Source organism: Diadema antillarum, unplaced genomic scaffold, assembly GCF_040938485.1.
Source record: "Diadema antillarum isolate AM-2024a unplaced genomic scaffold, OU_Dant_1.0 seq00001930_RagTag, whole genome shotgun sequence".
NCBI lineage: Eukaryota > Metazoa > Echinodermata > Echinoidea > Diadematoida > Diadematidae > Diadema > Diadema antillarum.
This window is the reverse complement of record NW_027272593.1, coordinates 320,978-393,066: the sequence shown is the minus strand read 5'-3', so window position 1 is coordinate 393,066 and position 72,089 is coordinate 320,978. Positions and strand designations below refer to the sequence as shown.

General features: G+C 36.7%; 3 protein-coding genes across 3 annotated transcripts in view; 2 read left to right on the top strand and 1 right to left on the bottom strand.

The window, feature by feature from the left end:
- LOC139713249 (methyltransferase-like protein 27) overlaps window positions 1–7,555 on the top strand; it is a 9,507-nt gene extending 1,952 nt beyond the window's left edge. Inside the window, exons 3-4 of the mRNA XM_071624994.1 lie at window positions 1,083–1,221; window positions 7,053–7,555. Coding sequence (XP_071481095.1) covers window positions 1,083–1,221; window positions 7,053–7,240 — 327 coding nt within the window. The 3' untranslated portion in view covers window positions 7,241–7,555. The remainder of the gene's footprint in view (window positions 1–1,082; window positions 1,222–7,052) is intronic.
- Window positions 7,556–25,051: 17,496 nt separating this feature from the next.
- LOC139713248 (endoglucanase A-like) lies at window positions 25,052–34,696 on the top strand. Its single transcript, XM_071624993.1, has 7 exons — window positions 25,052–25,061; window positions 25,102–25,269; window positions 28,705–29,049; window positions 30,331–30,442; window positions 31,142–31,301; window positions 33,263–33,419; window positions 34,530–34,696. Exons 1-7 carry the CDS (start codon window positions 25,052–25,054, stop codon window positions 34,694–34,696), a joined length of 1,119 nt encoding a protein of 372 aa, XP_071481094.1.
- Window positions 34,697–49,662: 14,966 nt separating this feature from the next.
- On the bottom strand, window positions 49,663–63,705 carry LOC139713237 (carboxypeptidase B-like). The gene is made up of 10 exons (XM_071624982.1): window positions 63,620–63,705; window positions 63,006–63,087; window positions 61,450–61,656; window positions 59,186–59,287; window positions 57,969–58,070; window positions 57,060–57,152; window positions 55,135–55,231; window positions 52,621–52,820; window positions 52,143–52,227; window positions 49,663–50,082 (listed from the first exon to the last, which is right to left on the bottom strand). Exons 1-10 carry the CDS (start codon window positions 63,694–63,696, stop codon window positions 49,886–49,888), a joined length of 1,242 nt encoding a protein of 413 aa, XP_071481083.1. The 5' UTR covers window positions 63,697–63,705; the 3' UTR covers window positions 49,663–49,885.
- Between the last annotated feature and the right edge of the window lie 8,384 nt (window positions 63,706–72,089).

Here is a 72,089-nt window from a genome sequence, read left to right as displayed (position 1 = left end):
ATAGTCCATGTTTGATAAATTATTTATAATTTTGAAGCTTACAGGTTATTCCTTTAAATCAGAAATGTGGCCGTGGTAACGACGTAGGGAAAAAAAAAAAACACAATCATTGTTGAAATCAAAATTAAAGAGTAAATGAAAAGCCGCGATCAAGAATATAGCACATCGATTTGGTTATAATGTCTTATTCTGACAGGGCGATGAAACATGCATGCAGCCTCACACGCAATGAGCTTTAATTCATGTCGCATGCTTTTCGAGGAAATGACCAAACAGACCCTGCCAAAAGCTACCATGTATTTGAAAATCATTTCATCACCCTAAATAAATCTGATGCCGTGACTTTTTGTAAGTTTCGGTGCAGATCGCATAAACTACCTGTAAACAATGGCATTGTGATATGCAGTGCACACTCTGCTTGTCATCTCACTTATATAGGCGATAAGTTTCACTATATTTTTGTTTGCCCTTATTTTCAAAGGGAGAGACGTCTGTATCTGTCCCAAAAGTTAACCAAGTTCAGGTTTCCAAGTGCCTTGCACATGACAGAGCTTTTTGATACCAGAGATAACTGAAAAAACCTAGCAAGATTTAATCTTCTTAGCATGTCCCAATTTGCTGAAAGAAAAAAAAAAAAACTCTGAAAAAGAGAATCGCTCAAGCACCAGAGATGGTTCAACAACAGTTGGACCTACACGTACACGTGACAGTAGATTAGTGAGGCACCTTTCTTTGTTGAATTTGTACTATTCTGATTTACAAGTATATTGTCTGTGTATTATTGCGGGTTTTTTTTCATTTTACTTATTTTTGTGTTCTCATATACACTTTCTACAGTAATCTTCAACATATCTTGTGTCATTATGTGTAATCTACAAGCATTTCATTCAATGGTTTGTCATACCGTTATTTATATTCTGTTTGTACTCTCTTACCCCGAGAAAGAGTCAATAAAATTCACAAATTCACAAATTCAAATTCACAAATACCAATAGAGTTAGCTCAGGCGCAAAAAACATAAATTTCATGTAGTCTGCGATGAATGTGCACGCAACTGGTTCTTTTTTTATTATGGTTTACAGGTGAAAAAAATGGGCATCAATAAGACCATCACGGGCGTGGATATATCTGAGAAATCTTTGGAGCTTGCCGAACGCACTGGTCTGTTCGACAGTTTGCATAAATGCGACATCATGAAGGACAAGTTACCTTTCAATGACGGTAAGAAAGAAATTTAGTAGAGATTCATTTTCTTACATTTTGTATTAAACACTTTCTAAATACAAATGTATTCCAAAATAGATATGCACCACATCGTTGAATGTCAATTCTAAAAATGAAAAAAAAAAAATCCTCATGTGTAAGGAGATTACGTGTTCCTCTATGCATAATAATATTCGCATGTAACACTTACATAATGCCCGACTGTTTATCGCAGATTCCACGACCCTTTATTACAGTTTATTACTCTCATTCTCTCTGAATATTTGCGTTTCTCACGTTTTTGATAGCTAAAACAAAAACAAAAACAAACAAACTAGCAAACAAACTAAATTTGTTAGATCACAACTGCTGATCTGTAAATTAACAAACATGGAAAAAAGGAACCAGTGGGCTTCGAACATTTATATCAATGATTTTTCCTCTGTTACAGAGCTACTTTCTTTTATAGCCTACACTTTGCTGATGATACCAGTGTTTTTCTTGCCCATAACGATATCGATGTTCTAGTTCAACAAGTAAATACGGAATTGAAAAAAGTGACCAACTGGGTCAGAGCCAACAAGTTATCTTTGAATGTTCAAAAAAACAAAATATATGCTTTTCAGCAATACTGTTGATTCTTTGAACTCAGAAATAGTTCTGAATGATTGTAATTTAGAAAGTGTGTCATATTCTAAATTTCTTGGTATTTTTGTAGATAATAAACTTTCTTGGAAAATACATATAGATGATATCTGCAAAATTATTTCTCGCAATATAGGTGTTATGAATAGACTGAAATTTTATATTCCTGAAAAGACCCTACTAGTGTTATACTCCTCGTTGATACTCCCTTACCTTAATTATGGAATTTTAGCTTGGGGCAATACTCATCAGACATTGCTGAATAGAGTGTTATTATTGCAAAAGAAAGCCCTCCGTATCATTTCTAATTCTCCTACACGTTCACATACAAATGCATTGTTTGACTGTTATAGGCTACTGAAAATCAACGAATTATTCTTATTTAACTTAGGTCAATTTATGTATATGTATGATAACAATTTACTCCCACCCATCTTTGATTTTATGTTTCAAAAAAATCAATCATTCTATAATTACCCCACCAGACGTTCTAACGAGATTCATTTACCATTTCTTCAAACGATTTTAGCAAAGAATACACTTATTTACACTGGACCAAATTATTGGAATTCCCTGAATCATGATTTAAAATCTCCTCCGTCTATATACTCATTTAAAAGGAGATTAAAGTCTTTTCTTTTACAATCTTATAATGACCAGATGACGACTCGCAGAATCAGATTAGTTTATAGGCTTACTTTGTTACTCATCCGCAATATCGGCATTGCCGTTCTCTTTATTACTGTAACTATTGCTCAAGCCTTGATTATAAGATTTTCTTTAACCTATACTTCGCAGTTGCAGGGTTTGTTCTATATTCTTTTTTCTTCTTCTCTTTCTTCCTCAAACCTCCGAGGATCGTCATCTGTGTTGCATATTCCTGTCTATTTTGTTACCTCTTTATCACGCTATAGTCTTGTTTCCTCTTGTGTCGTCAAGTCAGTTTTTTTTCTTGTTTTTCCTCCTACAAGTAGTCTTGTTGCTGTCCCAGTCCTGTCACAAATTAATTACTCTGTTTGTTGTTGTTTTATGTATAACTGTTTGTTCGTCTGTCTCTCAGTGGGCTGCCAAACTTTTTTTGTGACGAACTTTTTGTGCGGATTTTTTTTTTTTTTTTTGCTGTTTTCAATTCAATATTTACATCGGACTTCTAATAAAAGAGGGGCCCACACTCTACAAGCTCTGTCTTTTTAGTTGGTCCCTCCGTTTTTTTTCACACAGTGCATATATTGAAAACTATTTCACTTTCGTTATCTTAGCAACTATTTTTTTTTGCTATTATTGTTGTTTTCTCTGTACAATTGTATGCGTTGATTTTGTCGCTTAAGAAAGTGAGATTTATGTTTGTGTTATATATTGTGGAAAAAACGAATAAATATGAACTTGAACTTGAACCTGTCATCTACTGCTTTCCGGGCAGCGACACTACCACCAGGCTGTCCCTGGTTGCCGACAGGGACACGATGAACATGGAACAAATACCCAAGCTCCGAAATTCCGACATTGTTATGTTAGGAAGTCCAAGGTGGACAAGGCACATGACATGAAAGAAAGATATTATTCAGAGGGGTAATAAGGTTCAGGTGCGAGTTTCTTCACTTTGTCTCCCTCTACAATTTAAATTTGTAAAGATCGCAACTGCTGATATGTAAATTAACAAACATGTCGGAAAAAAGGAACCAGTGGGACTCGAATTTATTAATTTACAGATCAGCAGTTCGATCTTAACAAATCTAATTTGTAGAGGGAGACAAAGTGAAGAAACTCGCACCTGAGCCTTCACCACGTGTTCACCCCTATGAATAATATATTTCTTTCATTTCATATGCCTTGTCAGCCTTGGACTACTTAACATAACAATGTCGGGATTTCGGAGCTTGGGTATTTGTTCCATGTTCATCGCGTCACTGCCGGCAACCAGGGACAGCCTGGTGGTAGTGTCGCTGCCCGGAAAGCAGTAGATGAGAGGTTCGAGTCCCACTGGTTTCTTTTTACCGACATGTTTGTTAATTTACAGATCAGCAGTTGCGATCTTAACAAGTTTAATTTGTAGAGGGAGACAAAGTGAAAAAACTCGCACCTGAACCTTTACCCCTCTGAATAATATTTTTCTTTCATGCAAAGAAACTACCTAACAAACAAACAAATTAGCCCAACAAAATGCACAACTGAACGTTAAATTTCAATTGTAAAATGCAAAAGTTCTTCAGTATGGGAGAGGGATACATACCCGCAACCTCTCTCGCTAGTTGATCTCCGCTGACTTATGGTACACAATCATAGTGAAGACGCAATCGCTGGCACAAGATGAGACAGATAACCATGGTTTCGGTATCTGTATCAAACTTGGACATTTTTTGTATTGTTTATTGTTTGTTTGTTTGTTTGTTTGTTTGTTTGTTTTTTACTTTTTTGATTGAAAAGTTTCCAAATTTTCCACCAGACCGTGCGCACCATACAGAAAAGTCAACTTCAATTCTATAAAGGCTAAAGCTCCCTCTTCTTGGAGTCCAATACCCACTCCCCCAGCCTGCTAAGTTTACTTCAAAAAGACTTTAATCCTACGTTTACACTATTGTTCCCGGCCGCCACAACAGCCACGTTTGCCCGAAACGAATAGTGCACCGTGGGTTGATAGGTTATTCTCCTGTTTGTTTGTTTTTTATTTTCCTTCGTATTCTGATCTTGTTCGTTCCTGTCCTCGCCACGGTTAACATGTAAGGCCTAGCAAAAAGTCAGACGCTTCTGGTTCGGCTGTACTTTTAATACACAATATTTCCTTTGAGTCCCACTACTGGCCGACTTCAAATTTTGTTACGGCCTGCATCATGCTGTCATGCTTTGTTCTGTTCACCCCGTTTTAATATGAACTAAAATATATTTCATAATCAGCGGGACTGTCTTGGCATTTTTTTTTGACAGTTAACAATTATCTGACACGGCATCGACGACAATCACGCTGCCTGTCACATGTCTTTGTTTCTTCATTTTCCGTCTGAGAAGATGGCTAGATAGCCCATATTATTCAGCTATGCTAAGCTGGTCTTCCTTGGGGTCCAGTTGGATGTGAGGCGGGACCGCTTTACCGGGTTAACCCTAGCTATAGCCGAAGCTATTTTGACTCCTTCCAGGTCCAAGGGGGGGGGGGGCACAATTTATTAATGATGTATGACCGTCATATTTGGCACATGCGTAAAGCAACTCAAACTCTACATAACCCGACATTAGAAATTTCTCAAGATCATCTACTGAGGGCGCTAATTGCCAACATATAAAGAAATACATAGGAAATACTCTAAAATCACGCTTTTTCCTTTTATTTCTTTATTCCCAGTATATATGGTTTTATTTCATATCTATCATGTTCCTATTTACCACAAAGGAAAAGCAAGTCAATCTTCACTATTTGTTATAGTCGAAATTTTTCAAGGTCACCATAAGGGGCGCTATTCATTACAATATAAAGAAATATATGAAACCTAAGATGTATCGCTTAGAATGGATACATATATTGACATCATATTTCATATTTCCAAAATATTGAAATTTTGAGTTTGCAGATTGATAATATGATAAATGATATTACAGGCAAAGCTTGTGTGAAGATAATACAGAATAAAAGTTTAGTCCTTGGAAAATTGTTATATTTCTTATTATTTCTATTATATCCATTATTTGATCCCTATGTCAGATAAACAATAAAGGAAATAAGAACAATATTACAGGGTAATTCACAACCATAATTACTCTACCATTTGGTCCTTCAGAAAATTACAGCCAAGAAAACTCCCATTTCACCCATTATTGTTAAGGAAATTGGAACAAAATCATGCAAAATCTGACGAGCATGGTTGTCAGTTTACGGTTGCACTGGCAACCAGTAATATCGGACATAGCTAGATTATACATCATAATGTTTGAAATAAGATTTTAGGAAAAGTCACCAAATTTGTTTGAAATCAGGTGATGGGTGTAGGAGTGGCAAACGAAAATATGGTGGGGGAGGGGCACGATGTGCCTCACCCCCCCCCCCCTTGGGCTTTATAGGGTTAAACATCCTGCTCTCACATAGTCCCGCAAAAGTAAACCAACAAGAAAGCAATACACAACAAACAAAACGTATAAAATGTTCATGTATCAGTTTCAATATAGTCGATATTGTGTTTATTTTCCTCGAAGGTGTCAACCAACCCTCCGTATTATGCTCGTCTGTAGGCCTATATAGTGCCTAATGTTTGTTTGTTTGTTTGTTTGTTTGTTTCATTTTCCATCGAAGAAGATGGCTGGATAACCTATATTCATTGCAATAGCTGGTCTTCCATATTTGGTCCAGGTGGATGTAAGCCTTTAACACCCTGCTCTTTGCGATGAATGAATGAAGCGGGATCATTTACGTGCATGAGATGTGACTCTCTCGCACACAGGACCCCCATTTTATGTAATATCCGAGGGACAGAGTGTTTTGCCTCTTGTTATGGAGGGGATGGTATGATTGCACACAACATTGCTCAGTCCAATCTCGAGTTCGCGCTGCCGACTGAGCCAACTCACCGTCCTATAACTTTTTGTCCACGGTGGCCTGAAACGTGACTGAAGTGGCCCCAGGGAATATGGTATAAATGCAGCATTATAATTATATAGATTGAAAACACTCATTTTTGCATTACCGGTATTTTTCATTTTATTGTGGAATATACTGGATATTCGAATTATCTGTGTATTTGTTTTAACTGTAAAATTCTAATGATATTGGACTCAATTAGTTCGTTCAATCGACTGCCTACTACATCTATTGTGAAAGAGAAATTCAGAAATATAATCAATCAATCAAAATGTAACTTCCATATACGTGTTCATTCTCCATGAAGTGATGTAGCACGAAAAAAAAATGACAGCTTTTTCCATAAACAAGATTGATATCATTTCTCTACCCAGATACCTTCGATGCCATCCTCTGTGTAGGTGGATTTATACCTTCTCATGTAAATCAAGACGTCTTCCCAGAATTTCATCGCGTCGTGAAACCCGGTAAGGAGATATCGGCTGCTACACTAATATATACTTTCTATTCATGCCAAGGCCTACAATTCGTTGGAAATATGATATAAAGTATATACCAACGTAACACAAAGAATAATTATAAATATATAAGATAATATAGAAAATGATGAAACATATTGACACCTTCACTCTTCTGCATCTAGGTGGCGTCATCGTCATAGTGATGCGGGAGCAGTATCTTTACACCGCGCCAGAGTACCGTGGAGGTCAACTTGATTGCGCCATAGTCCAGGGTGTAGAGGACGGCAACTTCGACTACCTCTACCGACTCCAATTTCCGCGATACATTCAGGACCATGAGGGCGTCGTTTTCGCTTTACGAGTTAAATGAGCTGGGGGAGAGGGATCCTTTAATAGGGAACCAAGCAGTTTGCCAATACAAGCTAGATTTCTTTTGATATACACCCCTCAAAATATCTTCTGATACTTTTGATACTTCATATTACTCTTGTCTTATATCGGCATTAACTTCATTAAATATGACATCGTAAGAAAGCCTATCTCTAAAGTGCCATCTCACTTGTTATGACTGGTTGTTCCTGGAATGTGCAAAACAGCTGTGTATGGGGACAGATAAAAATTGAAAAATCGCTATTGATAATGTACTGTTTTGATGAAAGAAAGGCCACTGGAATAAGAAATGCTGAAATATAGGCACTTTTCTGATCAAGCAATGGAGTGAAAAAGTTCTTCTTCAGCAAACAGCATAATAGTAATACCATGAAGAATTTCGTTGTGTCGTTCGTGTAAAGGAAGTGTTCAATTAGAATTTCTTTCGAGGTTAACGGTAGGGAAAAGACAGGAAAAATACGCACAGACTGGAGATCTTTAAACAAGAAACTTACACAAATCAAAAGCATAATTACAAACGAAATTATGGCAGACTTGACGTTAATTATTGAACGAAATATGGGGGAGTACATAAGGGAATGACATTATATTATGGGAAGATTTTAAAAAGAAATGAAGGTCAGAAGGAAGACAGTTTTAAAGCGCTGATAAGTCAAACAGGATGACAGAAGAATCTGAATCTAAATCAAAAAGGCAACATTGAAATGCAATTATTCAAAGTCATCCATTTATGTATCTCACACAGAACTAAAGGAGTCTGGAGATGTTTTTTGAATATGTTGAAGGAAGTCACGGTAGTTTGCATGTTGGAACGAATGAAGAGTTTGTTTGCAAAAACCGATAAGTCCATTTTTGAAGATTTTGAAGTACGGTCTCTGTCATAAAGTTAAAAGAAAATAATACCTTTTAAATGATATATTGGTCACTACATAAAGGTATATTTTTGAAGTTATGGTCAAAAGAAGCAAAAAATTTTCTTATTATTCTCGTTATTTTTCTTGACCTTTAAACGGAAATATTTCCATTTGACAAATATGGACTTATCGATTTTTGCAAACAAACTCTTCGAATGTATCAAAAAGTGTGGAGTTTATTGTTCACCACCAAGTGTAGACCTGACAAAGGTCTTTCTGGGTAGAGGAGAGGAGTGGGAAGGTTAAGAAGATGGGAGAGGAGAGAGAGATAACGTGAAAAAGAAGTAGAGCGCGGAGGGAACCAAACGATGAAGTAATAAATGATGCATTTTTTCGTAGATATGGAATCCTTAAAAGAACGGAGTCATTCCCCAACACCGGCACCCATGAGTCATTCTGCCCAGTTCGAGATCGACATTGAATAAAGGTCCATGACTCATACAGCCCATTAGTCATACACCCCAAGAGTTTGACACTAGACAGATAGGCCCCACGAGTTCCGACACGAAGTAAAAGCTTTTTTTTCCCTCAAGCAATTTTCCTAGCGTGCTAGTTCATTAATCAGTTACTTTTAATGAGGAAACTGGAATCTACTGTACAAGCCTTTCATTTTAGCAGTTCCCTCCATTTCAATCAACTTTGATTTCGAATTTGACATAAGCACAGGTCATAAAATTCAATGTAAAAAAAAATCAGCAAAAAGAAAGAAAGAAAGTAAACACTTTTTCGAGTTCATCTTTCTCATTTACTATATGGCTAATATTGGTGTTTTATATACCATGTTAAAGGTAATTCAGTTGGCTATAAACTCAATAGGTCAATAAAAAGGGAAACTTTACGCGTGAGTGAACACATTCGTTTTTCTCTTCGAAGGCACAAAAGTAAAAATTGCAAAAATGGACAAGTTGTTATTCAAGCGTGTTTGCTCTTCCATAATACAATGGGAGCAAAAGACAAATTCAACACAATAAAAATGCAAATTAATTTGCAAAACTCAACCTATGATCTCTATAATGTCTCTGTAACCCTCCAAAGATAAAGAAATACAAAAAACAATGGAAGACATTGAAGAATCTTCTGCCAAATCCATAGTAAAAGACATAAAAGAAAAAGTAATGGTAACAAAGAAGATTAAATATGAAGCGTTATTCCAAATTAAGATAATTTGAAATAATATCTGGTTTCTAAATTTGTTTCATGCATCATTAAATTCCTTAATTAAAAGGTGAAATGAATAAATTCTGTCGATTTTACCACCTTTGCGGCTTACTCCAAAAGTCATTTAAGGTTTGAATTGACAAAAAAATTCTTATGTTCCACCTTCAGTATCCCCACTTTGTTTTTGTTTTAGAATATTTCCCTTTGTATAAACCTACCAGGTTGATATCCAATTAAAAATCTTTAATATGGTATATGACACAATGGTTTTCATCAAAATCTTCTATGAAAAATATTAACTGGAAAAAGTGTTTACTTTCTTTTTTTTTTGCTGAGTATATTTCAGTTAACGGTATTTCTCTTGATTATGATGTTGTATTGTGTTTGTATCATTAAGTGTATTTAAATGTTTTATTGCAATATATTATGTTGGAAATGAAATAAACGAAAGGAAATGGTAATGAATCTTCAAACAATACAATTTGTTCAAGAGCACTCCACAAACCCGGCAAGCCAAACCTTAAAACTATCCTGAGGCTGGACAGAGAGTACTCCGAGCAATGAACGTCCTTCTGTCATTCATTTTTTTTTTTTTTCGTTGAGCATCGTATCGGTATTAGATGCAGAATATAGGCCGGGTAATCATTGTTAATTACGTGTCTGTTCGGGCAAAGAGGGTAGATGATATTGTAGCGCCTGGGGCTCGTGAGAATATTACAAGATGCTGCTACCATTATCATGCAAACACGCAAACAATTCCCAACCAGCACAAGATACCAAATTTTGGTGTGTCCAGACAAGGCACGTATTCGTTCCCTGCAGAAAGCCTACGCTATCTTGTTTTTCCAGATTTCGATTATTTTACTGACGATGCAAAAAACTCAGCGATGATTGTTCATAGTGTTATCTTGGCCCCGTTATCTTGTCTTAGTATTATATTAACGAGGAGAGAGAGAGAGAGAGAGAGAGAGATGGAGAGAGAGCAGATGGCAGAGAATCGAGTGGGCTAATCTAAGTTAAGAGTATGCTTCAAAGAGATCTGTCGTCAATTTGGTCTCTGTCTGCCCACATCTGCGCACCTAAATTTCGCTCGCCATGAGATTTCTCATCTTACTTGCTGTCGTCGCTGCGACAGTGGCTGGTAAGTGGATGAAAGGAAATAGGTTCACTTCATATTCGAGGGATCAACCGCCATTAATATATATATATATATATATATATATATATATATATATAATTATATATATATGTATAATTATATATATATATATATATATATGTATAATTATATATATATATATATATATATATAATTATATATATATATATATATATATATATATATATATATATATGTTCATCTTGGAATTTTCCACGTGTTGGATGGACCTCAAATGTTATTATTATAAGGAGTGTCGAATACGCCATCTGTAGTTCCAACAATAAGGTTTTTATTCATAAAATTTTCTTCCCGCCTTGGGCCTTCGTCAGTGTAGTGTATACTAATTGAAAATTTTGAGAATTAAAACCTTCCTGTTCGAACTACAGATGGCGTATGCGACACTCCTTTTTCTTATATACATTCATTTATTTATATGTTTGATATTGCATTTGCTGAGGATATCAAAAGCAAAATGACTTCATTTTGGTTTCAGTGTGACCGAGATATATTCATGGCTGAGAATGGAAGTGGAGTTTTGACCAAAAAAGAAAAAATGTGGGATGCAAAATTCTTGCGGCTTTGATATCATGGAAATTTCTTGTTATAAGAGGTGTTGAAAGCATGCTTGCTCGTGACTGACAGAATACAATGCAGTGCTGATGGTGCTAATGATGGTAATGCAACAAATGCACATAAAGCTGTAACCTGTAACCGATAAGTATTGTTGTATGATGTATGTTTTCATTTAATTTATTTTTTTTGTGGTTATTACACTTAAACAAAGATGATAAGATTACCGAGAAAAAAATATTACAAACTACCAAAAACTTTCTGACTTAGATAGAAGATATCTGCTATAGATTGGATTGAATTCGTAAACGAATGTTTCTTAATCTACAGGATGTGTGTAAAATCTGTTATTTACATATTTTGAAAAAAAAAAATGTGTTAAATTTGTCAGTCGTGAATTTTGAAAGACCACGAGCTGATATGAATACCATTTTGTGTACTCAAGAACACGTCTATCCTTTCACACTATTATCATAATCATATTTATGCCAGAGAGTATAATTGAAAATAATTATAATACTCGAAATATTAGGGGAGATGCAAACAAAAATAATAATAAAAATTTATTTTGATTCGTGACATATTAAATTAATATCATATTTTTTGACACCTAAAATTGATAGAAGATATACGGTTTATCTGTTTGAGGGAATTTGGTAATGAATTCCATTATTTAAGGTTCATCCATACGTGCTAAAGATATCTTGGGGTTAATGAAGTTGATGTTGCACGTACTTGTTGAGCACGAGTGCAAATTGCAATTGTATGAAACGAAATTAGAAAAAAAAAATCATATGGAAGCATTTGTGATGATATTTGTACATAAAACTAGCTACCTGTAAAAATGTGTCTATCATGTATCTTGGAATGCTTAGTTTATAGAGCGGATATTAAAGGCCTAAAGATTGAATGAATCATCTCCTTCCCCCTCCAAAAATAAAGATATCAATTAATTGTTTTACCTGTTCACTGGCTAAATGACATACGTTACTTTTGAATTTCAAATTTTAAATCAATAGATCTAACAATGAAGGTACGATTTAATACATTATCTAATTGAGTTTTCCATATGCATTCCTTTCAGAGAAAAGTGAATCATAACATTGTACAGACCCTTTTCCCGTCTCATTTGATGACTGATAATTTTTATCACTGCGCCATTCATATTCTACCTTTTAAAGTGTGTTATTCATGCAATTATAAACACGTTATGATATGCGTGTCACTCGGGTATTCGATGAAATACATAATTAGAAAATGTATGAACCCATACTGAAAAGAAGCTTCGATATCAATGAATCAGTTTTTTTTTTTTTTTTTTTTGCTGAGTTATTGTTTGTGCTCGCTTCAGACCATTTTAAAAAGAAATTATTTCAAGAAAACCTGTCTAGTGTCCTGTCACCATGGTAACTATGGAAAAAGATGTGACGAATTAAATAACTTATAACTTTATCACTGACACTTTATGTTGTAAATTAGAGTCAGCTCGTATATAACTATCAATTCGATGGTTATTCGACGCTCTGGCTGTTAATTAAAACACCTTTCGGGTGACCTGAAAATAGTAGGTCCTATACATCTAGATTTTTTTCATTTTTTTTTTTCATGTACTTCCTTCTCTGTCATCATTTCATCATTATCTAATGTGCCCAGTAGGTTCAAAACACAGTAGTAACAATTTGTGTTGTCTTTTTCATGTGAAATTTTGTACGTTAGTGATATGCTTTGTTTCCTTCTCTTGACATCTTAATTTCATTTCCCCCCGTGTGTAATTTTTGTACAACTACAGATGTAAAACTGTAAAATGATATTGCAATTTTGTTTTGTGCAATCGTGGAATCATTGTTTGAATTATTTTCGAAAAATATTTCCTAAGATTATGCTCTCAGGATTTCATTTATTTACTACTTACAGTGTAAAGTTTAAGTTTTTTGTCGTAATGATCCAAAATTATGCGATGTAATAAAAATTGAAATAGCTTTACACTGTTTTCTCTTCTAAGTAGAATGATGTTGCTGCATTACGATACTTGGTAAGCTTTTAATTTTTTAGCAACTAATAAATTACAAGGTAGTCATTGAACAATTAATCATTTTGTGGAATTATTGTGGGTATACAGTGGGCCTTTACATAATATCAGTCTTGTTCTGACTAATTCACATACATGTATGTACACGTAGATGTATGTATTAAATATACCTGCATAGATTATATGCATATATCCCTTATCATATAAATAATGCATAGTTCAAGTTCAAGTTCATATTTATTCGTTTTCCACAATATATAACACAAACATAAATCTCACTTTCTTAAGTGACAAAATCAATGCATACAATTGTACAGAGAAAACAACAATAATAGCACAAAAAAAACTAACAGTATCGATACATTGCAATATAGTTGCTAAGACAACGAAAGTGAAATAGTTTTCAATATAATTATGCACTGTGTGAAAAAAACGGAGGGACCCACTAAAAAGACAGAGCTTGTAGAGTGTGGGCCCCTCGTTATTAGAAGTCCGATGTAAAAATTGAATTGAAAACAGCAAAAAATCCGCACAAAAAGTTCGTCACAAAAAAGTTTGGAAAAAAAAAGTTTGGAAGCCCACTAAGAGACAGACGAACAAACAGTTATGCATAGAACAACTACAAACAGAGTAATTAACATGCAACAGGACTGGGACAGCAACAAGACTACTTGTAGGAGGAAAAACAAGAAAAAAAAAACTGACATGACGACACAAGAGGAAACAAGACTATAGAGTGATAAAGAGGTAACAAAATAGACAGGAATATGCAACACAGATGACGATCCTCGGGGGTTTGAGGAAGAAAGAGAAGAAGAAAAAAGAATATAGAACAAACCCTGCAACTGCGAAGTATAGGTTATCGAAAATCTTATAATCAAGGCTTGAGCAATAGTTACAATAATAAAGAGAACGGCAATGCCGATATTGCGGATGAGTAACAAAGTAAGCCTATAAACTAATCTGACTCTGCGAGTCGTCATTATAAGATTGTAAAAGAAAAGACTTTAATCTCCTTTTAAATGAGTATATAGATGGGGCAGATTTTAAATCATGGTTCAGGGAATTCCAATAATTTGGTCCAGTGTAAATAAGTGTATTCTTTGCTAAAATCGTTCGAAGAAGTGGTAAATGAAACTCGTTAGAACGTCGGGTGGGGTAATTATGGAAGGATTGATTTTTTTGAAACATAAAATCAAAGATAAGTGGGAGTAAATTGTTATCATACATATACATAAATTGACCTAAGTTAAATAAGAATAATTCGTTGATTTTCAATAGCTTATAACAGTCAAACAATGCATTTGTATGTGAACGTGTAGGAGAATTAGAAATGATACGGAGGGCTTTCTTTTGCAACAATAACACTCGATTCAGCAGTGTCTGATGAGTATTGCCCCAAGCTAAAATTCCATAATTAAGGTAAGGGAGTATCAAAGAGGAGTATAACACCAGTAGGGTCTTTTCAGGAATATAAAATTTCAGTCTATTCATAACACCTATATTGCGAGAAATAATTTTGCAGATATGATCTATATGTATTTTCCAAGAAAGTTTATTATCTACAAAAATACCAAGAAATTTAAAATATGACACACTTTCTAAATTACAATCATTCAGAACTATTTCTGAGTTCAAAGAATCCACAGTATTGCTGAAAAGCATATATTTTGTTTTTTGAACATTCAGAGATAACTTGTTAGCTCTGACCCAGTTGGTCACTTTTTTCAATTCCGTATTTACTTGTTGAACTAGAACATCGATATCGTTATGGGCAAGAAAAACACTGGTATCATCAGCAAAGTGTATAAAAGAAAGTAGCTCTGAAACAGAGGAAAAATCATTGATATAAATAATGAATAACAGCGGCCCTAAGAGACTTCCCTGTGGAACGCCACACTTAACATCTCTTATAACTGAATGATTATCTTTAATTGAAACAAACTGTTTTCTGTTAGCTAAATAACTCTTGAACCACTCCAAGGCCTTCCCACGTATTCCATAGTGCGATAACTTATGGAGCAAAATGTTATGATTAATCGTATCGAAGGCCTTGGAGAAGTCCAAGAATATACTAATTAAATGAGAATGGTTGTCGGTTGCATTAACAACTTTATCAATAAAATGAAGAACTGCATGGATAGTACTGTGTCTCTCTCGAAAACCAAACTGGCAATTTGTGAATATTTTATGCACATTACAAAAATTAATAGTTCTGATGTATATTATTTTTTCTAAAACTTTCGACAATGAAGATAATAAAGAGATTGGACGATAATTGCTGACATCCAGATTATTACCTTTCTTAAATATTGGAATTACTTTAGCCAATTTCATTTTATCAGGAAAAATACCATTAGAAATTGACAGATTAAAAATGTGGGCCAAGGGATCTGCAACTGAGGATATAACACCTTTAAGGATACAATTATCTATATCATCATAACCGGAACTTCGTTTGTTTGTTAAAGAGGATACAATGTCGATAATCTCATGTCTATTTGTTGGAGTTAAAAAAATAGAATTTGGGTTATTCTGGCCTAAAAATTCAGTAAAATTCTGTTCTGTAGCCGGAATACCATGAGCAAGCGTTTCACCTATTTTTGAAAAATAAGAATTAAAAGTATTTGCAATATCAACAGGGTCATCAATTGTTTCATCATCCCACTTTATTTCACAAATTTCTGCTTTTTTATTCGGAATATTCATAGCCTGTTTTAAAACTTTCCAGGTATTCTTAATATCAGACTTGTATCTCAACAGCTGCTGAGAATAATACCTTTTCTTTTCCAAACGTAAAATCCTGGTTAATGTGTTTTTATATGATGTATATTTGTTCTTTGTTCGTTCAGTTTTTTCCATTTTGTATTTATAATACAATCGATTTTTTCTGTTTATTGAACGGAGAATTGATTTAGAAATCCATGGTAACCTAGGTGTCTTTTTATAATCCATTTTACTTTTTTGCTTTGGAATAATAACATCCAAAAGAAAATCAAACATTTCCATAAAATTATCAAAAGACTCATTAACATCATCGCTTTCATACACTCGTGACCAATCAGCATTTTCAAGAGCAGCATCAAGACTGGCTAATTTTTCACATGAAATTTTGCGTTTGAATAAAGGAGATGAAGGTTTTGCGACATTGACTAAGGTTTTCAAAGTAAAGTGGGTCATAATTGGATAATGGTCGGTCACATCTGAAAGAACTATAAAAGATTCGGGAAGGGGTAGGATATTGCAAAACAAATTGTCAATTAAAGTAGCAGAGTGATCCGTGATGCGAGTCGGTTTGGAAATGAGTGGCAGAAAGGATGAAGACAAAAGTGTTTCAAGAAACTCGTTGGGAATATGATCATTTCCAGATTTTAGCAAATCAATATTATAATCACCAAGAAGAAAGCAATCCTTATTTCGAAAAACTGGGTTTTTTAACACGTCTGAAAGATAAGTCACAAAATCTAAAATATTTGAATTTGGAGGTCTGTATATTATGCCCAATAACACATTCCTACATCCTGGGATATAAATTTCTACAAAAAGAGATTCAACGGTGTTATCCATTCTAGAAATGTCGTTATGAACAATACATTTGTAAATACTTGATACGTAAAGTGCCACACCGCCTCCACTTCTGTCCGATCTATTACTGACATACATATTGTATCCGTCAATTGCAAAGGAATCTTCCGTAGTGGAAGTCAACCAGGTTTCGCTAAGTCCAATGACAGAAAGTGACTGGCTAGCATCGGATTCTAATAAAAACTTTAACTCATCGAAATGCTTATTCAAACTTCTTATGTTTAAATGCAACAAAGAAAATGTGTCTTTACAGAAACTAAAGTACATATCTTTACATTGATTTACTGTGACGTAATTACATGACATATTCAAATTTAAATCATTAGTAAAATCATAAGGCAGTTCATTTACCGCTGAATTAAGATTATCGGCAACTAAGTTGTCATAAGGAGTTGTTTGAGTAATTGGTGCCTCATCAATTGAGTCGGATTCAGATGTTGTGAGCCTACACAGTTCAAAAAAATCATCATTTGGCACGGAATGAAAGGGTGCATTCGAGAGATCAGCCATAACAAAAGACGAGATTGCCTAAAATATAAACCTGCATTAACAGTATAGCTGTAATGGAGAAGTGCCAATGTATTATGCAAAGGGAGAATAACCAGCAGATGGAATGTGACAAAGCACGGGAAATAATCGATGCACATAGCAATGTGCATGGGTTGCGTAAATACCTGAATAAATAGAGGATCGTTGCGAAGGAAGAGAACTGGGAATAAAAGAATGCAGGATAAGTTGAGCTAGAAGGGTCAGTAACAATGAGAGAGAAGAACAAGGAACACACAGAACAGGTGAGCGAAGATTCGAGTTTCTCGGTGGGCTTCCGATAAATAATAAAAAGATATACGTACACAAAAAGTTCGGCTGAGCATAATAGAAGAGAGAGAAATGAGTGTATGAAAACTGAAAAAGCCAGATTTATGGCATAGTGACGTAACAAAAGCAATAAAAACATAGCTATATACAGACAAATGACTGGTATACACATCGGTAGCAAATTTACTGCGAGTAAAACGGGCAATGGCGCCTTGAAAATCCACATAGGCAATAAAAAAAGAAGACAGAAATACTGGTGGTACAGAAATCTTATCATTACTATATTTCCATAGGATGTGTATCTATGTGCTGCCTGTGTACCCTTTCTATACATAAACCTGGACATCCTACATGCTAAATACGAAAGGGTTACATAATTCATGCTCTATACACTAGTACATTTCTCACAAGGGAAGACTGCGGATACTCGGGTAAAGGCCCAGAATTCGTACACTCAGATCAGAGGAGTATTAAAAGGTATGGACTATCCTTTAAAAACAAATATTTTCTTTAGAAGGAAAATATAACATAGATGAACATTGATAATCGTCTTTATCAGGGATAAAGAGGTAAAAAATATGATATATGTTTGTCTGGTTTTTTTTTTTCCGTGCATAATGTTATTTACATTCAAAAACTTTTTTTTTTTCAACATATTCGGGCATCGGGAGATACTCCAGCCACATGGTGGCGCTGTTTATACATGTGTTTAGGGCTCAGTTGCGTATTCGTTCTTCCAAACAGCAAACTACTCAGTTGCGTATTCGTTCTTCCAAATAGCAAACTACATTTTTTAACCTCTTATTTATCACTAGCATTCAAACAAACCAAAATATGCAATCAAACAAGAGGACAGTAGCATTACTAGGAAGAAAAAAAAAAACCAGCAAGATCACAGTGAGTTCCAATAAACAATATTTCGAAACTTGCTTTTCTAGCAGACTACAACAAAATTTTCACCTCAAGAGGCAAAATATTGTGATGTATGAGACTGTAATTGATATAGGGATTGCCTCTAAAGACAGAGGTGGTTACTTGGATGAAAAACTGGTGATATAATACACTTATAGATTCACATATCATTCTTGAGCTGATGTCAAGTATAAACCTGGACATTGTATAATCCAATGAAATATTGTTTCATATATGCATGGTTCACACGTAAATGCATGACCATTAGCCCCAGATCAAACTAAGCGCTCAGCTGATAATCATTCATTCATGTCAAACATTGAGTATGGAACTGAATGGCACCTGAGTAGACCTTAATGGTCGTCTTTATCAAACGGGGGTGGGGGGGGGGGGAGTGGAGTAGGAAGCAATTGAGACGAATTCATTGGCATGCGAACGTGCAATAGCACAAATTGATTTTATGTACCCGAGTTCTAGAAATAGGAAATGAAAAAAAAAAAAAAAACAACAACAACAGATTACAATACCAACACCAATCACAAGATGGTGTTGTTGATACTATATAGACAAACGGTTTGCTTCCGAACTACAGATGAAGAGCTTACTCCCGGAAGAACTAAATCCATACATAGAACGGACCCAGCGCCCCCGGAAGCAAGCCGCTCTATGTCATATAGAACTCATCACGGATTACAAGCTCAAGAAAAAAAAAAAGAAAAAAAACTAAGTCCGATACAAACAAACAACAAACAAGAGCAGCGCACGGGTAACCACCAAAGCACTGAGCTTTTTACAAAATTAGATATTCATTCACACATACACATGAAATGGAGCAAATATAAGTTGTGTAGCGTAACAAGTTGTGGGAGCGAAAGAAAAAAAAACAACAGGAGGAGAGAAAATTTCTCCCTCAGGGAAAGTCTGGTTACTCAGGTGAACATATGGTTATCATTCATTAGCTACTCGTCTGTTTGTTTATCTGGACATCGTATATCACAATACATATGAATATTTCATATTTATAAACAGTATTATCCTTCATGATTCATACCAAAATACGTAAACTTAAAATTGGAATTAGATCGCAGATATGCTTTGATCAACATACCTGCATACTCGCCGTACAAAGAGAGTTAGGCACTCCCGATCAAAATCTTTAATTACTTTCGTGTCTGGTACTGAATTTGGGCTAAAAATAAGCAGGTATTGTTCAAACCATTCTCATTTTGCAGTGACAAATCTGCACACTGTGTTACCATAAAATCTCCTATCCATTCAATAATGCAGTCGTTTATCCAAAATACTATTGAGAAAAAATGCCTTTATCTCGGATATACCTTGTGTTATAAACAAACCCAAACGATATGGGGATATGGTAGGATCTTAAAGTCGGCACAAGGACATAGAAAAGAAAATATGCATAGGCCTATATCGCGTACCGTACCACCAGGGAGGTGGATTCTTCCTACCTCCCTGGTACCACAAAATACCTGCAAAACATATCCAAAACCCAAACGACAAGGGTCAATGACGGGAAGAAATACATTTTCCCATCAAAGAGATGGAAAAAAAGTTTTGCAAGTGATCCTATCATCATTACAATGGACCGTTAGATTATGTCTGTATCACCAAAGAATACCCTCGTTTAGGAGGTTCTTTTTTTCAAATAATAGAATTTGCTTGTTTAAGAGGTTCTGCTTGATACCAGGCCAAAAGGGAGAAAAACAATATCAGGGATAAAGAGGTAAAAAATATGATATATGTTTGTCTGGTTTTTTTTTTTCCGTGCATAATGTTATTTACATTCAAAAACTTTTTTTTTTCAGCATATTCGGGCATCGGGAGATACTCCAGCCACATGGTGGCGCTGTTTATACATGTGTTTAGGGCTCAGTTGCGTATTCGTTCTTCCAAACAGCAAACTACTCAGTTGCGTATTCGTTCTTCCAAATAGCAAACTACATTTTTTAACCTCTTATTTATCACTAGCATTCAAACAAACCAAAATATGCAATCAAACAAGAGGACAGTAGCATTACTAGGAAGAAAAAAAAAACCAGCAAGATCACAGTGAGTTCCAATAAACAATATTTCGAAACTTGCTTTTCTAGCAGAGTACAACAAAATTTTCACCTCAAGAGGCAAAATATTGTGATGTATGAGACTGTAATTGATATAGGGATTGCCTCTAAAGACAGAGGTGGTTACTTGGATGAAAAACTGGTGATATAATACACTTATAGATTCACATATCATTCTTGAGCTGATGTCAAGTATAAACCTGGACATTGTATAATCCAATGAAATATTGTTTCATATATGCATGGTTCACACGTAAATGCATGACCATTAGCCCCAGATCAAACTAAGCGCTCAGCTGATAATCATTCATTCATGTCAAACATTGAGTATGGAACTGAATGGCACCTGAGTAGACCTTAATGGTCGTCTTTATCAAACGGGGGTGGGGGGGGGGGGGGGGGGGAGTGGAGTAGGAAGCAATTGAGACGAATTCATTGGCATGCGAACGTGCAATAGCACAAATTGATTTTATGTACCCGAGTTCTAGAAATAGGAAATGAAAAAAAAAACAACAACAACAGATTACAATACCAACACCAATCACAAGATGGTGTTGTTGATACTATATAGACAAACGGTTTGCTTCCGAACTACAGATGAAGAGCTTACTCCCGGAAGAACTAAATCCATACATAGAACGGACCCCGCGCCCCCGGAAGCAAGCCGCTCTATGTCATATAGAACTCATCACGGATTACAAGCTCAAGAAAAAAAAAAGAACAAGAAAACTAAGTCCGATACAAACAAACAACAAACAAGAGCAGCGCACGGGTAACCACCAAAGCACTGAGCTTTTTACAAAATTAGATATTCATTCACACATACACATGAAATGGAGCAAATATAAGTTGTGTAGCGTAACAAGTTGTGGGAGCGAAAGAAAAAAAAAACAACAGGAGGAGAGAAAATTTCTCCCTCAGGGAAAGTCTGGTTACTCAGGTGAACATATGGTTATCATTCATTAGCTACTCGTCTGTTTGTTTATCTGGACATCGTATATCACAATACATATGAATATTTCATATTTATAAACAGTATTATCCTTCATGATTCATACCAAAATACGTAAACTTAAAATTGGAATTAGATCGCAGATATGCTTTGATCAACATACCTGCATACTCGCCGTACAAAGAGAGTTAGGCACTCCCGATCAAAATCTTTAATTACTTTCGTGTCTGGTACTGAATTTGGGCTAAAAATAAGCAGGTATTGTTCAAACCATTCTCATTTTGCAGTGACAAATCTGCACACTGTGTTACCATAAAATCTCCTATCCATTCAATAATGCAGTCGTTTATCCAAAATACTATTGAGAAAAAATGCCTTTATCTCGGATATACCTTGTGTTATAAACAAACCCAAACGATATGGGGATATGGTAGGATCTTAAAGTCGGCACAAGGACATAGAAAAGAAAATATGCATAGGCCTATATCGCGTACCGTACCACCAGGGAGGTGGATTCTTCCTACCTCCCTGGTACCACAAAATACCTGCAAAACATATCCAAAACCCAAACGACAAGGGTCAATGACGGGAAGAAATACATTTTCCCATCAAAGAGATGGAAAAAAAGTTTTGCAAGTGATCCTTTCATCATTACAATGGACCGTTAGATTATGTCTGTATCGCCAAAGAATACCCTCGTTTAGGAGGTTCTTTTTTTCAAATAATAGAATTTGCTTGTTTAAGAGGTTCTGCTTGATACCAGGCCAAAAGGGAGAAAAACAAATCTAGCATATTACCCCAAATGATCATGCTGTTGATGCCAATGAAAATGAAGCCATAGGTACTTTTCTGTCTTAGACGAAATATCATACCAATCATCTACCTGCAAGAATGTATCTGCATTATGCGCATTGCATAACAATAGACACAGCGAGACAGCAAGCAAGATAAGACGTGCTAATATCGGGCCATCTCGCCATTCAACCATATTATTGACATAAAAAAAAAAAAACCCGGATTACATGATCACGTCGAATAGATTCCTCTTAAAGGATTTTTGTAAGATTCAATTTGTAAATAAAGGGTAATAACTTTATTCTTTTTTAAACTTATAAAAATCCCACACAGACAAGTCACAACATTCAGCGTATAAATAAAATTGTAAATTATCTTTAACATTTGAGATGGGATTTCACTTATTGCATTTCACTTTACGATAGTTACGAGAAGTAGGCCAAAATGAGCGATGGTCAAGATGCAAAGACATGTAAGCAGCTCTTTGAGGGGTTGTCAGTCCTATCAGTCCCTTCCGTGATTGATACAGCGTGACAGGCTAATTACGCTTCTGGTTATTATAGCAATAGATGCAACGGGAAGATGTTGCCAGCAGCGGAACCATTGATATCGATTGCACTATATCAAAGGCTATCCGAAATGTTCCATTGGGTTGTTTGTGGTGATCAGGAAACAAATTTATCGGAGTTACGTAAAGGGAAACAACTGCGTGCGGTCCTGCATAACATTATGCGGAGTGGTTATATTGACGTAAGAAAAAAAAAGAACAAGGAAAATCAGCGATTAGACGTATAAAAGGTCGCGTTTCGTCTGCTATTTATAACATAACATGGCCTGCAACATTGGTCTGGGCGTCTGGATAGACGTGGAGCATTCCGGGCATTGGAGCTAGGAGTTACGACTTACGTGTACACGATGATCACCGCTTGGTTGTATGTGACATCCAGAAGATGTGCAAAGGCTGCGATCCGATTGTCAAAACATCCCGTTGAAAGGATCTCCGATACATTAGATAAGGTTAAAGTTCGCGGTTCATTGCCGGATCTGCCGCTCACATGCATAGCTTCTGGAGAAAGGCAAACTTTCGAACAACGTGAACAGCTTGTACGTAGCGAGAGTAACGATCCGAGAGTATTGAGAGAAGTATCAAATAATTATAGAATTCTAGTGAATTCTTACATTTCACACACTCAGCATCAGAGCATTACGTAAGGTATTTCGTGGACAAGAGTGCGTTGAAACGTATACTAGTAAGCTCACAAATTTATCACCACACTAAGATTTGAAGTGTTGTAAAGCGTTTCGTTGTGATGGTGCTGTTTCAGGCAGAAATCTGGTGGATGAGGTAAGGATTACGCAACTCCTCAAGTCCGCTGCGCACGTAGGACAGTGACCAGGATGTAACAGATTGCGAGGCTTTGAATAAAATGCCGATAATGAGTACAAATTTGAATACGAAGTAAGGCTTGGAATTCTTGGTATTTTAGTTTGTAATAGACAGTCAAATGGAAAATTCGGCATTGCGTTCATGTTTTGGCGTTCCAGTGGTATATCCTAGCGTGGTGAGGTGTTAAAAGGGTAATGACAGAAGCAGAACATGATGGTCATAGTCAGTCTATTATGTGAGTTTAGGAAATACATAATTTCCAAAAATTATAATCCGTAAGTCTTTTTGCTTCACTTACATTGCTTTAAACGCCGAAATAAGCTTAGTTGAGTAGATACAGGTGCACTGGTAATAAACTGGCTAGATGCAAGACTCATACCGAATATGAGCCGGTCTATGGTGAAGCGGGTTGACCACCGACAGCTCCCTCCGTCATGGGGGCCAGGGATGGGGGTTGTGACTCTTCGTTGGATGCAATGGTAGCGTTGGGTTGGGGCGTGGCTTTCTCGGCGTTGCGGGTGGCTGAATAAAATGGCGCGGGGTTACCTTTTTGATCTCTCCATCTTCCGCCAGCGAAGTGGAAGCGGGTTCCAGCCTGAAATGCGCTCTGCACCTCTGTTTTCCATTTACTCTTTTCCAGTCGATCCATTTTGGTGAGATCATCGATGACATACATGTCATTGCCGGCGAGAAGTCGTCGTTGCTGCGAAACCACATATCTCTTATCCTGATACGAAAGTAGTTTGACCAGGAAATGTCGGGGTTTGCCAGGGAGTTTTGGTCCGTCTCTATGTGCGCGTTCAATCTTAGGATTTTCCATATGAAAATGACTGCACAGAAACTGTTTAGCAACTTCCATAGGATTCTCATTGAGTTGTTCTTTCAGTCCCACAATGCGAAAGTTGTTTTTACGGGAAAATCTTTCCAGCTTGTTTTCAGCCGCGGCGGCTTTTTCCAGCAGAGCTTCATGATTTTGAACTCTGAGTTCCAAATTCCGCATTTTTTTCTCCAGTGGGTCAACTCGCTTCTCCAAATCGTTGGTTCGCGCAGCTTGAAACTCTAACGCTTTTTCGAGATCCTTGAACATGGAGCGAATATCTGCGATTCCCTGTCGGACGAAGGTCTCGAAGTCAGCATGGGAGTCCTCCATTCGCTCTATGTTCTCCGCCGGAGTTCTGGCATGTTCCTTTCGTTGAGCACCGCTTCTTAATCCGTAGCTCATGATTGAACCGCGCGCGTGAAAGATTCTGTATAAAACTCGTGGATTATCAAGAGCGCACAACGCACACGTCCTCACAGATCGATTTCCATTCACTTTTTTTTTTTCTTCTTTTTTTTTCTTTTCTTTTTTTTTTTTTTTTTTTCTTTTTTTTTTTTTCTTTTTTTTTTTTTGCAGATTAAAGTTTGAAACCCGTATATAACTTTTACATATGTCTCCGTGTTTGTACATTGTTTCGTGCTTTATCTGTTTGCTTCAAAGTATCATCGGCCTATAACTACGACGAGGTTTTGCATAAGTCGATTCTCTTCTATGAAGCCCAGCGATCTGGATATCTCCCCGATGATAACCGCATCCCCTATCGAGGTGATTCGGCCGTGGATGACAGGGGGAATTACGGCGAGGATCTGACTGGAGGCTGGTATGACGGTACGAACCAACTCAGCTATACACCTTGATTTAAATTCGATTTGATTTCAAACGAATTCGTTTCAATTTCAGTGCGATCGTATTTGACTGCCATTGCCGTTCACTTCGACTGTGGTTTGTTTTGAGTTCATCTCACTTCAATTTCATGTCCTGTCAATTGTATTTTTTACATTTTTTTTTTTTTTTTTTGGGGGGGGGGGCAAATTTGACTGAAGGGGGAAAAAGTAGTTTGGAAATATTTAACGTCGTTTTATTCCACGTGTTAACTCAGGTCTTACACGTTATCCGTTTCAAGTCCACTCCCAATAGTCTATTACTTGTATACTGATAACAATGTGTCAACTATCATGCCCATGTTCACAGTAAAAAAAAAAATGAATATGAAAAAGTGAATATAATATATATATATATATATATATATATATATATATATGTGTATATATGTATATATATATATATATATATACAAACGTATACTAGTATATTAACATATATATATATATATATATAGAGAGAGAGAGAGAGAGAGAGAGAGAGATCCTGACTGAAATGTTAGGAAGAAATCAAATTGCTCTCGACTTTTCCCTTTAATCAGTCATTCACTCTGCCCGTCATAGCCTTTATAAGGATCTACCAAGAGAAGACATTACAGTATTATCTAGATGACGTGACATGTTATGATCAGTGGCGTGTCTGGGGAAAACGGCGCCTGGGGCAAGCGCGAAAATTGCGCCTCTAATTTCTGAAAAAAGTGTTCAACCCCAACCCCATCACGGTAGGGACATAAAAAAAAGTCCACTTGATATGCTTTTCAAGCACTTACAAGGGGTCTCTTTGAGGGTGATTTATATATAATAAATTTTGATAAATTTCAGCCTACAAGACATGGAATTCTGGCCATTTTTTTTTTGTGGGGGGGGGGGGTATCAAATATCACAATTCAAATCAAGATATAGTGACGGCCTTATAGATAACAATTTATACCAACAAACTGACGACTTGGAAAAATATTCTCAATTAGTACGAGCAAGTGAGCCGAAATCTGTTTGTTTTTTGGTTATCAAATATCACAATTCTAATCAAAATATAGTGACTGCCTTATAGATAGTATATACCAACAAACTGAGGACTTCGAAAAATACACTCTCAATTAGTACGAAATTTGTATATATCTGTGTAGGAAACATTGCATTTAGCTCATAGTTCGTTGCACTTGTAAATCATAAAGAATTTGTACCAACAAACTGAGGACTTGGAAAATACTCTCAATTAGTACGAGCAAGTGAGCCGAAATTTGTATATATCTGTGTAGGGAACATTGCATTTATCTCATAGTTCGTTGCACTTGTAAATCATACAATAATGGCACACTATTATCCCCCCCCCAAAAAAAAAAAAAAAAAAAAAAAAGAATGTTTGTTTGCCCTTAATTGTCAAAACCCATGCAGAGGGTCGGTAGGCCTTTTTTTTAATACCCTTTTTCCTCATACAATTTTGTAACTTTGGCAGAGCATTTCGTACACTCATCCTTCTGGCAATGCTTCGGGTTCTAGTTCGACGTTCAACTTTGTACAGGATGTGGCGCAAGTTAATGCACTCAAAACTCCAAGGGATTCATTCAAATTTACGTCTTGTCAGGGCCCGGTAGGCGAGGCAGAAACACTCACTGACAAACACTTATAACGTTCATCTATTTTGTTTAAGGTTGCAAACAGCTCCAAAAAAAAAGTACCTTCCAGTGAGATGCTGGCGGATGCTGTAAAAGTAGCCATCTTGGCAGTCGCGCTGTGCTGCGCTGCGGCCGGTATGGTAGCTAGCTAGATAGCGCACTACCTATGCACGTGAGCCAAAAAGGTAGCTAGCATGCAATGCATGCTATAAAACGAAGCCTGCGGCCCCGCCCGAACACGATTACAACGGGTCGATGGGATGGAAAAACATTTTTAGACTTTGTTTTTCATTCTTTCTTTGCTTAATATGGATAATTTTGGGTTTAAAACCGTTCACAAATTTGCAGAAGATGAAATTTGTTAAAAGAAAAAAAAAAGAATCGAATTTTCGGTCGGTCGCCAAGGGCAAGCAAACCATTTTTTTTTTTTGCCTTATTATGGTGGCTTGCTCTGTATCTGAAATATAAACAGATCATGCGACAATAGAATCCAAAAAGCTTGCTAAAACTTTTCTGAACATGTTCGTATAGGCCTATAGGAAATACGGGATTCTCTTAGATATATGGTTTATAATTCAAGTACTTATTAACATTACGATATCATTGCTGGTCCGACTGGATTTATGAATGGTGATATCTGACAAGCTGAAAAAAAAAATCGCAAGGCATAAGTGTTAGTGCAAGCGAGCGCAGCGAGTGAGCTCCTTTTATCTTTCACTTAGATTGGCAAATAGTTTTTTGTATAATTCTCAATAATGGTATGGTGGCTATATTGATAAAAGGCATTGAAGTTGGAGAGAGGCATATATTAGTTGTACAGAGTCAAAATTCATGTGTTATTGCAAAGAAACGCTGGAGTTTTCTTCAATATTTGGTTGTGAATCACTTCGAAGCCGTTGGTGCCCTCTCTTGATCCAATCTGCGATCGCTTCAGAACGAAAGTAATTGCAGCCGCTGATCCGTGTAACATTTTGCCTGCTAAATGTTTGTTTGTTTTTTCTTTCCTTTTTTTAAATAGTTTTTCGTTTTTGGCGCCCCAAGGAGTGGCGCCCGAGGCACGTGCCCCCCTTGTCGCCCCGTAGATACGCCATTGGTTATGATATAAGTAGTGTGTACTATACACAGTACATTTAGAAGAAATGTGATAAGAATCTCACTTAAATGAGATAATATGATAATACGTAATTCTTCTAGAAAATTACATTTGAGCAAATCGGTCAAGCCATGCATTATGACAGGCCGAAAGGGGTAAGCAGAAAGCAACATCCGCCTCAGACTCAATTTCTTTTACGCACACACACATACACACACACGCACACACGTACACATGCACACCGATATGAGTATATTTTATTTATCATACACACACACACACACACACACACACACACACATATATATATATATATATATATATATATATATATATATATATATATTGAGCAAACTATCATGTCCCCGTTTGGCGTACGTGCTTTTTGCGAGAATATATAAAAAACTGATTTCGTTTCTTTGGTTAAAAAAAAGACACAATGAAAGACTGACATTATTTGCACAATGTTTTGTGTACACCTCGTTTTGTCTTTATACTACCTATATGATGTAAGATTGACATTATTTTTGTACAATGTTTGTGTATAATGCAGTTTGTCTTCATTATAATGTTTTGTTTTTGTTTCTGTGAACGTTTTTGTTTCTGTGATATGAAATTGGACGAAATTCGAATAAAGAATTGTCAAAAAAAAATGTATGTATGCGTATTACAGCTGGAGATACTGTCAAGTTCGGGTTACCTATGGCAGCATCTGTCACCATACTGGCCTGGGGCATCATTGACTTTGAGACGGCGTACAGAGATGCCGGGGAGTACTACAATGCGCTGTACAGTATCAAGTGGGCCACTGACTATTTCATCAAATGCCATGTGGGACACAACCAGTTCTACGGGCAAGTGGGAGATGGCCACGCGGACCACTCGTGGTGGGGCAGGCCCGAGGAACTCACGATGGACAGACCCGCGTGGAAGATCGACGAGTGGAACCCTGGCTCTGACCTTGCCGGAGAAACAGCGGCCGCACTAGCGGCGGCATCGATCGCCTTCAGAGACACCGGTGTGTATCTAGGCGCAGTCTTGCTGTGGCTTCAAGTTCTATTTCGTTGTCGATATTTGACAAATCATACCATTAACTATCTCTTTTTAAAACAAGTTAACAAACCGTCTTTTTCTCCCGTACCAGTCATGTTCCATTTGAATTAGAGAGAGTTAATCTGCATCACACGCACATACATATACACACACATATCACTTTCAAAGTGATTTTTAGTTTGTGCAGAGAAACAGACCTAGAGGTAATCTAAGATACGCCAGAAGCATATGTTAGTATCAGGTGACGATGCGCAACACCTTTGCTGATTTTATTTCTCTTGATATTTGTTTTGTTAATCTGCAGATTATCTTTCGTTCCGCGGCCTTGATCATGTTGATAGATCATTATCACAGTAACGTTGTAATCCTTTCGTGGTATACAGACATATGTATTCTAATAAGGAATACGTTCTTGGAAACATCAAAATAATGTAACCAGAGATCATCATGAAAAGTTAGAAAATCTCTAACCCCCCACCCCCCCCCCCCCCACCAGACATTCCTACACATGAGTTCTGTGACAACCAGTTTAGAAGTCTATGCGTGAAGGGCAATGCAATTTGTGATAAGTTATCTGCAATAATACACGAGAGATGTTATAACAATGCGTAGTACTCACATTTCTTTACTTACACTGTAAAAACATCGGTGTTAGATTTAACACCACGGGTGTTAAATCTAACACCGATCAAACTTCAATAAAGGACCACACCCACAGGTGTTAAAAATGCACTGTGATGGTTTTTAAAAGTGTTCACCTGACACTTCGTGGTGTTAATTTGACACTGTACCTGGTGTTATTTTGACACTGTACTGGTGTTAATCAAAAAATGACACCACATGGTGTTGATTTGATATTTGTTGGTGTTAATATCAATGGTTTAACACCCGTCCAGCTTCAATAAGACACCACACCAGCTGGTGTTATTTTGGTGTAAATTTATTTTCACATTTTTTCAAAAATCTAGTATTTTAATGTAAAATTCTTGATTGTCTTGTTTAAACTAAAAATCATCAAGAAGTGCAGTTACTAAGAAACTCTTCAAAAACAGTTTAAAATTTGGAAATGACATCCGGAGGTGTTAATTTAACACCATAAATGAGCACCGAAAATTTAACACCAGCTCGGTGTTCACTATTTAACACCGGACTTTTTGCAGTGTATACTTACTTGATGCAACAGTTTCCAATCCCATTCGAGATCATGTCTGTCGACCTGTTCCGTATCCGCAATTACTATTCTCAGATTCAAGCTATTCATCTACGCTGTTACAGCACGCCAGGGAACTGTACGACTTTGCCTACTACTACCAAGGGAAATATACCCAAGCTATCCCAAACGCTGAATCCTTTTACAGGTATCTTATGATGATGTAGGCTATGTTTATTGCTTTGCGAAAAGCATCGTTAACATGTCATTGTGATGTTTCGCAAAAATTAAGATCCGAAACACTGATGAGATCATTTTTTAGGTTTACATTGCAAGTGTGATATGTCGATATGACTTTCATACTATAAAATTATACACAAATTTTTTTTCCTGTTTTTTTTACTACCAACAGTGGTCTTTGTAGGCCCGAAATGCAAACCATGTATTCGCTTGATATGTAGCTGAAATAAAGAAATACGATACCAACAAAACACTTTTGAAAATCTAACTATAGTGTAGTTTCCCTCTGTAAGTTTTACAACATTCTGCATGTATCAAATATCACTGAAACACAGAGCCTCTCCGGCTGTTCAAAAAAAGACTTTGCAAGTCGTGTTGAAATTCGTTTAATGTCACCATTGGAACCAATGATGTCATAATGACGTCATTGACGCCTAGGTCGTGCATTTAACGAAGTCTTGTAATGAAAGAGATGCACAAACAAATAAACTAAAACAAAAAAGTTACTTCATCAAACATCGAATTAGCCCACTGTTTTGTTTTGTGTTGTTTGTTGTTGTTTTTTAGATTTCGCTACATTAACTTTTTCTCTCACGACTTCCTCACATATCCCCCTCTTCTGTCCATTATTCAAACGCCTCTTATGCCTGCCTACTCCAAAACTCAGCTCCTCGGGATACATGGATGAGCTTTCCTTCGCCGGTGCCTGGATGTACCGCGCTACCGGAGAAATGGGCTACTTCTACGATGCTGAATACTTCTATGACGTATACCTGACTAGCACGTCTTGGGCTTTCAGCTGGGACGATAAGGCGGCCGGGGCGAAGGTTCGTACAAAATACCCCGTTTGTTTTGTTTGTTTGTTTTTATCTTTATGTGCCACGACTCAGTCCACGGCGTGCCAACTTCGCATATTCTGCTCAAACGCACAAACCCGCCCAAGCCGATCGATAAATCGCCAAATGTCACAATACAATGAAAGCGTTTCTCGCGTTTCCGGTCCTCTCACATACAGCTTTCATTTTACGTGGTGATTTTCCAGGAAGCAGCGTTTAATACTGGATTAACGTGTAAATTCCAAGTTTCTGTAACTGTTTTGTGTGCAAAAGTCATGCCTTTACAACAATGTAGCTACTGGTAATGTGAAAGAAAAACAATCATAGAGATGACATACAATAAACACCAAACAAAGCTTCGCATTTTCTCTATAACTTTTCTCACTACATTTTCAGCTATACAGAAATCTGCAAAAGTAAGAGAGACTTGAAAACAGAATGTTTTCCCAAAGCATAACTACATTGTGTTACTTAGAATGATTTGGCACACTGGGGAGTTTCCACCATGGCACATAAAGAGTTAAGGAACCTCCGGGTAAAAAGTCATATTCACCCCCTCTTTTACAATTCTCCACCATGATTTTCATTCCGTGAAAAGTACCTCTTGTACCGAGGATTTAAGGAACACGCATGCATGCGGTGCCTCGGAGAGTTACCCAGGGTAGCCTTTTCAGTGTATAACCATGTTTCCTCTTCCAAAAGCCTTGTCATTCATGTACTTGATAATGGAAGTTACCCGGTTTCACAACTGGTTGGAGAGGGACAAATGGGTAAAAATATTCTGTCAAAAGGTTAAATCACTTGGCAGGATTCAAGACCCCTGATTGAGAGTAAAGAATCGTATGCGTAACACTTGGCACCCAATAACGCAGCGTCAACGATATTTGTTATCGCTTGTCCATAAAGATATACCTATAGTTTCTATCTCGACGGCGCGCCGCGGTGTTGTCTCAGTAATATACAGTATGATGTATGATAAACAAGAAAATATGGAAAGTCAAGTTCAAGTCACGTTTTCACGACTGGAAATTCTCCCTAGCTTCACCAGAATGCATGGATATGTTGCTTGCCATAATATATCTAAGTGACAGGAATGTGCATCAAATCAATGACAAGAGTGTACATCATCTTGCATCAAAAACATTCATTAAAAACAGACACATGATTTGTGAACGTCTTTTTGAAGGTCCGTTCTATCGTTAGAATGTCGTAACATCAGACATTGTTGTACAGTTCCGAAATCAGACACATGTGCATTAAATTGCCCATACAAATGTCCTTCAACTGTTTCGAGTACAGATCAAGTCCCTTTTAGGAGAGATAACCCGGTTCACAAGCATATACTGTAGCCTGGTCTGTTTGGTATCTTTTCTCCAGCTGTAAGAATGGTATAATGATTGACAGCATTGGAATGTTTTGTACAAATTCTTTGGGAAGAAATGGCACACTTGACAACATGATTTGAAGTTAGGGAACATGTCCGTTGTTTCCTGCTATCTCTTTCTGTATATCATAATTATGTGGGAATCATATTCCGTGTTCTTCTGCAGAAAATGCTGCGTCGAATAGATAAATAAAAGTTGGTTAATTGTTACGGAAACATGGTCCAATAACGGACATGCACACATTACTTTACGGAGTATTAATGTATTTATGTTTTCTAGGGGTTTTCTAGGTGTCAGCGATTTACAAGGCTTATTGCTCTTCTCTGTTGACCCCCCATTCACATGAATTTACGCATCGGCTCTTGTTCTTGTTGTTGTTTTGTGTATGTGTGTGTATTTCTTTTGATATTCATATATTTGTATCTATGTGTTTTCATTGTATGAGTTGTTTGATGATTTTATGTCGAATGGAAATAAATTTGAACTTGAACTTGAACTTGATTTAAAGTCAGAATTTTCACTATTCGCGCTTGCTTCACAAATTTGGGTCATCATTGCCTTTGCCAGATGCTGTTGTACCAGACGAGAAATGGTGTGAACTACGGCGAGCCTTACAAATCAGGGATTAAGGCCTACCTCAACAACTGGTTGCCGGGTGGGAGCGTCACGTACACACCCAAGGGTTTGGCTTGGCGCCAGGAGTGGGGACCGCTGCGATACGCCGGTGCGTCCATAGAACCGCCTCTTTCTCATACCGCTATGTCCTCCTTATTGTTGTCTCCGAAGGTCTAATTAACAACAAATATTATTGATAAAGATGTTGACGGTGATAATTATTATCATGACAATAATGATAATGCATGCTGCTGATAATGATGATGATTCATGATGATACTAGTGATACACTGTAATGATAGTAATAATGATGATAATGTTGATGAAAATAATAATAATAATAATAATAATAACAATAATAGTAATAATAATAACAATGATATCAACAACAGTGATTATACATCTATGTATTCATTATTTTATTACTATTGTTGTGATGATGATGATGATTATGATTATTATAATCATAATTTTTGTTGTTATTGTGATCATTATTGCTGTTATGGTTTTAGCGACACTTATGATGATAGATAAACAAAACACTCTCGGATAAAGCCAGAAACTAATAGGACAGAGCTTGCTTCGCATGAGGCTGCCTAGTCTTGTGAAAGGTTGTAAACTGTTTTTGTCTTCTCCCTCCTTTTTTTTTTCTTCGTTTGCCATGAAAATTGGTACGCATATCCTCAGAAATGGGACAAAAGTAGCACCATTAATAGATATCGGATTTTCATTGTTGTTATTTTTTTGTCTTCTTGATTTACATGTCACCTATAGTCTCTGTCTTTTGTTTCATTAATGTTTGTTTGTGTTTGGGTTTATTAATTCTATTGCCTTCTAAAGGTTTGTGTGTGTTTTTTTATCTGCTAATTTAGATTCTGAATTTGATTTTTTTTTTCTGTTTTCAAACATGTTACATATTATTTTTCATGTTTTTTATGGATCCCATGCAATAAGGGCAGGTTTATTGAATTGGCTGCCCATCATGACGTTGAGTGCAACCCTTACTGATAATGAATAACGTCTGGTGCTTAATGTGCACATTCGGTAGCACTTTCTGGCCATGAGCTTGTCAAAATTCAAAGTTTTTACTAACATGACTATTAAAGTGAGCATTACACATTATTTTGAGTCTGTAATACTCTGCTCAGTGTCATTTTTATCATTACTCTTTGTCATCGCAATCGTAATCAATATTGTGAATGTTTTATTGTGACTTCAGCCAACACTGCATTCCTCGCGGGGCTGGCATGCAAATACAATTTAGGTTGGGATTACTGCGAATTCGCCCGCGACCAGATCAAGTACATGCTCGGAAATGGTGGGAGGAGCTATGTGGTGGGATTCGGCAACAACCCGCCAACTCAACCGCATCATCGTTCAAGGTAACACATTGGTGATAAATGATTCTGATTTGGAGACGTTAGTGGTAGATGTTGTTCTAGTAATGACAATGATACTTAAATTGATATTAAGAGAGAACTTCTGCTTATGATGGCGATGAGAATAATAGGAATGAAATCATTATGATCTTATACTCTGCCGAGGTAAATGTATGCCACATCATGTTTTAGATATAGTTTTCCAAATTAAATATTCATGCATGCACGATCAGATTGTGTTATTGCTCTGCATCATAAGTGTAATATATATTGTGAAGGCCTCCTATGTGCTTGTTTTCTCACGTAACAACCCAAGTACATGAAATTATGTACACATGCATGTAGGCCTACTTATTGTTTTGTGGATAACATATGCTGATAACAGACGTTGTAGAATATCAAATAGCACACTGGTACTATCAGTCTTTTTTATGTTAAGATTCAACAATTTTCCATGTCAAAAATATAGCGTCATGTTTACCTAGTTGATAAGGGAGTAACAAAGCATTTAGGTACATTTTTTTTACTACCTCAATCAAAAGAAGATAAGACGTAATGATACGAAATAGAACATGATTAGGTAAGCAAAATATTCAGCAAAAAAAAAAATGTTGAGAACTAGATATCCACTTGAAAGAAAGGCTTGTATTCTAAGAAGTTGATTACTAAAAAAGAAATGGATTATTATCAAACACTATATAGGAGAGGAAAAAAAGCTCTTAAAGGAAAATACAATCATACAACTATACATACGACTGCACACAATCATAATGTACGCATGCACACACACTTAATCGGAAAGGGGAAAGATCACAAAAGAAAAGGAGAGCAAAGGGACGGAAAGGGGCAAGAACGGTGGAAGGCGAAGGTTAAGAGAAGGGGGATATAGGCACGTCTGAGTCTACCCTACTGCCTACTGATTTGTTAGCATTTATGATTCATGTAATATACAGAAGTAAAATGGCGATACCTTCAATATTCCCCGTAAAAAGAAAAAAAAAGTATTTGGATGAAATGAGTCTAAATTCTGATTCAGTGTATCCGGGTACTCCTGTAGATTCAAGGCAAAGATAATTACTTGACCACGATTCTAATCCTAGTACTAGTAGGGCTCTGGGTGTAAGAAAATCGACATCAATCGATATCAGTATTTTGTTCCCAATATTTGGCCTGAAAGGGGAAATCCAGTCCAAATATACGTTAGTCTGATAAAAAAGTGTAAAATCTTACGAGTTCAATGGTAAAAATTTGACTGAAATCGGATTGAAAATAAAGGAAGTTAAGACATTTTGAAGTTTTGCTAATTTCTGCAAAACAGTTCTTGTACAGTGGATATGAATATGCAAATGAGTGAGCTAACCTGTGTCCATGTCATACCCTCACAATTTTCCATTGATCGTGAACTATAAAAATGATGAAAATTCAATGCTTCTGTCATTGAAGTGTGAAACATGATGTTAACTTCGGAACAGTGATCAGTTAGAAATACCAGGATTTGAGTCTTGGGCATAATTGCATTTGATTGAAAAACTGGAAATGTCTAAAATTTTATGTACAAACTATATGGCTGGTTGTGAGGGAATGACATGCTCTCTTTGCCATTTACATGTTCATAATTGACTGTTCAAAAACTGTTTCCCAACAAAATAGCGAAACTTAGAAATGTCACAGCTACCTTATTTTTCATCCGATTTCGATCAAAATCATACAGTTGAATTCTAAATATTTTACTCTTTCTTACCAGACTAACTTATCATGATTATATGGACTTGATTTCAAATCACTCAAGAAAGACACACACATACACATTTTAGTGTACATAATGCCTACATACAAAATATCCTTTTTTGACATATTGGTTGCCTTCCGATACAAAACGCACAAAAGAAAATGAACTTTCCATATCTCTTTTTTCGACTCTGATGTGCATTTATCATGAAAGTAACAAACCGTACACATTTTTTTCCGACCATACCTATACAGTAATACCGTATAGTTTAAAAGAAAAACGATGTATGATGCTGTCTCGACAAAATTAATTAACACATTGCATTCATGTAAATTGACTAACAATCTCTTCTCCATTCTGACCTAGTCATACCCCCTCCACCTCTTATGTCTACCTACCCTGTCGTCAAATACAGCCGTAATACACAAATACAAGCGCGCGCGCACACACACAGACAAGACAAGCGGCTCTAGTCATGCCAGTTGTATTGGTATGTTCTGCTCAGTCTAACTCATCTCAACGTAAAGTCCTTGCTGGCTTCATAGCATGCTAACGAAGAAACCTGCTCTTCAATCAGCAGAGGTGAATAAGAAAGTTCCGCGCATGATTAGCTCATTTGTGCATCTGACAAATGACCTTTCCTTTTCTCTCAGTTGGTTATGAAATTCACTCATTGTCAAAGCGGTAATGGATAACCTTATCCGGTGTAAAAATTTATGGAATTCATGTTAACTATACAGTAGAATGGCCCGTCAGTCTGAACTTGAAGAGCTTTAACACAAAGGAGCTAAATCCATTCTTCTTTAAGTTGAGATATATGTGATTTCAGCTGCCAAAAAAACAAAGAAAATAATACGAAAACACAGGGTTATAAAATCATAACTTCTAGAATATTCCTTGTTTTGTTAAAAGTAAGGTATTTCTGGAAAGGTTTGATTTGCTCTATCTGATGATTAGGCTTACTTTGAAATGTTCAAAATGGCGCTTAGACCATTTTGCAATGAAACTCTTCACTTGGGGAAGTATTCATTTCACTGCTTTGGCACTGAATGCATAACGACACAAGGATTGTTGTTACACTGTAAAAACATCGGTGTTAGATTTAACACCACTGGTGTTAAATCTAACACCGATCAAACTTCAATAAAGGACCACACCCACAGATGTTAAAAATGCACTGTGATGGTGTTGAAAAGTGTTCACTTGACACTTCGTGGTGTTAATTTGACACTGTACCTGGTGTTATTTTGACACTGTACTGGTGTTAATTCAAAAATGACACCACATGGTGTTGATTTGATATTTATTGGTGTTAATATCAATGGTTTAACACCCGTCCAGCTTCAATAAGAGACCACACCAGCTGGTGTTACTTTGGTGTAAATTTATTTTCACATTTTTTTCAAAAATCTAGTATTTTAATGTAAAATTCTTGATCGTCTTGTTTAAATTTAAAAGCAACAAGAGGTGCAGTTACTAAGAAACTCTTCAAAAAACAGTTTAAAACTTGGAAATGACACCCGGAGGTGTTAATTTAACACCATAAATGAGCACCGAAAATTTAACACCAGCTCGGTGTTCACTATTCAACACCGGACTTTTTGCAGTGTAGGCGGATGTGCTGGCAAGCACGATTTAGCAACACAGATTACATGAATAATCATCACATTATAACAGATACTTAAATCAGTAGATTTAAACCCAAAATTCCTGTTATCCCAAATGCCCTTTTCTGCTCATGCAAAAAGTGGATCTACGAACGTGACGAACTGGCTTGTTACAGAGCTACTTCCACAGTCATGTCGGTCTGGAAAAGGTGCAACTGCTAACATGCACATGTTTTTCAAGATGCTATGAATCAGATGTTAGCGATACATGGTCAGATCATAATTTTGAGTGCTTCCAGTGAATTCATTCAACAGCATTGTCATTAAAGACGTTACGGAGAACTACGCCTAAAAAAAGAAAAAAATCGCAGATATGGCATTCTAGTACTTCTGTAAAAGTGGATATTTTCGCGTGACTAATTTTTCGCGCTTTGCCGGGTGAGAAGAATTTCGCGTGTTTTTAATTCCGCGGAATCAAGACACCAAGTACACGAACATACGGCAAGCAAAAATATTCGCGTGCTTTTATTTTCGCGCTGGTTTCTGGTTGCGCGAAATGCGCGAAAATTTCAACACCGCGAAAATTTCCACTTTTACAGATATTCTATTAGTACTCTTTAGCCTTGTCTCTGACTCCTGGTATGGCAAAGTAGTTACAGTATCACTCGTACTTATTCATTTCTTGCGATATAAATGTTTGCGGACTTATCGGAATTCCACCTATTTTCAGGCGAAATCTTCCGTGTAATCAGAGTTTAATGTGCATGATTTCAAAGGATTAAAACATATCGAGCATAAACGCAACCCACATTTATCTCGTTTTTCATACAGGATGTGTGCGCGTTTGTGTTTGTGTGGTTTGTGTGGATGTGTGCGCGTTTGTGTTTGTGTGTGCGCATTTGTGGGCAAAAAGCAATGATGAAAAAAATGACTCCTGCTCATCAATCCTTCGCTTATAAGAATACATATGTAAGTATGTATATATATATATATATATATATATATATATATATATATATTATATATATATATATATGTATGTATGTATATATATATATATATATATATGTATATATATATATATATATATATATATATGTTGATAAGGTAGTCCACGTGTTGGCAAGATAAAAAGATAAGTAACAAAGCTGCAACAAAGTTCATGCTGTATTCACCAACGGTTTATTTCTTCACACAGAAGAAATAAACCGTTGGTGAATACAGCATGAACTTTGTTGCAGCTTTGTTACTTATATATATATATATATATATATATATATATATATATATATATATATATATATATAATATAATATATATAATATTGTGTGTCTGTTTGTGTGGAGAGAGAGAAAGAGAGGGGTGGAATCTGCCAACTCGGGGCACAAAACAGTGAAATTTATTTGTTTTTTGACGATAAACTTAGGCCGCCCGAAAAACATAGAAAAATATTTATTATACACCCTGTATTCTGATTTCATAAGGAATAATTAATTCCTTGCGGTATAAACTTTTCAGGCATACTCTTCCGTGTGATCATAGTATGCGTGTGAGCGTGTGTGTGAATGTATGCGTATGTGTGACTAATAACAACTGATTTAAAAAAAGATGGCAAGCTCATTAATCTTTTTCTTTGGGTTCCATACATTGTTGTGATTATACATTGGCGCATAGATATTGAATATCGTTGTCCCCATTTTAAAGAGATGGTACAGTTTCGGTTGACATGGTACTTCGGGATTCAAACGCTTTTTTGTGATGACTTTTTTTTTAGCTAATGAGAAGTTTCTTATGAAATATGGAAGAGCGTATACTTCTAAGAGAAATTCAAAGTTTATTTGATAAAAAAATGGTTATGAAATGGCTGAGATAACCAAAACAAAGCAATCCTATAGGGTAACCGGGACCCATCTTTTATTAGGATCGCTTTGTTTTACTTTTTTGTTGTTGATATCTCAACCATTTCAAAAACCGATTTTCATCAATTGGCCTTTAAATTTCTCTAAGAGTTGTATGCTCTTTAACAAAAGTTGGTTCTTAGTGTCTTGCAGAAAGTTAAAAGCTGAATCCCCATCTCAGCCAATTATATATTTTATCCCTTTAAAAATCCACTTTTGATGGTAAGAAGAACCTGGAATTTCATTTCACATACTTCTAAGTGTTTTTATTAATGCAATGAATCTATGTCCCATAGTAGTACACCATAATGAGATTTAAAAAAAAAATTGCTTAATTCTGATTTGTAAAGAATTGATATTTTGTGCATCTAGAACCTTATGAACAAAACAAAAAATATGGGACGCTGATGATGTAGAACAGGTATAAATTCTTATAGTAGGTTTTTGCCTAGGTTTCTGTGATTTCGTGTATTTTTCGTGGAAGATTTGTTATTTCTATTTTCTTCCAGTTTCTTACAACTCTCTCTCTAAAGAATTGATATTCAAAAGGGAAAAATATAAAAAATGAACGGAAATATGTTTACAGCAAATAATCAAGTAATATGCAGGTCATCTGAACACCTGTACAGGAAGATTAGTTAGGCAGCCTGGGCTTGTTCCAGGGTCAAAGTGCGGCCAAATTATGTGAACATGTTTCTGATTGAATCCTGTTGGACCACTAACCCTTTGTGTGCCAAGTTTATTTCCTGTCCATTCATTTATGTGTGAACTTTGTGTACATTTGATTTATTGGCACAGAAAGGGTTAAAGCACCTTTTGGAACACAACGGCAATGGATTAACCACCTTTTTTTTTGGAACAACTCTCATTTTTTTTTCATTGCCTGTCTTCTTTAATTTCCTCGTAAGAATGTCAATACTTTGAGGGAGTTTGCGGTCTGGGAGTAGAAGAAATGAATATTTTTTTTCAAAAAGTCGAATTTGATATAATAGTGGGGTGGCTTAGTGAAATTATCGTGACACGGCGGACAAAAGCATGATTTTTTCACCAAAGGTACTTCATGATGTACCTTCTCAAAAAATAGGGTGCTCCAAGAAAATTGATGCTGGGAAGGAGGTCAGAGGTCAAAGGTCAATGACCTTTATTTGTGAAATTGGTTTTTTGACTATTTCTCAGGTCAGGAATATCCAATCTGGATAAAACTTGGCAGAAAGAATATTGAGAACAAGTAAAATATTTTGATTGAATTTGGAGTGAATTTTCCAAAGGTAAAAGGTCAAAGGTCAATGAACTTTTTCTAAAAATCATGTTTTTGTTTATTTCTCGAGGGAGGAAGATTCAATTTTCACAAAATTTGATATGAACGTTGTATAGAAGGTACCAAGAGTATAAACCAGGGGTCAAATATAATTGTTGATTTGTGCGTTGCCATGGCAACCCAAAACTAGGGTTTTTATTGAAGTTAGTTACAGGAGGCTATTTTCCAGTTTGGAAGAGATTCCATTTGAATAGGTACAACTGATCGACGGGATGTATAGAGGTTTGAAATACTTTTCATTAGTGTTAAGTGGTATGTTGCCATGGCAACTATATATATAGATTTTGGTTAAACTTAAAGGAGACTTCAGAACTTATGAATTTGAAGAGATTTCCATCAGGGTTGGTATAATTGATCAACAAAAAAGTCGCCAGACAAAGATTTGTCACCTTTATAGCATGTGGGTTGAGTGAATGCAGCAACAATAGTAGAACACATCAGTGAGAGTTTGAGGAAAATTGGACAATCCGTTCTAAAGTAATGAATTTTTGAAGTTTCTGCTCATGCAGTCGAGGCTGGATGAGAAGACTACTATACCTTGTAATGTCACATGTGTACAACGATATAAAGAATGAATAAAGAAAATTCAACATAAATTATTTTCGCTTACAAAAGGATACTCGACTTCTCTTTCAGAAGGCAGGGGGGATAATATTACCCTTGACATACGTCAGTAGCAAGTCAAAGAAACTATGTGAACTTTATTCAAAAAGTATGGTTTTGTGAAATTCTCATTTTATTTTCCTTAGAATGTGCGCATGTGACATCATACACTGTGGTAGTCTTTTCATCCAGCCGCGACTGTGCAGATACCTGAAAAAATCATAACTTTTGAACGGATTATACGATTTTTTCCAAGCTTTCTGTGATGTGTCCTACTAATATTGTTGTATTCACTGAATCCATGTGTGCATGAAGGTGGACTTGTCCTTTAAGGACAGATTCTGAAAGAGCAGACTGTAAGCTTTAAAATGATGTATCACACAATTCAAAGGGATTCCCCTAACCTATCTAAATAATAATACCGGTACTGGAAAGAAAGCACACACTCTGGATAAGTATGAACTGAGAAAAGAGGCTGCATTGTCTATTATAGCGTTTAATCTTTACCAAGCTGTCTCATGTCAATATGTTCGTCTTTTCTCCCCCCCCCCCTCCAATTTTCATTTGAGTTTGTCATTATTAATTTATGATGATAAGAACGATGCCACAAGGCATTGTTTCTGAAAAATGCTTCAACTGCTCCTTCAGGTCCAAAATCTACATCAATATATATAATTTTCCTGATCTCCTCAACATTTTCCAAAAATAAAGCATACACCTTTTATGCATTGAGTCCTCCTTTTTGTGGATAATTAAAGGCAAAAACCCAAAATTAGTGCTTGAAAATTGTTCTTAAGTGTGAGTTACGGATAGAAAGAACCTCTGTAAAAATGAATCTGTATAATCAATGTTAAGTATTGTTGATAACACAAAATGTGAACAATATTTCTATGATAACATGTTTCCAGACTAAACCGTCCGCATTTATGCTTTAATGAGAAAAATACTGATATCTCTTTATATGTTTGCTTTGATTGCAAAAACTGTATAAAAATTATGGTAGGATGTCTTGTGATACAACAGGGGGGGGGGGGCATTTCATGAAGCAGTTTGGTCAGATATTTTTCTGACAAACTGTTACAAACTACAGAAATCCTTGCATCTGATTGGCAGAGAGCAAATTTGTCCGACAACTTGTCGGACAAAATGCTTCATGAAATGCCCCCAGACCTACACATATTATGCATAAAATGTGATATCCTGAACATTTTTTTCAAGTCACTCTCCCAAAAGTGTATAGGACCTTTAAGTTTTTCTTGTTTTTGTTCCTGGCAGATTACTAGTACACAAATGCTCCAATCCATGATGACCTAACGGAAATTAAGGAAATTAAAATGAATATACTGAAAACCAAAACTACAGATACTAATAACTTACTTCATTCTTCTCTCCCCACCCCACCCCTTCTTTTTGGTTTCTTGATATACTAGATCTAGCTGACTTTGATAATTGTCATTATGTAACATCATCTTCAATTGACAAGGCGAAAAACTTAACAATCATTTCATTATGCTGCTGGACTAATGGGGTTAGTTGAACTATATTGTTTTTAATGTACTATACTTTTTCCTCCTATCAATCACATGTATTTTGGTGAAATGTATTTTGACATAAAGCATCATAGAATCAACCGCCTTTGGGGTCGGAAATTTTGTCATATTATATTGTGATTTAGATTCTGCTCTATACCGATTTTGTTTTATTTCTATCAACTTTTTAAACTCCCCCATAGACTTTGTTCACCAGCCAACTACATCCCACCCTCTTTGGATAATGTGAACCAATCAAACATTGCTTTTACTTTTTAATAACGTGTCTATACATAGCTATCAGACCAAAAATATTCAAACCGCTTTAAGTCTTTATGAGTGAAATTACAAATATCAATATATTTTTAAAAATATTCAAATTGTCTAAATTCAACTTCATCTATGAAAACAAACTTTTAACCTTTTTAAACATTTGAATAACCCCCATAAGAAATAAGAAACGTATAGAGAGGGGAAGTGCGGACAATAAAAATTGCTTACGGGAACCAGGTAATCCCTGCGCTAAACCTATGGAATTCACACAATCTTGGAGGAAACGGGTTAAATTTGTTAGGAAATATGTATGGCAATACCCAAAACCTTAAGTTCTCAATGGAATATGCAGCTCTTCTACTGGTGAACTAGTAGTTCTGGGAGAAAAAATGAGCTGTGACATAGTCCTACACCTGGCTAAGTCATTGCCCAAGATTTAAAGTATCTGAGCCAGAGTCACATGTCACTCTTTGCCATTTCTCTACAGGAGGTAGACAGTACTAAAAAAATCCTTTACCAGAAATTATATCAAATTATTTAATGAAAAGGTGCTTAAGAAAACTGGACTATTCCAACACACCTCCCTCAGGTCTGCAACACAGACTAACCACCTGTTACCATAGGAAAACCAGTAAAAATGGTGTATTACTGTAAACATGCACATAATATGTCGTATTATGGGTCTGAATTTTAAGACTAGCAACCATGTACATTGCATTGCATTGTACAGAAATCTGGCGAATGCCCTGTGTATAGTCTTTGAATTCAGACATTATTGTTATGTACAAATTAAGGGCGTTTTCTCATTTTTTCTGTTAGCGGATTTCTTGGAGCACCCCCTAATTTTGATCTTTATATATATACAAATGTCTGAGGAAAAAATGACACTTTTGTCCGGCGTGTCACGATTATCAGTATATTTGTCACTAAGCCACCCCACTATAAAAAAAGGTGAATTAGACTTATCTAGCGCTTTTTTTAAAGAAACTCTCCGTGGATTGGAAAGAGTGAGAGAAAGACGGACAGAAAGAAAAAGGCACTTTCTCTTCACATCTGGATACTAAGACATCATATAGGACAAAACATAACCCTTTCATCTTATCGCCTGAGAAGGGATACCCACTCAAAATCTTTCAAACTGACTATGATTACAAAATAGAATCGAAAAAGAGGACAGGTAATTTTCGTTAAATTGGGCAGAAAGATTAGATTGTTGTGGAATTTTAGCCTATCAAACATATTGTATATAGAAAAATATCGTTGTATAGGTTTATGAATAATTATGTAAAAACAGAACAAATACAATCGGACTCTCCACATCGATAACATTGAAAATAATCAAGCAAGGTCTTTTCCTTATATGAAGCTTATCTTAGTACCTACATCTTGCAGAAGGCCACTATCAATGATTCAGTGGTCACGGAGAAACGTGAATCTTTGTAAAGCATGTCGTGGATCCGTTTTTACCAAGTTTGGCACTTTGATGCTGTTGACATCCATAATGACTGAAAATATTTTGCTGACAATAGACTGATTGGACATGAACAAATGAATTCAAATTCTTTGCAAAGCATCGAGCTCTACAAAATGACAGCGATAATTCAATAACCCCAAAACTGTGATAACGCCTTTCTAGTCCCCTCCCTCCCCACCCAAATAAAAAATAAGATCAGACTTTCCGAACTCAGATTGTTTGATTATATTTGAAAGTTATCAACGCGGAGAGCCCGATTGTTTTTTATATCTATATGCAAATAATATGAATATGTGTATATTCAAACGTTATTTATGATCATTTTGATAAAAAAGAAAGAAAAAAAAGACTGAAATAACATAAAAAGGAAAGGAAAAAAGGAGGAAGAGCTCAAATAGTCAACAGTCACACATCACCAACGTTTGCAAAACTCAGAAATTTGCTCACTTTTCTAAGTCATTCAAAATATTCATTTCATTAGTTGGCAAATAAAAATGAAACAAATAGTCACTTTTTCAAATGAGACATCTATGTGAGAGAACACAATGAACAACTTCGAATTTGTAAGGCGTGTACACTATAGACAATGCGTCTTCTTTGAATACAAAATTAAAATACGAGGTCAGGGACTTTTGGCATTCTTGACAATGGTCCCCATGTGACCACAGAAGCAAGTCGAATGGTATTGTTTTTTTTTTTGGTTTTTTTTTTGCTTGATGTAGGTAATAGATTGTAGTGTTAAACCCTTGAATCATATTTTGATCGATCAAACTATTGTAATTAGTCATTCTTGTAGAAAGTCGATTGTATTATTTAAGCGTACGGTACATTATATATATATATATATATATATATATATATATATATATATATATATATATATACGTATACATAGTTATGTATAAGTAGAGAGAGAGAGAGAGAGAGAGAGAGAGAGAGGGAGGGAGAGAGAGTTATCACCTGATTTTTTAGTGATTATTTCATTTATAATTTTGATGTGAACATGTATGTTACCAGATATTCCTATAAAATGTATATTCTCTTTTATAGATATGATTCTCGAGAACAATTTCTTATGAAGGTCCTGTAATTTGGAATAATATGTTAGATAAGTTTAAACAGTGTTCCACTTCAATTGATTTTGTAAGGAAGTATAAGTTTTATTCATTATAGAAATAATAATATGCAATATACTGTGAGATTTTATGCATGTAAGTTTTATTGACTGCCTGTTGTTCGTTCATGTACTGTTTGTTATTGTTGTTGTATAGCCCTTTAGCTAGTTGGTATTTGTCTTCTGAGTTTATTACCAGTAAATATTTGCCAGTGCTTGTTTTTTGTTGGTTTTTTTTAGTTCTTGCCATGTCAGTTCTGTCTTTCTACATTTTTTTCCTTTTTTTCTGTTTTTTTTTTTTATTTTCGTGTTGCTTGACTGTCTTTCTCCTTGTCTACGTTCATGTTCATTTACATGTATTTGTCTTCCATAACTTCAGAAACATTTTCTTTTTTATCTACACACTTGTAAGATGCAGTCAGCCACGGGTTTGATCTTCGATAGGCCAATGGCCTTAGTCATTCCCTCACATCTGCTGCAGTTCTTACGGTTTTTACTGTGTTTATATTTTACTTTAATTGTCCTTGTGCTGTTTGTGTTGTGTTAAGTGTATATTTCCGTGGTTTGATCTGTACATATCATACAGTCATTATGTCCATGTTTGTGCATTTTAAGAGATGTGAAATGAAATGAACTGAATATTGCTTACATAATTATATCTTACACACGTGGATAATATGCATATGATATACATGTATATATATATATATATATATATATATATACAATTCATAATGTATCTTAACAATAATGCCTTTGAAGACGTCGTCACTAGGTTATCACTTCCTTAATTTCCTTATATGATTGTCGCCGTATAAATTCCTTTGTCCCTTTTCCCGTTCTGTTCGTCTTGTGGCTCTGTTTCAATATGTTTAGCAACATAGTCTGTAAACTTTCAAAAATGACCGCAACAGACAAGAAATCCTGAAGGCATTGATGTTGTGTGGCAGTTTGACATTAAACAGATACAGTCAAACATGTCTTATCGGCTACTGAAAAATTAGCCTCACGAAATTGCTGTATTACAGACCTATTATAGCGGCCAGTGGTCACTAATTTTGCATCCCGTGGTGAATATCTACTTGCGTACGGCGGCCACAAAATTTAGCTGAACCGTAAATCAGCCATGAATACGATATCTTTAACGTTCATTACGTGAATTCTACCGATTCCTAGTTCAGTCAAAATCCCACAGACATGATTGACAAAATTAATGCAGCTCTTCGCCATGAAAATCCACCTTATCATTAACTTGTCTAGATTAGATCTAGGCTTCAGTAATGCCGCCCTGAACACATGCTTCAAAGGCAAAGACAACTAATAACGTTTTAGAATTTTACCAAAATTCCTACTAATTAGTGTTTAAATCCGTTTGAATAAGGACAATGTGCTACTTGTCTGAGTGTTGTTTGTTGTGTTCGTCAGCTTCGCACATTATCAATCCCCTCGAACTCACTCATGAACCCCATTCATGCAAACTGGTACGAACCAGAGCAGTTCCTCAGTGTTATTTTTCAAATCAAAAGAACAGAAGTAGGCAAGAAAAGGAGAAATTCAAATGATGTAAATGGGCAATTCCGCGGTTAGTAACGTTACATTTGAACAAATTTAGATATTTGTTTTTACTACTAAATTACCATTTATTCATTTCAGGTCAAAATTATGACAAAAACATGTTCATCTTTCCCAGGTTTATGATACAGAAAAAAATGGATACAATCCACGAAATATTAGAATTGCTATGGCAACTTAAAGGGCTGGTTAGTAACGTTACGAAAAAAGGACATGACAAAAAAATCAATGTCTTGTAACAAAAAGTGTGCAAAAATTAAAGTTACTTCAAACAAAGTGTTGCATTAATTTCAATTATCGCATCATGACAAATGTTCACACAAATTTTTTTAGCAGTTCGACCAATAATTTCTTAGCTAGACCCCCAAAAGCATGGTTAGTAACGTTACGGTTAGTAACATTACATTTGTCCGGAGTAATTCCGCAGGTCATTTCACCCTTTTGTAATTGACAAAATGTCACATGACTTCTGGAGTACTTAAATGTATTCATCTTTTACCCTTTAGCAAAACTTTATGGAAAAAATTTCAAAGGAACCCACTGTAATTTGCATTTAAGTGAATTTCAGCGTCCCCAGTCCCACATGTACATTTTCAATGATGGTTTTAGATCTCGCAAAATCAATAAATATGAAATATAAAATCTACTGAATTTGAAAGACCTTAATGATTGGTGAACATCCATGGCATTAGTTGAAACCTAAATTAAAGAGTTTGATAAAGAGGCACATTTCTTTTATCCATGTCATGTCCACCTAACTGCGGAATTGCCCAAATACAACAAAAATATCAATATAAGATACGAAGCTGCACTTTCAAACTTATTTGCTGGTTGTTATTTTTTTAAGAATAACTTGAGGTATTTTCTGCCATCATTAAATGCAAGTACAATGTATTGGCATTCAGAATGCCACCGACCTGTCTATAGCGGCCACTTTTCTTTCCCTTTTGTTGGCCGCTATAGACAGGTTTGCTGATAGGAATGTATGAATATATTTGACCTCCATATACATACAATGGTATATGCAGCGAATGCTCTTAAAACGATGGAGAGCAATGTACTGGTTTGCAGGGGCGGATCCAGGAATTCTGTAAAGGGGGGGGGGGCGTGACTAATATTTCTGGTGCCACTTCCGGGTTTCATTTCACGTTTTTTCTTTTTATTTCTTTTGTTTTTAACGAAAAATAAAGGGGGGGGGGCGTGCGCCGATTGCGCCCCCCTCTGGATCCGCCACTGGGTTTGTAAAATATATACCCATCCGTATACATGCACAGGTAATACACACACACACACATTTATATAAACTTACGCACGAATGTATACACGCATAAATAGCAAACATAATGATAAAAGACAAACACTTTTCTGCGCTTTTCATTGTGTATTATTTCGGGAGATTCAACGAATTTGAAATGCAATAATTGGTGTTTTTATCAGTTCAAGGCGACTCATTGATTTCATTTCGACTAAGGTCTGATTTCTTTTTTCAAATTCAAATTCAACAACACGAGGCAATATATGATACATCTATAATTATGAGAATAAAGCATCAAGTAATCATCAGTGCATCTTTATCCACATAATTATTCAATCCCTTGGTCCCATCAATGCGATTCTATCGTATGGTAACACATAAATTTCACTGTACTGCTGGTATCTCTTCTCATGCTTCAATATTATCATTTAAGGGGATGAAGGGTGTGTTTGATCTAAAGCTATGACTTTAATTTTACTACATGTACTGATTATACTGAATGATTATGGAATGATCTCATTTTAACACGGATGAAATCTAGAGTAGCTTCTACAGTCATCCAAATGTTCTACTATTAAACAGGCCATTGCCAACGTACTTACGTACGCACTAACTGCCATTATCGTCTCAGACACTGGGAACAACGTGCAGACCAGGTTGGTTAACACACTGTCTAATTACATTTTCGTGATCGGAGGAAAGATTTTTTTTTTATCAAGGTCAAGAGATGCTCAAGTAAGTCAACAAAATATAGGTTGGGACGTTCAGTCCAGGGCGACACCTATACCGTTGTACATGATAAAGGGCGCCGAATTTAAGACAGACTAGGGATGATCTATGGCGTAATCAATGTATGCCATGAAACCGTCGAATGTCTCCAAACCAGACGGCTCTATCTGCTCTTCGGGCAGCAGAAAGCCATAACCAAAAAGACCACCCTTGTCCCTGAGCTCAACTGTGACGGCGTACTTGGCTCCCAGGGTCTCATGGGCCCAATCCACGCTAACACCAGACGCTGCATCTGCACAACATGACAAAATAAAATGCAAACATCAAAACTTCAACCGTGGACGTATAAGAAACGACACAGGGGGGACAGGTATTGCACCAGAGCCATAGGTAGACAAAATAGGGTTACCCATAGCACTATTCAGTAGTTTGCGACGGGTCATCTCGTTACTAGTATATCGATGGTTGTTTTCACTTTTACTGAATAAAAAAAAAAAATTGCGATTAAAGGACAAGTCCACCTTCATAAACATAAGGATTGAGAGAATGTAGCAATATTAGTAGAACACATCATTGAAAGTTTGAGGAAAATCGGACAATCCGTTCAAAAGTTATGAATTTTTGAAGTTTTTGTGCAGTAACCGCTGGATGAGAAGACTACTGCAGTGTATGAATAACTTAGATGTCACATGCGTACAACAATATATTGAAAATATAAAGAGATTTTCACAAAATTTCATCTTTTGAAAAAAGTACACATTCCCTTGACTCGTTACCGACATATGTTATGGGTAATATTATTCCCCCTGCCCTTAGAAAGAGGCAAGTCAAGTGTTCTTTTGTTATGCGAAAAAAAGTGAAAATATGTTAAATTTTCTTTACATTTTCTTTATACTGTTGTACGCATATGACTCATAAGCTATAGTAGTCTCCTCATACAGCGGTTCCAACACAAAAATTTGAAAAATTCATAACTTTTGCATCGATTGTCCAATTTTCCTCAAACTTTCACTGATGTGTTCTACTAATATTGCTGCATTCTCTCAATCCTTATGTTTATGAAGGTGAACTTGTCCTTTAAGTAGCTGCTGCAGAAGCAGTAGGGGGAGGGGGATAGTAACCCCGGCGCAGGGCGCTGTAACCGTAATCTGGTAATAGCGCCCCGACGACTTGTATGCAATTTAGTTAAGTAATCAAGTGCACTGCGATGCTTGCAACTCAGTAAACAACTCATCGTTCAAAATGATACTTTGATTCGCAACGAAAAGCCATATATATATATATATATATATATATATATATAGGAACATTGAGAGGAATAATGATATAAAAGCTACACACCGTTTCTTCTTCATTCTCATATCTCACACATATGTGCAAAATTAATTCAGGAGATGCCAAAAAGCTGTTGTAGCGGTAATTTCTTTCACAAAACATTATTCCAATTTAATTCACCGGTACATGAATCTCATTAGGAGATCCACCTGAGGAACGCGGCTGGTTGTTATTCCTAACTCTCTGCCCCAAAGAAGAACATGCAGGTTCTTTGCGAGTCAGTCATTTCGTCGACGAAATGATCATTTCGTTAACGGAATGAACATTTCGTCGACGAAATGACTGATTTCGTAACGAAATAGGCCATGCGACGCTTAGTGTTCCATACAGCTTGCACCAGTTCGCAGACTCAGGTCGCACAGTGTTGGTCATCTGAAAGCAGAGCTCACAATCATAGTCAAGAAATTAACCCTTTGAATCTTAAATGAATCGGTTATGTATTCAGAGTTGAAGTGATTAAGCCATGAAGACATCTTGAAAGGAATGGGTTATACTTATTGAATCATCAAGCAAACTTTTAACTTTTAACTTTTAACATCGTCTCATGCACTGGTATACCGGAAGGGTCCTGAGGCGGTGATAATAAAAGCATTCGATAAACATTCACAATCTACATGTTATGTGTGTGTGTCTTTTTAATCGAAATACTGTTTAATGGGAACATTTACATGCCCTCTTTAGGTTTACTTATCTTCTCTTCTTGTGGGGGTCTTGGTTAACTCAAATAACAGACCTGAATGACATTAAGTGCAATGCTCTTTGATATCAGCAGTATGTCGTAGAAAAAGATACTAGCAGAAGCGTAAATAGTGTTAAAAGAAAAAGTAATGGTACTAGAAAGGCAGTATTAGCAGTAGCAGTATGGTAGTATTAGGAGGAGAATTGTAATACTAGTACAAAAAAAAAACTACTAGTTGCAAACTTGCAGCAACAGTAACGGGTGTAGAGGTTGTAGTGGCACTATTAAACCTTAGACTTTATGGCTACATCAGTACATCAAATCGCATAAATACGTACAGAGCGTTTCAGCAGAGGGTCCAACGGTGTATTGAGTTCCGTATCTCTTTGCTAGCGCCTTGCTCGCAAGTTCTCCCGCCGCTTGCTAGGTGGATTCATGAACAATAGAATTTACACGACACTTGTATATCACATGCAAGTTATTCCAGTATTCAAGTTTCTGCATTATTACATCATAACACCATCAGGTTAATATGTAATTGTTGATACTTGTTCTTTTTCGACAGAAGTGCAAAGGTGAGCTATTCAACTTCCTTTCTTTTGTGTAACTAAACTACATTTTGTACATTGCGAGGTTAATTATGCCACTTAATTACTGTGTTGTTTTTGCTTACGTTTGTTGTACAATGTGTTCTGGACTTACACTCGTATCAAAGATTTTATGGAGAGGTTCATTTAAATTTTCTGTTTTGTAAAGGTATACAATTTAGGCGACATTACTGGGAAAATGTAAATGTACTATAAAGAAAGCTCTTACGTGGTCCACCAAATCGTCGGAACTGTCAGCAATGTAAGACCAGGGTGAGAGCCAGAGCTGTGAGTAGCTGTGGACATCAATGAACACTGCCACGTTACCCAGCTGCGAAAGGTATTCTGTAGTATGCAGTACCTCGGGTTCCGACAATGGATTTGGACCGCGGTAAGTGTCGGAACGTGGTGAAGTGCTCGCACCGGCACCTGAAAAGAGCATGAAAAAAAGAGGGAATTATAAGGACAGAGACGCAAGCGTGTGTGTGTCGAGGAGGGTCGAGGACGTGCATATTCGATTTTGAGAGAGCTTCTACTTTTCCAGAGCAAATCTATAATATGTAGCAGGTCGATAGAGTATACATAATGACCACATCGCAGATCATGGGTTTGCTTGTAACTAAATTTTACACAACCAGTTGACAACTGTGTTAGGGCACTCTGACTCATTCTACAGTACCGGCAACCATTTAATGTCGGGTTTTTGATTACCTCCTTAAATTGTCTTCCTTAAATTGGTAGCTCTGAATTTCACTGTATATGAATGTGAAAAAAAACAACACAAAAGGAATGCATGTAATGTTCGTCAATACGAAATAAAACATAAACTTTAGTTTGTCAAAAATTAGCTGCGATGTAGGAATGAATCACAGCAACTGAAAAACTTGTATAATCTTATTCTGCGACCGAATGAAGGGTTCTTTGTTATTTAAAATGAAGCATTAAGAAATAGATTTCAGATTTACAATGTGTATGATAAGTACTTATATCAATGATATTTGTGTCGGGTTGTCTTTATTGCAACTTATTGACAAATTGCCTTAATTGACGATAATTAGACCGATTATTCAAGTTTGTTTGTTTTTTCTGGTACTATCCATGATAAAAGTCATGGGCATATACATACTCGGACTGGGCTAGAATAACGACCACCTGATTGGTAGACAGGGCACAGGCGTCATATCAATTACACACGACTGAGTCTCTGTCCCATAGCAATTGGTGGTTCTGATTCCTATAGCAGCTGGTGCTGCGTATTCATTCAAAAAAGTGATTCTTGCGTTGCGTTGTATTAATCTATCGGGTTTATTGCAACCGTGTACAATGTTATGTATATGTATATGTATACGTATATACACACATTGGTGTAGTATGCATATGAATATGCATAATATGCATATTCATATACATATTATGTATATGTATAATATATGTTTGTTATGGCTACTGCTAGAACACACTGTAATAATCAATGAAGGGCATTTTATTAATAAGTTGCCACGTCACAAATGCACAATAATTCAAAGACCACAAATGAGAATACTTGGACTTGATGGCAACAATCCAATCTCATCTATTGATGAAGGGCACTTCGTCAATAGGTTGCATTGTCATAAATGCACAAAGATTTAAAGGAACATAAATGAGAATTCTTGCACTTGATGCGTGGCTTAATCCAATCTCCTACACTTAGAGCCAAGCATTGCCTATCGCTTACCGAGTTACAGATAAAAAGCTTCGTAGGGATGATATAGTTTTTGGCTGAGATGAGGATTGAGATTTTGATATTTACGAGATATTTAGAAACCAGTAATGGCATATGATTTTGAGAGGAATTCCCATTATTTGATTGAAATCGGGCTAGAAATGGTCAACATATTCAAAAACAAGGTAAAACAAAGTGATTATAATAAAAAGTGGATCTTCGACTTTTTATTGGGACCTCTTTGTTTCTGGATATCTCACAAAAAAAAAAAAGCTGTAAACCTAAAGCCCCACCTCAAACAAAACTATCATCACTTTGAGCTTGCTTATATTTGTGACAATTGTTTCATAATAATATGCGTTTATGTATAATAAGTTATGATTATGATTATGGTTCCATGGTTTCTTTTCTTGTTGCCGTCACTAAGAGACTTTACCGTCTTCAATTTTTTCGGCCATAAAAGAAAATGTAAACAAGAGGAAAGAAAATGTAGATTTTGAGAAACATCAAAACATGATTATTGTCTATAAATCATAGTTGACTATTCCTGCAGACATGATGATAAATTGACATGTCATTCGAATCTTCAGCATTCAAACAATCCGCAGTCTAAAAGTCATCTCAGTCCTTTATCCTCGAATTTTCTTTTGCAAGCACTGGTGTCGTGGTATCTGCCTTGAAATTTAGAAATAATGGTGTTTCTGCACTAGCCGCTTGTGCCTTTGTTAACCATCTTCTTTTTTCTTATTCCTTAGCTCTAAAAGTTGACGCGACATACAGTTTTATTTGATAAACTGGAGAGTTTACTGTCAGTCCTTTTTAGTAGGTCCTTCCCATACCGACACTATCCGACAGCATTATGATTTTCATCCAACGAAATTAGAAAATGTATGGAAAATTGGCTATATTCTTTATAATGGATTGTGCTGGACATGATTATAATCGTGACGCATTTTTTTTTTTACTCCTGCATACGTCACGTTGAAAATGGAAAGAAAAGTTGATTGGACATTGACAAATCGTTGTATTGTAGATTACCTCCCCACTTATACGGGTAGTTTCGATTGCCATCCACACCCACTTGTGAGCTGCCTTCGAGCTCGGATCGTGTCTTCCTCCACATGCGGTCTACGTCCTGAAAAGAACGAGTATCAAGCGTCAAAAGGCGGGAAAAGCAAAAACGTGACAGACGAAGTATGAAAGCACACGACATTATAATGTGCATAATAATGGTGAAATGAGGGCTGAGTGACGAACGAATGGGATAGACAGAGTAGTTTGTGGTCCACAGATGACTGATTTCAATTTTACGCGTTCACATTCTTAAAAAATTAGATTCCAAATTATATTTACTGTCCTCTCTTTTGCAGCTTTCTCTGCGCACCACGCATGTTTTGTCCGTTGTTATCAAATAACTTTTTACACCTAGAATCTATACATTTTGGAGTTTTATTTTCATTGTGTTTTTGTTTCCTTTTGGGTTTGTTTTGTTATTTTTTCTTTAGTTGACCTTAAGGAATAGAGTATTTTTAAATGAATTTAAAGATTGAATGAACTTACATTCATTCTTGTATGATAATGAAAAGGAAATGATTGAATATCTAATTTGATTTTTAAAAGTTCAACGCTCATTTGTTTCGTTATCTTAAATCTGTGGCCCGTTGCATGAAAGTTACAATTATGGCAACTTTGTCATCCAATGGTAACTTCCATGGAATTCTTGATTTTGATTGGCTGGTGAGTATTGTTGCCATGGTAGTTACCACTGGATGGCAAAGTTACGACAATAGTAACTTTTATGCAACAGGCCCCTGATCTTCTTACAACAGACAATCATATACAATGTGTAGCACCAAATCAAAGCAGAATAAATCGATGCTGGTGGATGAGTATAACTAGTGCATGTAACCATTTTCCCCAACAAAGTGCAAAGATTTCAACTTCTAGTTGTTAAAGAGCTCTAAATAAGAAATGTTTTTTCTATTTACAATAAATTGTTAAAATCTAATCTTTTCCTCTTCATATGAAAAGACATAAAACACGAGTGCATAACATGGTGGTTCTGACATTGATAACACTTTCCAAACATACGATCTTATGATACAAAAATAGATAAATAAATAAATAGAATAATAAATCAATCGAGAAATGAAAATGTGCGCCTCCTTCTTTTACACTTTCATCACCATTCCAAAGCTTCCCCAACCCTACATGGTATTTTTCAAATCTTTAGACTTCGAGTGTTTTTCGATTCGTAATAAACATCGAGTCTCGTCATAGGGAGGTGATCCTACACACTTTTTACTTCTGCGACGAAAGGAAAAAATCACTATGGAGTGTCCTTCCAAAAGAAAACGTTGTACCGTCGCGTGAATGAATTTCGGGCGTTTGTGCTCGTGTTTGTATTGTTCAGCTGGTTTTTAATGGTTGAGTGAATTCAAAGAAATGGCAAGAAACAATACCCTTCCATTGTTCTTCCCCGTCCATCCCATTCAGGCTTTATGTTTTTCTTCTTTAGCTTCAGAAGTGATTTACCGATAGAAGAATTGGCATCTAGGATTTTTTTTTCTATTCTGATATAATTTTATGTTTTAAAGATGGATTTATAACTTAAATGAACGAAAAGAGCATTCGAGATTTGAGTATGAGTCGTGATGCGAAATACCACAAATTGTGTGTATACCGCGGTGCATTTCTCACTTACCACACACACACACACACTTCCTGTCTTGTCCACAACGAGAAATATAGAAAAAAGTACTTTCTGGCCACTACCATAGTATTTCATGAATGAGGTATTACCAACTGAAATACTGCGGTATATAAAATTGGTATTTCGCCAAAGATTCTATAGTACCAACATTAATTGCAGTGTATTCAACAACACAATAATTCACATGTGAACGGGCATACTGTGATCACTTTGCCGGGAAAACACTCAAAATTTTGAAAATGATGCTTACCCAAGAATACTTATAGCCGTCAACATTCAGTAAGGGAACAATGATAAAGTCGAACTCCTCCAGATAACCCTCCAAAGTATCCAGGTCCAAAAGCTTCATGAAATAAAATCAGTAGGAAAAATCTGATAGCGTACTTTTCATATCACAATGTATAGTATCCAGTTTCAAAGATTTTCACCTAGATTTAATGTTCAAATCAGGCGAAAGCAAGAAAATCAGTAGAAATTATCAGCAAGGATAAGATAAATTTGAACAATCTGTCAACTTTCTTGGATTCAATCCAAATCTGGATGAGACGTTTACAATGATAAGTGACGTAACAATAGTAGGCGCTAACAGAACACAGAGAAATCTTAAAGAGAATTGAGGTCTTCAGCAGGATCTGCATCTTTCTTGATTACAGCATCATTGTCATTATCACAATCCATTTTACTTTCGAATCATATAAATAATCGTCAAAAATTCATCAAGGTTACAGTTTGAAACAGTGATTGTCTTTACGTTTCAGGAACGTGTGAACGATCACGTGGAATGAACATGTACTGGTGAATCACAGTTTGTTGGGATACACACACACACACACACATTATATATATATATATATATATATACATACATATATATATATATATATATATATATATATATATTATGATTATGTGTGTGTGTGTATGTGTGTGTGTAAAGCTATCTTTTTTTCTGGTCAGTTTCCCTTTCTCTCTTTTCTCTCTCTCCCTCTCCCTCTCTCTCTCTTTCTCTCTCTCTCTCTCTCTATATATATATATATATATACATATATATATATATACCTTGCTACAAAAATATTTCACAAACTGCAAAATGAAGAATATGTATATGGACTTGTATATCTATCTTGAGAATGAGGGCCGGGTATACGATCGACTGTACCAATTTAGTCATATAAATGACAGTAGCGGGTGAGATCCATTCTCGTGCGTGAAGGCCGCCCTGCATGTACACGACTTTCTTGCCCGTACCTCCAGAGCTGACCTAATAAGAAAAAGAACACAAAAAATGAATAAGCTGAACAAACAACAAAAATCCTGAAACCAAACACATGGGGAATGAGAGACTGAAAAAGAAGACAGTGCCTTTGGAAAGATAAGCGACATCATCCAAGAAGCTTAAGAGAGAACAAATAAAAATCTCAAAGATAAACGTACAATTCAGTGAATAATGATATTTGATAATATACAATTTATAAGATTTTTATGATTATGGATATAACTAACATATACTTCGCCCTTACCTTTTTATCTTTACACCATGTAATTAATTCTCTCTCTCTCTCTCTCTTTCTCTCTCTCTCTTTCTCTCTCTCTCTTTCTCTCTCTCTCTCTCTTCCTTCTCTACTGCATGACAGCGACCAAGCAAAGGTGTGTAGGGATTAGTCAAGCGTTTGTGTTTCGTGTCCTAATTTGTTTCATAATGTATTATCATCATTTTTATAAGCAGTATATTAATCATGTTATTTGTTGTACAATATTATGTGAAAGAATGCACCCTACAAGCATTATTCATTCATTCGTTCATTTCATTTCATTTATTTCAATTTATTGTCCATAAAATGGAAAGTTTTTTTATGATTCAAGCAGTATACATAAATGCAAAAATAAAGCACACATTTCAAAATGAAACACAGAAAAAAAACACATATGTCATTGATTCATATAAAATAACACAGAAAAACTTAATCTAAACTCCATATCATCAATACATACATTTCATCAATAGGTGTGTTCAGTATTCAAAGTCTTTTAAACACTAAAATATGGGATAGATATATTCTTTTAAATTTTCATTTCGTTTCCTGCTTTCATGTGGTTGCCCTCCATTTCACTTTTTTTTTTTTTTTTTTTTTGGTTCAACCGGTTGATATGTATTTTGAAATAGACTCTGGTATTTCGCCTTTTTCAAACATATCAGTGATTTACCTCTTTCAACTCCATCTCCCTTTTCATTATATTTTTCTTTTTGGCGTATTGCCTTTTTTGGAAATGAGATAGTAGGAATCGTGAGTTTTTGTCTGTAGATCTGACATCCAGTGGAATCGCCTATTTTCCTTCTCTTCTCTTTGAGCAGAATGGTAAGGAAGCAAAAATCACCTTCAAAGCGTATATTTGTTCCTGATCTTTTCCTGACGTGGCAATCCTAAACTTGGTGACGTAGGAAGAGTATGCCACCATGTCGTCCATCCATGCACACATCTGTACGTAAACCAGAAAAGAGTATCTGATAAACACGAAAACACTTGTCATTCGTTTTACAGACTATTCTACATACACTCTTAAAAACGATGTAGTTAAATCTTTGACTAGAATTTTTTACTCAACAAGATTTAACTAGAAAATCAGTCGCTTTTCGATGAAATCCGTGGCTCTGCACTGCTTTTCTTGACAGACGGGTATATCTAGATGCCAGAGTCATTTTAAGATGAGATTCTGGAAATACCTTCAGGGCTTGATCACTCGTATATAGTTCAAGTTCCATCTCAGCAGTGGGTGTATCATGTAATCGTAAGGACCAAAACATTACGTACGACTACTGATGTACGCGATAAGGATACCTTACTCACCTATATCATATCTAGTAACGGGTAATAGCTATATGTATCAGTGTTACAGTCGGTAGGTCTGTGGCGCCGGAAAATGTGTACAAACGCCAGGAAATGTGCAAACGCCTTGCCGAAAAATGTGCAAAGGGGGGGGGGGGGGGGGGAGGGCATGGAAAATGGGTCAAAATTGTAATAGTTGCAGCATAAACTTCTCTCTAAAATCTCATGGCAGACTTTAACCACACATGGCAGGCAGTATTCCTAGGTATTAGCATGTCCCCTTTGTTGTTGTTGTTGTTGTTATCATTTTTGTTGTTGTTGTCGTTGTTGTCGCTGTTCGAAGGGCAACAAGTCGGGGGGGGGGGGGGGGGGGGGGTGGGTGGGGGAAAGGGGAAGGCAAAGGCCTCAATATATAGGATTGAGAATTAGTCAAATGGTAGAACTATAATGATCTTGTCAATTATTTTACTCGGTATTTTGTTGCACCCAGCTGACCCTAGGCTTTCATCTAAGTATAGACTTGATTATAGTGTTTTTTTTTTTTTTTTTTTTTTTTTTTGTTTTTTTTTTTGGGGGGGGGGGTTGTTTTTAAGAGCGTACGCCCTAGGGTCTTTAAAGTCTGGAACAAATAGTGGTACAGAGTGGTTTGTCGGCAAGAGCAAAAAAACCTGCTGTTTTATACTGGTCAGAGGTGTAGGCACTGCTACCTGATTTCCAACTTTTTAAAGGGGCATTCCAGACGATTTTCATAATTTCACATCATGTAGTACATAAATTGACAGCTTCTTGTATAGATTCGTGGAATCTAATGTGTTCCTTGAACAGAGACACCAATAAACTGAAAATCTTGAACAAATTACACTGAACAGTGTTAATGAAATCAGAAACTCACATATTTCAGAAATGTGGCAGTGTAATTCCTTTACAATACTGCTTGCTCAACAAGTTCACCTGTGAAAATATCTATGCATCCCTTCTTATGCTTCTGCTTCCTTGAGCCCCAACTCATACATTCCTATGGTAAGGATGCCATGTCATCATCCTTGTTCATTGTAATTTGTTATACATTTGAAAATATTATCATTCTTCATCCCAATCACTATAAATTCTGAAACTCTGTACTCAGTTTAACTAATTTATAGTTGCTCAAATGTAAAAATCTGAAAATCATCCGGAGGTCCCCTTTCACTACACTCATCCCAGCAAGAATTGCACTTGGGGGATCACAAATTAATATCTATCACCCATTCATTCTTTTCGGAAATGAGTCATCAATCCATCAGTCACTGGCTCAGTAATTATTTATTTGTCCAAATGGATTCTTCTCTTGTTCCGAAATCACAAGTCATTAAAAACATTGAAATGAACACGTAACAACCATTATCATAACAATGAAAGAAGGTATAAAGTCAATAGTATACAAGCACATTTTAAAAACGGTTATACGGCCTATCATAGGTACATTACACGGTAGCTATGACAACTCCCCCCCCCCCCCCCAAAAAAAAAGAGGCATTTTGATGACAGAGGACACTTAGAATCGAGCACGTAATAGAGATAAATTAAGTGTCCGTTAAACTAAGGATTAGAATGTACTTATAACGCTTTGAAGGTCCCTTTGAAAACCCTTAATTGATTGCAGCTATGATACCAGAGTAGCATCTCAAATCATACGGACGATTCATCGTTTGGTGATACATAAGTGAATACAGCGTCAAGATTTATATTGTCTCCAAAGACATTATACGGAAAGCAAAATGGCCACTTTCTTAGAACGTAAAAGATGACAGACTAGGCCCTACACAAAAAGCTAACCTGTTCATATGTGTTGTAGTTGTTGTAACTGAAGGTCGCAGAAGCTCTGTCCATGTCCCTTTCGTAATCGATGAGGGCCTGGACGTCCTCGATCATAACGGAATATTCGATGCCGGCCTCGTCGAGGAGATGCTTGAGCCATGATTGGTACCGAGGCGCGACCATGACGTCGGCCGGCTTGTTCAGCGAGGGAACCCAGAAGTCCAGCTGAGGATAAACAACGTTTAAAATCATGAGAACTTGCATAGTCCCTTTCTGCTTTATAACATATCCAATCTTGGAGGGATTTCGTTGCAGAAGTTATCCTTTTGACATCTCTAATTTTGCCTTCCTTAATGTTGTTGGGTATCTTACATTTGAGATATCTGTGATGGATCCAGGAATTCCTTAAGGGGGAGGGGGCAAAAAATGTCCCTGGTGTCTCGTCGTATAATCACATGACGAGGGGAAAAAAAACCAAGCAAACAAAAAACAAAACAAAAAGCAAAAAACTTTTCAGCTCAAATTTCTGATATTTAAATATAAAAAAATAAAGGTGACCGCATGCCCAATGCTACCTCCCCCCTCTTCATCCTCCACTGGAAAGCCTATAGTGAATGCACAATGTTAGATTAGTATGCACTAAATCAGAAGGAAATTACAATAAGAAATGCCGACACAAGCTAGAAATAGTGGTTTGAATCTTCTAAAGTCGGTTACAATATACATAATTGTGAGAATCAGGAATAGACATTAACAGATTTAAGAAGATTCGAAAAATTCTGCAACCTTTACATTTTGTTTCACTCTTCCACAATTATACATCAAATCAAATTTCAAAATCTATACCAGATTGTGATTGGTACGAGATCTACCTCGGTTCGTTCGCATTTCCCCATCCCTTATGTCTCCAAAAAGAATCTTAAAAGACTTTCCTTTTTTTATGCTTATCTGTGACTGACTTTTATTGTGAAGTGCTGTGAAACCAGTCATTGACTGTGTACGGGGGTTATATAAATGATCCGATTGTACTGTATTGTATAAAAAAAGACAAAGTCCTACGGTTAGGAAATGTAAGTCGGGGAATTAAGTTGCGTAAAGAAGGCTATAGAACTGTATATCGGGGGTAATATTTCGGTATACAGTATATGATTATCTTAAAATAGTAAACGGGATGTATGTAAGTCCTGTCAACCCTTTCAACCAGGAGTAATAAGTGTTACGTTGTCCCTAATTTTCGCACTTACGATTTTTTTTTCAGTAAATGATGGTTGTCTGTTGAACACAAACCTTTTGAACACATAAAACAATCCTTTAATTGGTGGCCTCATATGTTATCAGCAAGAATAGTAACGGATGTTTGTTATTGCGCACTGATGGGAAAATTGTAACTATCCTTTCCACGATCTACTTACAATGACAGTCTACATTAAACGCGTTCGAACGACCAAATTTTTGTATCTCTCTCTCTCTCTCTCTATGGTATATATATATATATATATATATATATATATATATGCTTATACATCTATTTTTTTATTATACATGATTATGCCGAAACATTTTACCACGCCTACCTTGTCTTCTTGGGTTTCAATCAGGCGATGAATTACGCTTCGCTGATGCTCATCCCTGGGCTCGATGCGAAGTGTCTGGTAACTAAAAACATAAATACGAAGCAACGAAATCAACAAAAGTATACATCATGATCATCAAAAGTTTAGGCTCACTTTACACACTCTGTAGTACCTCCGATATACCACACGTCGATCATCTCTCGTGTAACGCATACTATTATAACGAAATAATAAGAAAGAGAAATCTTTCGATTATACAGTCAAAACTCGATGTAAATAGATCTAATAAAATATCATAACAAAAGTCTTCTCTCTCTCTCTCTCTCTCTCTCCAAAGAGAAAAAATATATTTACTTACTAGCTTCTTTATTTGCTTATCTCTGCCTTTTCCTTTTCCTTATTTTTTTGTTTTCAACTGAAAAAAAAAAAAACCCCCACAAATGTTTCAGGCTACAGCTGTGAAATTTTTTAAAAAAAAAAAGAATAATAAACTGCTACGACGGCAGAATTTCTCTTTGGCAAGCCATTACTTTGTCCTGAGGTTCCACGTCATCAACTAATTCATTAAAAGCAAACGAATGAAAAAAAAACAAAGTGTCGTAAGAGCGTGATACCCATCGTAGCGGACGCGCTCCGCCAGAGAAGCGACGACTAGTAGAGAAAAGACCACGAATCTCATGATGGCAGTCATGTCGAAACGACGAATGAAGAAACAGTCGCAGTGTGGTCTGATTAAAACTGCTTCTTGACGGAGAGATCCTCTCCTATCTTTTGACCACGCCTACGTGAGTTACGTGTGCACTTGGCATACGTGTTCGAAAAGAGGAATATTGAAAGATTACCAGCGTGATCTTCCGGACCGGGGAGACCCTCTCTTGGCCACGCCCACAGAAGGTGACATGCGCACTTGGCAGTCGTGTCGAAAAGACGAATGAGGACAGAGTCGTCTCGTGGTCTGGTTAATTACTAGTAAAAGCAGGGAGCTGGATCCCACCTCCCTGGTAAAATACTTCTTCTTGACGGGGAGACCCCTCCCCCTTCTCTTCAGGACGCCAACGTGACTGACGTATGCACTGCGCAGTCGTGTGGAAAAGACGAATGAAGAAAAAGTCCTGGAAATAGACCCGCCCCCATCTCTTGACCACGCCAATGTGAGGGAGTGACATGCCCACTGTTTGTTTGCTCCCTAAACCATGCTTGCGGATGCTTCGTTTGTCATTCTGAGCATTAATCTTGCTTTTACCTCATCGATATTAATTATTGATAATCAATAACTGAGAAGGTAGCACAATGTTACCAAAATAGATGCTACCTTGTCATATGCGTCGTGTAAAATTTAATAGCGCTAGAATAACCTAACCCGACTTAATTGTACTCACACAACATGTTACCAAGTTAAAGGTCAAATCTTGATACTTTGCCTCGTAGTTAGGTTTTGTATTTCATATATTATGGTAAGTAAAATATGGTAATGTCCATTTTCATGTGAAGACATAGTGGTCAAGCCTTCTTCAGAGATGAATCTCTTCTTGAAGTATGCTGATTATTTGTTTAACGTGTCCAAGAGAAATAGAGAACTAAGAATTCAGAGAAGTAGACGCCAAACTGTATACTAGTAATTAGTTGGATTCAGTGAGTGCAGAATTGTTAGTAAAACATATGAGTTAAGTTGAAGAAAAGTCGAATTTTGTTTCAACGTTATACATATAGATATATATAGTCCATGGTCCAAGACCCGAAAAATTGATTATTGGTACCACCTGAGATGGCAAAACCTTTTTGGTGTCATTTTGTTTGTCGGGCATAGATATGCTTATCAAGCTATGATAGCATTTCCAAATGAGTAGCTTAGTCATAATAAATGAATTTTTAACCAATTTGGTCTCGTTTTTATATCCCTATACTTCTGAATCGAAACTAACCGCTATACAAAGTAGAGCGCTGTCTTCCGTATGTCCACAGGTGTTCTGTTGTAAACGCGGTGCGCTTCGTCTTTATTCAAGGCAGCGAAAGGAATATCCAAAGGGTTATGATGTCCACAGCTGTCACGCAGTGCACTTCTAGTCTTTATCTAGACCAATGTGCCGTTATCATATCTAAAGTTCCTAATAAAAGGGATTATCTATACTGTTTTTATACTACCCTCTCAACAAATACATCAGTTTTAAACAAATATCACTCTGTTCATTTACAGTAATCTAAATTATCTATTATAATGTATTGTAGTGTACCGGTACATTGTTTTTGCATTATCTGTTATTGTTGGATGGAAATAAAGCGACATTGGCGTGGTGTTAGCGTTTTCACCGTAGCGTTTTCACCGGAAAATGATAAATAATTGAAAAATACGGTAAAATTCACGAGGAATTGCTTTGTTGTAGTTGTTGTTTTTACATAAAGGGATATACACTGTATCATAAGCTTTGGATATTCCCTTCGCCGTCTTGAATAAAGGCTAAGCGCTGTGGACATCATAACCTTTGGATGTTCCCTTCGCTGCCTTGAAGAAAGGCCAAGCGCACCGCGTTTACAACAGAACACCTGTGAACATACCGAAGACAGTGCTCTTCTTTGTATAGCGGTTAGTTTCAATTCAGAAGTATAGGGATATGACAAATTGGTTAAACATTCATTTATTATGAATAAGCTACTCATTTGGAAATGCTATCATAGCTTGATAAGCATGTCTATGCCCGACAAACAAAATGACACCAAAAAGGTTTTGCCACCTCAGGTGGTACCAATATCTGGCCTGGCCCATGGACTATTAGTAGAGTTTGGAGTGCCGTCATCTTCACAAAAGAAAATAAGCAGAACTCGCAACATTTTGTTGTTGTTGTTTTTTCTGTCATAAACAAAAAACACTTAGCTATGGCTTTTTTTTTTCTTCAGAGGGCATGGCGAATAATAGTCCAGTTATTTGCATTCTCTTTGGATAATTATAAAGACGGATTCTTTTTTAATCTTCATGAGGTTGCCCTATCGTCACAACACGATATTCGTTATGCTATACACATCTGAAACTAATTTACGATGTTATTATTATTCATCTTTTCATTAACCTCACCCAAGTGTATTCAAACTTTGGCACGCGACTACCCATGTTTCATGATGATTTAGATGTATAGACGTGAGTGTACACTAAGACATTAGGGCCCCGTTTCATAAAAAGATGTCAGAAAAACAACTCTTGCTGATATCCCAATTTCCCTTAGCAATAGCCAATGAATAAGCTGGATTCTTGTCATTACCATGACAACTGCCATTCCATCAAGATTGCCATCATATCAACTCTTTATGAAATGGGGCCCAGGAAATTAGATGTGGACACTTCATCAAGTGGATGCAGAGAAAATGTGACCCTCCATGGAGCACTCATTGACAAGACCCGCCTTAACTCGGTAGACCATCATTCCGATCGGGTCTGTAATGTATGCAGATTTTATGCATGCTTTTCTCACAAAACTTGCACTTAAACAACCACACAGCTTGTTGGAGTCTTGCCCTACCTAGCAACAACTAATACCCTTATATCACAGAAAAATTTGTTCTCATCGGTCAATCATCGGAAGCAAAGTTTGTTGCTTCCGGCCACTCACAGAAGTATATTGGATCGCAGTCTGATTAATCTGACCTGGTTTGTCAACTATCAGGTGAGTGTCAGATCATGTCGGGCGTCATCTTCATCGGACGATCTTGCCTCATCGGATCACCGCCCGAAATGTCTGACACTGACCTGATAGTCGACCAACACAAGTCGGATCCATCGAACTGCTATACGATACACTTCTGTAGGTAACGGAAAGCGATTAACTTCTTCAATTAACTGCTTCCGATAAGTGACCAATGAGAGAGAATCTCTGTGGAATGGAGGTATAAGTGGATCCCTGTTTATGGCAAGTAATGGGAGGGATCATGTGGATAAAACGCCTCGTTACTAGGCTGTAGGAAAGGAAACATCAATATACATTTTATAGAATAAGCTGTCTGTTGGCCAGTTTTCGGGCATGCGATTGAGAGCAGGTAGGGTTCTGCGACCAACGTTTGCCTTATTTTTTATACTATGTCATAAATGGACATTGACATGTATGCCTTTCTATACAGTATTTTACCACAGAGCAAGTGTGGTTTCACAAGACAGAAACCATGCGTCAGCAAAAAAGGCTCATGAGACCGACACTAAGCAAAGAAAGCCCACGAGACCGACACTACACAACAAAGGCACACGAGACCAACAGTACGCAAAAGAGGCTTACAATACCGATACTTGGCGAAGAAAGCTCATAAGACCGACAGGATGAACAACGCCATATACATGTCAATTACAATGTACAAATATGTACTTGTACGGAGTGTTCCATGAAGGGGAAAAATACATACTGGCGGGTGCAGTTTCGTCACACTATCGAGTGAGAGATTGTAAAGGCCGTGTCACACCAGCCTTGCGTGCGACTTGCAAAGAACAATTTTGACTACCCGGAGGTCTCCGTAGATATCCGCACATGACAGTACCTAGCATGTATCTCAAAAGTAGTCGCCCGGAGGTGCGCACGCATATTTTTTTTTACCCGCAACCGTGTTTAGGCCCTGTCACACCTTTCCGGGCAAGCTACTCGGGCTTGTTACGTGTAGGGATTTTCCAGCATACCGGACATTCCTGAGGGCGGAAAAGGATTTATGCGAGTCAGCGCATGTGTCTTACTTGCTGGACGCGTTATACTTGCGAGTATACTGTGTGACCTTTGTACCAGTCGCGTGGGGGCTGACAACTTAGTGAAGGAATTCCTCTAATGGAATGGCTGAAATCTCACAGAATTTCATTATCTTGGCTGCATACGGGACTGCGAAGTACCTGCGTGGGAATTGCCTGGGAAGTACTGCCGCTAAGGGTCTCCTACTGGCGTTCTGCGTGGACCTCTACGGGCATTCCCGCGACTCACCCGGAAAAAGTTTTGGTCATGCTCAAAACTTGGCTGCGATTAAATCGGACTTGCGTGAGTACCTCCGGGCAACTACGCGCAAGATACTGTCAGGTGCGGACCAACTGCGGAGAGCTCCTTGGAGTAAATTTGTTTCCCCGCAAGTCAAGCCGCAGAAGTTCCCCCGTACGGTATGATAAGGCATGAATGAAAATTGCAAACATTCTTGTTCGCCCGCTGAAAATCTTCTACGTGCTGGAAACTACCTCCTCGCCACAAGCCCGCGTTATGGTGTGACACGGCCTTAACTAACTGAACAGCACCATCTACATATCAACGACATGAAGTACGTAGGCCTGCACGTGTGGCTTTTAGGGGGCAGTTCTGTTACTCTATTGTTACCATTTTGTTATCTTTTTTAAATAAAATTGTCCCCTTTAAGGGCCCCCCCCCCCTCCCCGAAAAAAAAAATGTATGAAAAATAATTCAGGACAAAAACGATGTCTGGTTTAATTTTAGATGCCATCGTGCTATTCTTTATAGGCTTTCCCAATATCTAGCTAGATGGTGGACAGGATGTAAGTTTGTTTGTTTGTTTCTTTGTTTGTTGTTGTTGTTGTTGTTTGCCCTTTTCTTTCTCGCTTCATTATTGAAGTTGGCCTTTTTACATATCCTATCTGCCTGCTTATACCCGCCTGCTGAGAAATACCCTAGCAACTCTCCTTTTCCATCCCTCACATCTTCCTTATGTCATTATGTGGACACCATATACAATTGATTGGTCTATAAATGGCGCTGTTCAGTCGTCAGTCTCGTGGACCTTCTTTGCCTAGTGTCGGTCTTGTGAGCCTCCTTTGCCTAGTGTCGGTCTCGTGGGCTTTGTTTGCATAGTGTCGGTCTCGTGAGCCTTTTGTGCGTAGTGTCGAACTCAAGGGCTGGATAACTCATGGGCTTATTTTACTTGATCTCGAATTCGTGTGCTTTATTTATTCAGTGTCAAACTCATGGGCTGCATAACTAGTGAAAGAGGATGAAATTCCAAGAGAAAATGTTTTTTTTTAATTTGCTGAAAATTAGTTTTGAATAATAATAGGCTGAGATATCCAAAACAGAGTAATCTTTGCTCTACTAAAAGGTGGGTCTAACGTTTTATTCCTATCACTTCGTTTTAGTTTGTTTTGGGGTCTCTCAGACATTCCAAAGCTGACTTTCATCAAAATTTAATAAACTTTGAATTCCTCTTTAAATGGTATGCTCTGTACTATTTCATAAGTGGTTTCTTGTTATCTTGCAAAGGTGAAAAGCCAAATCCTCATCTTTACCAGTACTATACCGTCCCTGTAATGCTGTCTTTAATAGATGGCCGGCGCAGCCGTGGGGGCCGTGGGGGCTCGGGCCCCCACACTTTTTGTGCACCATACAAAGGAATACATAAGGTGTCATCACTTTGGGCCCCCACACTTTTTTTTAACCCGGAAGTACGTAAGTGGCACTAAAATAGAAATAGATAGGGATCTTGAAGCATGGCGGCGGTAAGGTTATATTTTTTCTCTGAAGACTTTTTTTTTTTTTTTTTTTTTTGCTTGTCAGCTGAAGAAACCCGGAAGTGGACGGGGAGAAGAGATGAGCCTTTTTTTTTTTTTTTTTTTTTTTTTTTTTTTTTTTTTTTTTTGCTTGTTAGCTCATGAAACCCGGAAGTGGGCCCCCCACACTTTTGAAAACACTGCGCCGGCCCTGTAATAGGATGGTAGTGTTGGTGTTTTCTCTTTGTTGTATGTGTGTGTGTGTGCGTGCACAAAATGCTGGTCCAGGTGCACTTACTTGCGTAAAGTGCGTGTATGTATGTGTGTGTGAGTGAATCTGTCTGATTTTTTTTTCTGGGAGCTACCGCCAAAAGTATCTGCATGTATGCGTGTTTGCAGATGTAAACGTTTGAAAATCATCCCTCGCTCTCCTTCAGACATTGGGTTATTCGGGGGCAGCGCATCCACGATATGCTGCACAAAGTTCACCAAATGCCTTCGTCACGTTTGCTTAAGATTCTGACAGGTGGCTCGTTTGGATACAAGGTCTATTAAAAAGAAATTCCGTACAAGTTTCTATTAATTTCTCATCATGCAGTATACATAAATCGATAGCGTCATGTATAGATTAATTGAATTTATTGATGTCCTTTGGCGGATAAACCAATACTGTGAAAAGCCTAAGGCAATTAATTACACTGAACAAGGATAATGACATAGAGACTCATATATTCATGTAATGTAGCAAAGTAATTCCATTTCAATGTATATGCGTGCTTTCTTCTTTGGTTTTGCCTTCAGTAGCACCCAATCCTGCACGCATTATGGTGGAACTGCTATATGTCATCATCCTTGTTCACTGTGATATGTTATGAATTTTTAAATCATTATTTGGAAAATTCCTTAGTTCTGTACTTGGAATAACCAATCTATGGATGTTCAAATAAAAAAAAAGCCTGAAAGCCGGAGCTCTCCTTTAACATGCATGTGACTGCCTGAAATTATGTCTGTCGATTCTAAACCACGCAACACTATGTACACATGCACATCATTGTGACAAACACATGCTATAAAATGGAGAATTTCAGAAGCATTGAATACCTTATAATTGCATCAGGCCTATTAAAATAGTAGTAAACGGGCGATTCTAGAAGGACCCTCACACTTTGAATATCATTGTTGGAGCTTTTGTCTTCTGAAAGCTCTTTCGCCTTAAAAAGAACATAATGAATAGTGTTCAGGAATGTCTTTTACATGCTCTCACCCACAAGGTCCGCCGAATATTACAACAACAACAACAACAACGACGACGAATTATTCATGTTGGAAAATCATGAACTCGATACTCCCTCATTAAGTATTCAAACTTATCAAATATGATCAAAAATGATGAAATAAAAGGAAATTGCAAGACACAAGCTATCCAAATGAGTTCTAAGAAAGGTGCGTATTCTACAGAAATTATTTTGTCGCAGTGTCACGATGTACAATTAGGTATTACTGACAGGTCACTTGCTAAATAAGTATGTATGGGCAACATTCGCCAACAGTAAGTCGAATATCAAGTGTTGCTGCCTTCGTACCAATGACGTACCCCTTAACTAATATGAAATGTGGTCACCCCTTCTGTAAGTTTTGGCGACATGATATTGGATATAATAATATAAGGTCTTAGTTACCCAGGGTAGCCTCTTCAGTGTTGCCACTGCTCTACCAGCGGGCCCTGCTATCATTATTACCCTAGCATTCATTTGCCAGGTACCCATTGATACACCTGGGTCTCGAGGGACGTAGTGGGTAAACACATCTTGTCCAAGGATGTAAGCACTGGGCGGGATTCGAACCGGGGTCTTCCGATCGGGAGTCGCGAGTCTTATCCGCTATGCCACAGCGCCCCCACTGATAGAGCAAAGGGATGTGGTAACAGATGACACATAGCGCATAGATCACCAGAAGTGTAAGGAATTGTGCCGACAAGACTCTTAGTATTCTTACATCACGCGTATGGTAAGAAGCCAGAGCTAAAGTGAACACATCATTGCTTTGTAAAATCGGAATGACAAAAATCATGTAACCTGAAAAACGCAGAAGTGGGGGCGCACTGCTGTACAAATGTATATGACAGGGCATCAACGTGACTCACATCAGTAGCTGTGGCAAGTACATTTGCCGCCCTCCATGCACTTTTCATCGGGATGAATATGAACTCATCGCCTGTTAAAGCAGATAAAGTATTCAGAGAGAAATGAAACAGCTTTCGCCAATCCTAAAAAACAAGAAAAGAAAAAGAAATGCTCCGCAATCACAGAAAAATGTTACATCTTCCTTGTAATTCTGGCGGCTGGTTCTATAGAACATCAGGTCTATTAGCATGCAGATAAACGGAGAGTGAGGTCAAGGCCATATTCTCAAGCATGTTATATGATTGAAGGTTAGAATTTGTGCTTCTCAGTTTAAAAAGATTGTCCTATGCATTGAGCACAGAAACATGCAATGACCATTTAAAGGACAAGTTCACCTTCATAAACATAAGGATTGAGAGAATGCAACAATATTAGTAGAACACATCAGTGAAAGTTTGAGGAAAATTGGACAATCGATGCAAAAGTTATGAATTTTTAAAATTTTTGTGTTGGAACCGC

Bases quoted from the DNA above. Each gene is read 5' to 3' on its own strand.
- LOC139713248 (XM_071624993.1), top strand. The intron at 30,443-31,141 runs GTATCTTATGAT...TCCAAAACTCAG, and splicing joins AACGCTGAATCCTTTTACAG to CTCCTCGGGATACATGGATG. The intron at 31,302-33,262 runs GTTCGTACAAAA...TGCCTTTGCCAG, and splicing joins ATAAGGCGGCCGGGGCGAAG to ATGCTGTTGTACCAGACGAG.
- LOC139713237 (XM_071624982.1), bottom strand. From the start codon at position 63,696: ATGACTGCCATCATGAGATTCGTGGTCTTTTCTCTACTAGTCGTCGCT. The intron at 59,288-61,449 runs GTTAGCTTTTTG...GTTTACGTACAG, and splicing joins ACTACAACACATATGAACAG to ATGTGTGCATGGATGGACGA. The intron at 52,228-52,620 runs GTAAGAGCTTTC...GAATCCACCTAG, and splicing joins CCGACGATTTGGTGGACCAC to CAAGCGGCGGGAGAACTTGC.